The following is a 72089-nucleotide window of genomic DNA, read 5'->3' as shown; positions in this document are numbered from 1 at the left end:
TGAAATGTATTTAGGGAGAGTAAGGAAGATCTGAGGAGTGGAGTGGACAGTTATGCACAGACGTGCAACTCCAATAGGGGAAATAAAAAGAGGAGACGGTGTTGATGGATTTGTTGTGAATAGATTTGAACCAGAAAAACAGATACACACACACATAAAGGAAGGAAGAACAATTTGAAAGCCTAGTTGTCAGGGAAGAGGAGCTCGTCCTCAAACTCTGGTGGTTCGGACAGAAGTACGTCATGTAACCCACTACTTATGTCATCGAAGTCGCTCCTTTCTTCCTGCTGTGATTCACGTATTTTGATCATGGTTAACCTCTCCACGCTTTTGGGCGAGAGACTGGTCCTTTTCACAGTAACAATGGCACCAGCAGAATTGAAAACACGCTCTTTACTTTATCGCCAGCCTGCTGAGCACTGGCCATTGGCTTCTTTTCCCATACCAATACACTAATGGGCTTTGCTCCATGAAGACCTCTGTTGTGTCATACAGATAGGCCTGAACCATCCTCTCAATGTTCAGGGGTGCTCCGATTTGCTTGGTCTCTTTTGCCTTTGCATCAGTAATGGACGTACAAAACCCTTTCCGTAGAAACCAATCACCTGCTGTTTTTTTAAATGTGGCTGATGATCCTGTTGGTGCTGGTGTTGATGTTATTGCTGGTAGTGTTGGTGACTGCTAGGAGGCAAACGCACTGCTCTCAGGCTCTGAAGTAGAGCTTGACTCTGGGTGCCCTTTAGTACTTTTTCTGGCCTGGGGTGGCGGGCCTCTAATTAAGAGCCGTTCGTTTTCTAAGTCAGTGGCTTCCTCAGCTATCAAAGTTTTGTACTTGGCAACATCCACTTCAACTTCTGAAAAAGGAATTACTTCATTACTGCTCAGCAATAATTTGTAACGTGGATCCAAAATTGAGGCAGTAATGTAACGTCGATGTGACACAATGTTATTTTGAATCCTTGTACTTTCAGATAAGCGGACGGCTAAGGTGTCCGCCAAATAATAAGTGTCTACTTTGTCATCCACACCTGCGTACATTTCAGACACCTCCTTCAGCTGTTGCTCTAGCATGTACAACAATGGGATAGCGTGGCCCATAGTACAGTCCTCCCTGCTGACTTCACGTGTGAAGACATCAAAAGGAAGTAGCATCTCTGTCAGGCATTTAACGAGGTCCCATTGGGCCATCTCAACGGTCATGCCTTTCACAGTAGGATCTCCTGACCTTTTCATGACACAAGCATTGAGTGGTATGTACTGCTCAAACAGACGCTCAAGCATGTAATAAGTTGACTTCCAATGTGTTGGCACCTCCTGAATTAGTGCTTTGACTGGCATTTTATGCTCACGTTGAATGACCCTCAGCTGCTTCCGGGCTTTAAAAGAATGGTTGAAATGTGTGCATATTCTTCTGCAGGTGGTCAGTAAGTTGCTGACTTTGCTTTCATTTTTCAGAAAGTCTTGAACAACAATGGTAATGCAGTGTGCCAAACACGGGACCCTGAAATAGCCACCATCTTTCATGGCCCTAACTACATTACTGCCATTGTCAGTGGCAACAAAACCAATGTTAAGCCCTCTTGGTTGCAACTACTCAAACACCTTGCTGTTAAACTCATCCAAAATGTTTGCAGCGGTATGAGATTTCTCCATAGCAAACATGGCTACAGTTGCATGTTTGCGAGTGTCATTAAAAATCTCAGCAGTGTCAACAACACCTGCAGATATCTTATCTTTAAGACCCGAAAAAGAGACCCAGTGTGCAGTGATGCACATGTAATCAGTGGCTTGACAACTGGTCTACATGTCTGTTGTCAGGTGGATACTCTGAACAGCACTCTGTTTTAAGGCTTTACAAGCAATTTCAGCACGTCGTGATGTAGTGCTGGAACAGCAACTTTGGCGAAATAGTAGCGGCTGGGAACCTTCCATTTTGGGCAGATGGTTGTCACAAATTCCAGAAAACCCACCCCTTCAACATTCGCATTGCACAAACGTGCTATTAGGTGGTTGCGTTTGTACTGCCCCTCCGGCCTAGTAAACATGCTAAGAATGGTAGGCAGTGTGGTATTCCTTCCTGTTATGCTCAACGTCGCACTTTTTTTAAAAGCAGTACTCCTTGGTGTCTCAGGCTGACTCTTGCTCTTGTGCCACTGAGCTGTTGCTGAGAATGTGGGCGTTACCACTGCAGTGCTGGGGACAGGGCTACTTTGTGTACCACTACCACAGAGAATGTCTCCCTCTTCTTCTTCTTCCTGTTCCACCGTGAGCAGACCTTCTACTCATTTATCCCCACCAACAGCAATGGTTCCAGTTTTTATGCGACGAAGGTGCTCCTCCCACTGGATTGCGTGTTTTTTTTTCAGATGGGTCATTTGGCCTCCAGTACCATAGTTTGTACCAAGCTTACCACGACTAACAGAGGTATGACAAATGGAGCATATAGCAATGTTCCCCTCCTTATCGCTAACCGTAAAGAAGTCCCACACTGGGGAGTTTAACTTTTGTCTCCTGCTGGAGGTGCCACTTCCAATGCCAGATGAACTGGAGGGTGTGCATTGAATTTGACTCTGTGCAGTACCACTACCAACTTCTGCTGTGGTGGTGCTTGTGCTGGATGTAGGACGCTGCCGGCCCTTTGCTAATGTAAATATGGAAGCTGGAGGTCGTGTTGGTGTTACCTGTGTTGGAGGTATGCATGCTACATCCCTCGCAGCCATTTTGGATAGGGTAAAAATGTTGGTCTCCATCTCCTCTGGGCCGGGAGTGATGTTCGTGATGACTGGCTCATCATCATCATCATCGTCAGCATCCTGCTCTTCTACGTCAACCTCCTTAAATGTAAGGCTTTCTGGAACCTTCCTTTTCCCATGCCTGCTCTTGGGACGTGTCTCCCTCTCAGACTCAGTTTGTGGCTTCCAAGTGGCATCTAGATCATCAGAAGGGGGGCTTGGCGAAGAACTTGATGGACTAACCCTCCTTTTCCTTGCTGGGGATTTGGAAGACAATGGAACTTCTGAAGGAGTGACTTCCTCTTCTTCCTCTGCATGAGGCTCAATTTCCTGAACTGCCCCTACTTCGGGAGGAACAACAACTACTATTACGGGCGGTGGTTGCGGCTGTTTTGTTGACCACTTATCTGCTGTGTTCCCTCCTGCGTTGATTGTGTACTACTTTGAGATAGCAATAAGTTTAGTTCAGGCTCAGCATCACTGCTTTCCACCATTAGGCTGACTACCTCTTCCACACTCATCTGCTTGGGCCTGGGTTGGTGGGTTGGGCCCACTGATGAGGAGGTGCTGCCCCCAGCTTGGCCCCCAGACACCGCTGCTGCAGGCTTCATTTTTGGTGTCCCAAAAAAGGTTTTGGGCGGCACACCAGACTTAAGTGACACTTCCTTCTTATTCTGTTCCTTCTTCTCATTGGCAACTTTCTTGGTACTGGAGGACCTGCTACCTGCTTTCTTTGGGGGCATCTTCTTCAGATGTCAACAGCACTCAGTTGCACAAGTTGCAGAGATGGCTGGTCAGGTCACTGACACGTCACATCGTTTACAGCAGCAGGACGTCGGTCTGGCACCACAACGGGTGATGAGGACACACCTCCTCCTCAGTCTTTTGTGCACCTAAAAGCAAAGAAGCCAGAAGAACATCAGTCAAAAGATAGTACAATCAAACTAATATAATATATAACTTCTTAGTGTGTGGTGGGTGGTCACAATTATTACATTTTATTAAGTCAGTGAACAACAACAGTGTAGCCATTTATGAGACGTTGACAACAAGGCCAGGGCTCCTGGTGTACTACTGTACTGTGTACACTCAGGAAGAATAAGAATAGCAAAGAACAAAAACATAAATGTAGTGTAGCCTGTTTGCCCTAAATAAAAATGTGTGCATCACATGGGATGGATGCAGCATCAGGGAGCAACAACAGCAAACACATACACATAAAAAGGCATTTATTTACAACACCCAGGAAAGTGAAATATACCCCAGAAAAAAAGTAAAACCCACATTTTGCAATTCAATCCAAAGCCATACATGATGTTGAAATTCAACACACAACACAAAAACAGTAGTTTAACTTCCATGCACCCGTGATGATTGATGAGTAGCACCCCTGGGCCTACTGGCAGACTAGGCCACAAGCATGGAGGCCTATGGAAAAAGCACAGTGGCTGGTCCCAAAAAATGGCCGCCACCACATGGCCAGGCCACTCACAAAAACAAGAAAAGGTCAGGAATACAAGACAGACAATGCAGGCCTATGGCAAAAGCACACTGCCTGGCTTCACAAAATGGCCGCCATCCACATGGTCAGGCCACCCACCACAATAATAACAAAAATGTGAATACAAAGTACAGGAACAGGAAGTTGAAGTCTCTGTGGAACTTACATCCTCTTTTAAAAACATTTTTTAAAAATAAAAGTGACTCAGTGCTCCAAACTACAGCAAAACGACAACGTGAGGAGTTTTTTTAGCAAAATGCACAAAATCATCGTCAAGGTTTTATGTTGCTCGCGAGATATGGTTTTCCAGATAGCAAGTTCTGCATGATCGGCATCGCGAACTGTACAAAAAGTCGTTATCGCGTGCTTGAACACGCATATTGAGAGCGTGAAAATGACAATAACTATAAGTCCGCGTTGTTGCGCTGTGCAGATTTGCCAAAAGTATGCGAGCTGAATTCCTAGGGTTGCCTACTGGCTGAAAGCCCTATTTATTTAACACACATCCAAAAACTGCAATTTCAGCCCAAAAACCACCTTTTGCAATTCAATCCAAAGCCATCCATGCCATACATGATGTTGAAATTCAGCACACAACACAAAAACAGTTGTTTAACTTCCATGCGCCCGTGATGATTGATGAGTAGTACCCCTGGGCCTACTGGCAGACTAGGCCACAAGCTTGGAGGCCATGGAAAAAGCACAGTGGCTGGTGCCACAAAATGGCCGCCACCACATGGCCAGGCCACTCACAAAAACAAGAAAAGGTCAGGAATACAAGACAGAAAATGCAGGCCTATGGCAAAAGCACAATGCCTGGCTTCACAAAATGCCCGCCACCCACATGGTCAGGCCACCCACCACAATAGTAACAAAAAAGTGAATACAAAGGACAGGAACAGGAAGTTGGAGTCTCTGTGGAACTTATTTCCTCTTTTAAATGTTTTTTTTTTTTAAATAAAAGTGACTCTATGCTCCAAACTACAGCAAAATGACAACCTGAGGAGTTTTTTTTGCAAAATGCACAAAATCAGCGTTTTCGAGAAGGTTTTATGTTGCTCGCGAGGTATTGTTTGCCATATTGCAAATTCTGTGTGTTCAGCTTCGCGAACTGTACAAAAAGTCGTTATCGCATGCATGAACACGCATATTGAGAGCGCGAAAATGACAAAAACTGTAAGTCCGCATTGTCGCGCTGTGCAGAGTTGCCAAAAGTACGCAAGCTGAATTCCTAGGGTTACCTACTGACTGAAAGCCCAATTCATTTAACACACATCCAAAAACTGCAATTCCATCCCAAAAACCCCCTTTTGCAATTCAATCCAAAGCCATCCATGCCATACAGGATGTTGAAACTCAACACACAACACAAAAACAGTTGTTTAACTTCCATGCACCCGTGATGATTGATGAGTAGTAACCCTGGGCCTACTGGCAGACTAGGCCACTAGCTTGGAGGCCTATGGAAAAAGCACAGTGGCTGGTCCCACAAAATGGCCGCCACCACATGGCCAGGCCACTCATAAAAACAAGATAAGGTCAGGAATACAAGACAGAAAATGCAGGCCTATGGCAAAAGCACAATGCCTGGCTTCACAAAATGGCCGCCACCCACAGTGAATACAAAGGACAGGAACAGGAAGTTGAAGTCTCTGTGGAACTTACATCCTCTTTTAAAAACATTTTTAAAAAATAAAAGTGACTCCGTGCTCCAAACTACAGCAAAATGACAACCTGAGGAGTTTTTTTAGCAAAATGCACAAAATCATCATTTTCTAGACGGTTTTATATTGCTCGCGAGATATTGTTTGCCAGATAGCAAATTCTGCGTGTTCGGAATTGCGAACTGTACAAAAAGCCGTTATCGCGTGCTTGAACACGCATATTGAGAGCGTGAAAATGACAACAACTGTAAGTCCGCGTTGTCGCGCTGTGCAGATTAGTCAAAAGTACGCGAGCTGAATTCCTAGGGTTACCTACTGGCTGAAAGCCCTATTTATTTAACACACATCCAAAAACTGCAATTCCAGCCCAAAAACCACCTTTTGCAATTCAATCCAAAGCCATCCATAGCATACATGATGTTGAAATTCAACACACAACACAAAAACAGTTGTTTAACTTCCATGCACCCGTGATGATTGATGAGTACTACCCCTGGGCCTACTGGCAGACTAGGCCACAAGCTTGGAGGCCTATGGAAAAAGCACAGTGGCTGGTCCCACAAAATGGCAGCCACCACATGGCCAGGCCACTCATAAAAACAAGATAAGGTCAGGAATACAAGACAGAAAATGCAGGCCTATGGCTAAAGCACAATGCCTGGCTTCACAAAATGGCCGCCACCCACATGGTCAGGCCACCCACCACAATAATAACAAAAAAGTTAATACAAAGGACAGGAACAGGAAGTTGGAGTCTCTGTGGAACTTACTTCCTCTTTCAAATAAAAAAAAAAAAAAGTGACTCCGTGCTCCAAACTACAGCAAAATGACAACCTGAGGAGTTTTTTAGCAAAATGCACAAAATCAGCGTTTTCGAGAAGGTTTTATGTTGCTCGCAAAGTATTGTTTGCCATATTGCAAATTCTGCGTGTTCGGCATCGCGAACTGCACAAAAAGTCATTATCGCATGCGCGAACACGTATATTGAGAGCGCGAAAATGACAAAAACTGTTAGTCCGCGTTGTTGCGCTGTGCAGAGTTGCCAAAGGTATGCGAGCTGAATTCCTAGGGTTACCAACTGGCTGAAAAGCCCTATTTCATTAACACACACCCAAAAACTGAAATTACACTTCAAAAACCACATTTTGCAAATCAATCCAATGCCATCCATGGTGTTAAAATTCAACAGACAACACAAACAGTTTTTAGGCACCCATGATTTGATGATGACCACCTCTGGGCCTACTGGCAGACTAGGCCACAAGCTTGGAACAGAATGGCAAAAGAAAACCCACTGCCTGGATGGCTCCACAAAATGGCCGCTAGCCACCTACAACAACAAGAAATGGAAGATAGACAATGTAAGCCTATGACAAAAGCACACTTCCTGTCTTCACAAAATGGCCGCCACACCCTTGGCCAGGACACAACAACAACAAGCATATGCCAAGGGGAACAAAGAAAAGACATGCAGGCCTATATGGAAAAAGAAGTACACTACTAAACTACCACCACAAAATTGCCACAAACCACATGGGCACTCACAGTCACAGCAGGTCATGGAAAACAATGAACTGAAGCAGGCCTCTATATGCCCGGACAAAGGAGGCCTGCTAAACAACACAGCTTTAATACAAAAATGAAAATCAACAAGGCTACGAAAGTATTGGAAAGAAGTTACACATCAAGCACACACACACATCCAACAAAGGTATTTAACACACACACCTAAAAAGTGAAATACACCACAACCACATTTAGCAATTCAATCCTATGCCATCCATACCCTACATGGGGGCCGATTCCGATACTGCATTTTTTTTTCCCGTACGACTCGTATCTGTAATTTTTCCCGTACGAATCATACAAGTCCCGTCCCACCCATGAAGTACGATTCATACGGGAAAAATACATATGGATCGGCCCCATCTGTACGAATCCATTCGGGAAAAGTTGTACGAGACGAACCCGGACACTTTTCCGTACGAATAAAAAAAATACAGTTAGACATATAAGTACGATCCGGACCGGCTTTCAGATTTACGATTCGTACAGAAAACGTCCCGTACACGGGGAATGACTTTACCCGCTACAAAGCAAACTTTGTACGACTCGTATCCTGGGAAAAGTAGTTCCCGCGGTGCGAGTCGTACAGGCCCCCCCATGCATATGTACGCACCTCACAACAACATCTCGTGTGTACGCACCACACAACAACATCGCGTATGTACACACCTTACAACAAGATCATCGCGTATGTACGGTGCGTACCCCAACATTGCGTATGTAGGCACCTCACAACATCATCGCGTATGTACGGTGCGTACCCCAACATCTTGTATGTACGCAACGCACAACAACATAATCGCGTATGTACGGTGCGTACCCCAACATCGCGTATGTACTCACCTCACAACAACATCATCGCATATGTACGGTGCGTACCCCAACATCGCGTATGTACGCACCCCACAACAACATCATCACGCATGTATGCACCTCACAACAACATCATCGCGTATGTACGGTGCATACCACAACATCGCGTATGTACGCACCCCACAACAACATCATCACGTATGTACGGTGCATACCCCAACATCGCGTATGTACGCACCCCACAACAACATCATCACGTATGTATGCACCTCACAACAACATCATCACGTATGTACGGTGCGTACCCCAACATCGCGTATGTACACACCCCACAGCAACATCATCATGTATGTACACACCGAACAACAGGGGAACAACCTTTACAATGCAACTTTTACAACGCACTACACTTACAACGCAATTTTTACAACGCAACATCCACTACAACGCATTCCATTACATCGCATGACACTACAACGCATGTTTAAAAACTACCTTTACAACGCATTCCATTACATCGCATACTACCTTTACAACGCATACCATTACAACGCATAATATTACACTACACTATCCAACACTTACCCTACTGTTGCACCCCCTGGAGTTAGAATAGTAATTTTTACCCCTATACTATCCAACACTTACCCTACTGTTGCACCCCCTGGAGTTAGAATAGTAATTTTTACCCCTATACTATCCAACATTTACCCTACTGTTGCACCCCCTGGAGTTAGAATAGTCATTTTTACCCCTATACTATCCAACATTTACCCTACTGTTGCACCCCCTGGAGTTAGAATAGTAATTTTTACCCCTATACTATCCAACACTTACCCTACTGTTGCACCCCCTGGAGTTAGAATAGTAATTTTTACCCCTATACTATCCAACACTTACCCTACTATTGCACCCCCTGGAGTTAGAATAGTAATTTTTACCCCTATACTATCCAACACTTACCCTACTGTTGCACCCCCTGGAGTAAGAATAGTAATTTTTACCCCTATACTATCCAACACTTACCCTACTGTTGCACCCCCTGGAGTTAGAATAGTAATTTTTACCCCTATACTATCCAATACTTACCTTAAATGCAATGTAATATTATGCGTTGTAATTGTATGCGTTGTAAAGGTGGTATGCGATGTAATGGAATGCGTTGTAAAGGTAGTTTTTAAAAATGCGTTGTAGTGTCATGCGATGTAATGGAATGCGTTGTAGTGGATGTTGCGTTGTAAAAATTGCGTTGTAAGTGCATGCGTTGTAAAAGTATGCGTTGTAACGTCATACATCCCGAACAACAACATCATCGCGTATGTACGGTGCGTACCCCAACATCGTGTATGTACGCACCTCACAACATCATCGCGTATGTACACACCGAACAACAACATCATCGCGTATGTACGGTGCGTACCCCAACATCGCGAATGTACGCACCTCACAACAACATCATCGCGTATGTACGGTGCGCACCCTAACATCGCGTATGTAGGCACCTCACAACAACATTGCATATGTACGCACCATACATAGGCAATGTAAAACAGCACAAGGAGAGTCTGTTCGACTCACACAACACACCAAAACACGTCTACAGTGCACAAAACATGGAAATGACTGACCTGGCCACATTCAAACAGGCAAACAGAGGGGCAAACTCACAACCACCCCTTATAACACACCCACCAAAAATTCAAACTGAGGCTCACCCACAAATGGAGCAATAAAAAGGGCCCACACACACAAACCATGAGCCTTTGCAACAGACTCACACCAGCTAGAGAGCACACACCAATAGCTGCACCCATCCACCTTAACATATACATCTTCACACAACCTCCTTCACACATACCCCCTCTTCAAATTCAGACCCACACCTTCACATTCAGACCACCACACCTACAACCATCCACACCCTCACCTCACACCATGCCCACAGACAAGAATCCAAAGTTCACAAGGGAGGAGCTGGAGATCCTTGTCAATGAAGTCATCAGAGTCGAGCCACAGCTGTTTGGAACATTGGTCAGACAGACCAGCATAGCCGAAAAATCATGCCTGTGGCAGAGGATCGTCGATAGGGTGAATGCTGTTGCACCCATCAGAAGGACCAGGACTGAATGCCAAGCCAGGTGGTACGATCTGCGGAGGGCGGTCAAGCGAAAAATGAATGACGACTACGCCCAGAGCAACATCACTGGACGGGGTGGGCCCGCAGACCAGTGCATTTCCATCCCTGGGAGGAGAAGGTGATGGCCCTGCTTCCGCCGGTGGGAGTACATGGACTTCAAGGACTTCCAGAGCCTGGTGAGTACACAAACAACTTACGTAACATGGGGGTAATGGCATCCACACCCCAAATACACAAAATGCACGCAACTACCCCCAAGCCCTCACCTGCCAGAACCACCGTCAAAAACAACGCTAATGCCACTAACATGTGTATGCCCCATTGAGAAAGCAAGGCCATGCTATGTCCTATGCTACACGAAGCACCAACCCAAGAATGGATGTCTGGTATACTGGGAGGGTGGGTGTCACAAAACACATTTTTGAACTCCAAATCAGACACAATTGCCCTCATCCCATATGGCCCAGGTACATACCCATGCACCATGCGCAATGCACAGGGATTGGGAAAGTACTGACAAGATAGCTGACACTTGGCCCGGGTGTAGGCAGCACAAGTCCCTCCTGTGACCAGTGCAAACACACACACCAAGACAACAAGGTCAGATATCTAGGACAGGAACTCACACTCACTGTCATGGCAGCATGCTCCATGGGGGGACAGCTACATCACCTGGGAGCCCTAGTGCAAAATCACACAACACCCACCAGCAGGCCCTGTCACACACACCCTTACACAAGCATACACCCCCGGGACAGGCAATGAATTTACCCACTGTCACAATGGACATGTAGCACAACAACACCAATACATAGCCAAAGAAGCATCCAAGCCAAAAATCTACATATCAATCTGTCCCCCGCAACATACCCATCCACAAGTGAACATTGAGGAGAATGCTAGGCACATACAACTCCCTGGAGGAACATTGTCAACTTGAATGTGTATGAAACATGGATGTTGCATGAAACAGCATTAACATTGTCTGTCTCTCACACACAGGGCAACGTGATGAATCTCCCCCCAACAATGGGTGCAAAGAATCACAGTCCTAGGCTCGGGAGGAACCTGATCCCACCAGCAGTGATGCCTCTCAACACTCCGCGGATGACCCCGACCGACCTGGACCCTCTGGTGTCCAAGCCCCAGCAGCACCTGGTTCAGAAACATCTGTGCCAAACACCACCCCCATTCCTGCCACATCCCAGGAGACACCGAGGAGCCCTGCCCGCAGTGAACAACTGAGCCAGTGTGACCAGGAGGGACAAGGTGTGCCAGGCACACAGGAGGAGGCAGACAACACCGCCACTGCCATCCCTCAGGGGTCCCGTAGACCCGATGTGCCCACAACGGCAGGCCAGGCTTGTGTGGGCCGGGGTGGTGGGAGTGGAGGCAGGCGGAGGCGAGAAGCTGACCAGCCAGCTGAAGGGACCGGTATATCACACTTAGACAACATCATGGACGCATACCGATGTGACACCAGGGAGTTCAGCCAGGTAGTGGTGACCCTCACAGAGATAAAGAACCAGCAGGCCGAGCAACACGCCAGTCAACAAGAACACCAAGGATGGATGGATGCAAGACTGGTTGAGCTCCTGGCGGTGCTAAGGGACATAAGCCATTCACTCCGTTGAATCGCCGACAACATGGGCAACCCTCCCTGTGCCACCAGACGAAGACCACCACCAGCCACAGGGAGGGAGGAGGAGGAGCATTCGTCCGACGGACCGTCCCAAGCATCGTCAAGGCCTGCATCTGAGGGTCCCCGGAGGAAGGTGGGTCGTCCACGGAAAAGACCGTGAGAGGCAGTGGACCATCCACATCTCCCAGGTCACCTGGCCTCCATGTGCGACAGCATCACCTCATCATATGCCACATGGACTTGCTTGTCACAGTCTGACCAATGATGCCAAACACTGTGGCCTCGACTCTGATGACTTCAAATGCCAAGGATCCCATCTCCCCCTGTGAACTTTGGATTCTATGGTCCCTGTATTGCACCTTTTTCTGTGCACAAATCACGCCCCAGACCTATAATAAATAAACTTATAATTGTAATTTCATGTTGCAGTCATTTAGCATGAGTCCACAACATACGTGTGGGGATATGTCAAAGTATGCATGAGTGTGGAACTAACTTCAGCCATCTATACACTTGGATCTGAGTCCGGTTGAGGACACACATGGGTCACAATGTATCACCAAATACAGGGCCCGATTCACAGAACTAACTTAAGACAAAATCCTAAACTTACTACCATTTTGGTATTCACAGAATGCACTTACTACTTTTGGTATTCACAGAATGCACTTACTACTTTTGGTATTCACAGAATGGATTTACGACTACTAACTTTACGTCCTCACTCGGGCTGGAAATTCTGGCATGGAGGCGGAGCTTCCGGCCGGGAGGCGGGGCTTCCGGGCTGGAGGCAGAGCTTCTGGCCCGGAGGTGGGGATTCCGGCGAGTGGCGGAGATTTAGCCATGGCCAAAATCTCCACCTCTGGGCCGGAAGCTCCGCCTCCGGCCCGGAAGACCCGCCTCCGGCCCGGAAGACCCACCTCTGGGCCGGAAGCTCTGCCTCCGGGCCGGAATTTCCGGCCCGACTGCGGACGTAAAGTTAGTAGTCGTAAATCCATTCTGTGAATACCAAAAGTAGTAAGTGCATTCTGTGAATACCAAAAGTAGTAAGTGCATTCTGTGAATACCAAAATGGTAGTAAGTTTAGGATTTTGTCTTAAGTTAGTTCTGTGAATCGGGCCCACAGACATGGAGCCCAATACTCACCCGTGATGGCCTCAAGCTGCTGAGGGAGGGCTTGCAATACTGCTCAGACAGACCAATTTGGCAGAGTATCATGAAGGTGTAGAGGTCATGTTGAGGTGCCCGGGGAGGGAGTCCCAGGTCTGTTGGCGAGGTGGGAGAACTATCTCCTGCATGCAGTTTTCCTGTGGATGTGATGAATGGTGGCCAGGGCAAGGTGGGCTGCACGGAGTTGGATGACAGACGTCCAAGGTCGGTTTTGGTTCTGGGGTTGAGATGTATGTGTTGATGGCTTTGGGGATTTGTGGATGTAGACTAGGGGTGGGCGGAATTTGCGAAATTAACTTTCGCAAATTATCGCGAAAATGTTTAAAATTATCGCAAACAAGCGGAAATATCGCGAAAATGCGGAAGTTTTGTTACTCTAAAAAAATTGTACCTTGGCACTCACAGCACTTGTCAACAGTTCTTCATGTTTTAAATATGGTTATTTGATGATTTGTGTTAAGAACATTGATGTGCCTGCATGAAAGATGTCTCCTAAGGAAGTGCACACCAAACGATATTTCCACTTTCATGGAACACGCTGGCACCTTTGCAAAAAAGCCACTGTTAGAATGAAATGGTGTTGCAGATTCTCCATATACATGTTCCCAGAGTGGTCTTGATTTTGTGATACTCCTTTGTTGTTGGTGATACAAACTAACAAGTCTCAAGACATCAAGACCTCCGTGGGCCCATGTATATGTACTTACAGCAACACCATTCATTTTTAACAGTGGCTTCTTAGAAAAGGTGCCAGCTTCTTCAATGACAGTGTAAATGTAGTTGTGTGTGCCGTGCCTTGTGAGACATATTTCATGCAGGCACATGAGTGTTATTTTCACTAAATGGCAAATTGGCACATTCAAAACATGTTGATTGTTTAAAGTATTGTGAGTCCCTAGGTACCAACATTTTTTCGTTTTGTGTTCCAAAGTACTTACAGGTCTCTGAGTGTGATGACACCTTGAGTATTGAGGTGTGTCAGTTTACGTTGGGTGCAGCACTACTGTTTCTTTCAGGGTAAACAGGAGGTGGCATGACTTCATTGTATTGCTGTGCTCACCGGTTCACAGACACTAGCTTCTCTGTGTATTTCTCGTTCAAGTAGTGGCCTGGTGTGTTCTTTTTTTCGTTGTGTCCAAGTGGCATAGTGGGTCTACCAACTGGGCAGTACAGGGCTTACATATGTGCGGAGTAATCTAGCCGTTACTCATTATGCATTGCCTGATATGCACTGTGACCAATTGTTTTTGTGCTCATGTGTCAGATGTATACAGGTGACTGATGCATTTCGGTTTCTTCTCTATGCCCACAGCATCATCATCCGCAACGGAGGGAAACACCTGCACAGACCTGGAGGAGGGACCCAGCGACAGTGCCACCAGTGCTGTAGAGTCAGGAGGAGCCAGTGGCACGGAGGGCGAGGAGAGTCAGTCAGAGGACCTGTCTGGACACGATATCAGCTACGACGCCGATGGGTCCGACGCTGACCTCCTCGAGGAGGAGGAGGATGCAACACCACCTGGCAGCATCCCCACATCTGTCCCTGCCTCCTCCGTTGCCATCTACGCACTCCCAGTTGCTCCCGTCTCTTCTGTCCGTGCAGAGGCCCCACATGTCTCCTTCGGACCAGGCACCGCACCCCCTGCCCCTGTCACCCCTGCTGCCCTCAGTGAAGAGTCTGTGGACATACTGCGGCAGTTGCAGGTTGGGCAGGTATCAGTGCTAATTGTCCTCCATGGACACACTAAACTGCTCACACAGATGGTGTCGTTCATGGAGGGCATGTCAGCAACGATGTCTGACCAACGCAAGATTCTGCGGTCCATGGACTCTTCCCTGACGGCAGCAGTTACTCTCCTGCAGCGCTCTGTCCCCCCCTACCCCAGACCCATCCACACTTCCATCTCCCATGCCTGTCCAACGCACACCCAGACAGTCACGGGCACGCACCCCACCAGACAAAGCCAGCACACCCCCAAGTAAGTCAAAGCGCACACCTCCTGGCACGCACACTCAGGGGGATGTAGGTACACCCACAGGGTCTGGGGACAGATGACATACACGCTGCCACAGTCGCATTCCGCAGTCCTCACAACCCTGTTCCTCCAAAACCTCTCCCCTTGGCTCCCCTTCCAAACTCTCACCCAAGAAGATCTTTATAGGTGAGCTGGACCTCGCCCCCACTGCGCGACCACCCCACAAGTGGGCGAGGAAGTCCCCGAGCACAGGAGTTGAGTCCCCCACCATGTTGACCCCTCCCCCAAGAGCGCTGCACCCCATCCCTCACCCACCACACCCTCTGTTGACCCTGGGCAATCCTCAGGTGCAGGCTTCGGATGGAGGTACTGGCAGCGGTGTGCAGCGCTGAGCTCACCTCCACCTTCTGCGCTGCCCCACCCCCTGTGGTGGAGACATCCCCCCTGCACCCGCAACACCTACCCTTCCCCCTCCTGTCCCTGCGGTGCCTGGTACTGCCACAGATGATGCCCCCCCCCAGTCGACAAACCTTGAGGCCCCTTTATGCAGGCAAGCTAAGGGTAGACGTGGTCCCCTACGTCCCCCCTTGGACTTCAAATATGGACTGGCAATTGGCCTCTGTACATAGTCTACTTTTCGTTGGTTTTTTTTTGTGCTGAATAAAGCCTTTATTTTTACTTTCAACACTATTGCATTTCAGGTACTTGATGTTGGTGCTGAGGCTCCTGGAGTTGGTGTTCTGTTAATGTGTTAGGGTTCTGAGAAATGTTTTTGTATGATGGTCATGAGGTGGACCATGGTATCTGTGTGCCATCACATTGTCTCTGAAAAGAATCATTGGTAGTGTGTGTTAATTTTGTTTAGAGACATTGTCCCAAGGAGTGTTCCTTCCTATGTGGCACCTGACATCTTCCCTGCAAACAGTTGCACAATTGTTGTGCTGACCTGTGTCAACATTTCCTTTGTTGGTGACGGATGCCTTCAACAATGGCCATGCCTGCTCACCGATGTCTCCTGCTGAATCGTCTGTGCCATCCTTGCTAGTCACTGTACTTGTGTTTTGAGTATGTCAGAATGCCTTCAGGGACAAATTCCCCCTTTTCAGCACTACGCATGTGTGTAATCACGGCCTACCACACAAATGGTACTTGTTATGCAGGGTATTTGGGCACCTGACTGACAATTGTGGGCATTGTATCTAGTGGAATTCCACCCTATTCCTTCCATGAGAGACAACATCTTGGTGGCTGGGCCAGCACCTGGACATTCCTATCAGTCCTGGGATGTGCGTGACAGTGTGTGTTCCCTTTGGCTATCTTAGTTTTGTAGGCAGTTACATGACTATACAGTCTTGTGGCATGATATCAGGGTGTGTATTGTGCTGCATCCGCCATGGGTGGGTATGCATGTGTTATATGTCCTCACACCCACATGTGGTGTGTCATGCAGTGTGTGAAATACATCCATCCTCCTGGGAGTGGGACACTGCTGTCAGTGATGTGTTGTTATAGCACTATCATCATAGTCCAAAGTTAGGGATGCGTCCATACCACCATGTAGGTGTGGTCATCTGATAATGATGTACACCACCCCCATATCTCTGTCCACTGCTGGGAGTCCTCTGCACCCACCCCCATGTCTCTGTCCACTGCTGGGAGTCCTCTGCACCCACCCACATGTCTCTGTCCACTGCTGGGAGTCCTCTGCACCCACCCACATGTCTCTGTCCACTGCTGGGAGTCCTATGCACTCACCCCCTTGTCTCTGTCCACTGCTGGGAGTCCTGTGCACCCACCCCCATATGTCTGGACACTGCTGGTATTCATATGCTCACACACACCTCATATTGCAGGCCACTGCTGGGAGTCCTGTGCACCCACCCCCATATGTCTGGACACTGCTGGTATTCATCTGCACACACACCTCATATTGCAGGCCACTGCTGGGAGTCCTCTGCACCCACCCCCATATCCCTGTCCACTGCTGGGAGTCATCTGCACCCACCCCCATGTCTCTGTCCACTGCTGGGAGTCCTCTGCACCCACCCCCATGTATCTGTCCACTGCTGGGAGTCCTCTGCACCCACCCCCATATCTCTGTCCACTGCTGGGAGTCCTATGCACCCACCCCCATGTCTCTGTCCACTGCTGGTATTCATCTGCACCCACCCCTATATGTGTGGCCACTGCTGGTATTGATCTGCAGCCACCCCCATATGGCTGGCCACTGCTGGGAATCCTCTGCACCCACCCACCCCCTTGGAGCAGTACGCTGCTGGCCTGGACCTACACACACATCAATATGAAGGTAACATGCAGGGCCAGTCCGTAAGCCCACATTCCTGGCGTGTGTATGACTTGTATCCCTAATGTACTGGTGCCATAGGAGTACGTGCGAAATGCACCATACCCACGTATTCATTGCGTGTGTATGGTCCGTATCACTGTTCTACTGGTGCCGTAGGAGTACGTGTGCAACGCACCATACCCACGCATTCATTGCGTGTGTACGGTCCGTATCACTTTACTACTGGTGCCGTAGGAGTACGTGTGCAACGCACCGTACCCACGCATTCATTGCGTGTGTACGGTCCGTATCACTGTTCTACTGGTGCCGTAGGGGTACGTGTGCAACGCACCATACCCACACATTCATTGCATGTGTACGGTCCGCATCACTGTTCAACTGGTGCCGTAGGAGTACGTGTGCAACGCACCGTACCCACGCATTCATTGCGTGTGTATGGTCCGTATCACTGTTCTACTGGTGCCATAGGGGTACGTGTGCAATGCACCGTACCCACGCATTCATTGCGTGTGTACGGTCCGTATCACTGTTCTACTGGTGCCGTAGGGGTACGTGTGCAACGCACCGTACCCACACATTCATTGCGTGTATACGATCCGTATCACTATTGTACTGGTGCCATAGGGGTACGTGTGCAACGCACCATACACGTCCACTTCCATTGTTGCGGTACGCAGGGGTTGCTGGCCACACACCCCCAAGTGACCAGACCCTGGTGGTAATGTATGGGCTCCATATTATAGGTTTTGCTTTGGGTATGGGGTATGTTTCCTGCCCCTCACCCCCCCTGGCCCTTGGGTTTTGTTCTCACCTTCTGCGGTGTGTGCGTCGGGTCCGGTACACCGGGTCGTAGACTAGGAGGACCGGGATGACACGTACGATGGGGTTCATGGCATGTACGTCGTGTACCGGGGCTCCGTTGCATAGCGGTTCTCATCGGACTCTGCTTTTCCTGCTGTGTTTGGCTCCCATAAAAAAAGAGCTGTACGGAGTGACGTAGAGACGAATCGTACTTGCTGGGGCGGAAACCGCTGCTTGAATGCGTCCGGACGTCGCGTACAAGCTGTTCCAGACCAGAATCTTTGTTTTTTTTACCCGTGCGGTCTTTTGCACGAAATGTACGGAAATAGGCTTTCTGTACGAATCGTACTTCCTAGGTTGTACGGAAAGTTTACCGGGTACAAGTCGTACGGAGAAAATGCTCCGTACAACGATTCGTACAGCCTTTTACCAGGATTGGAATCGGCCCCAAAATGTATTAACACATATACTAACATATAATATAATTTAAAAAAATTCGATATAATGACATTCTATAATATGACATTCTATATTATAGTATACTATATAATGACATTCGATATAATGATATTCGATATTACTTACCTAAATGTCGATATTATTTCCAACTATATTATATCCATCCTATATTCTGTCCTCTCGATATTTTTGATTCGATATTATGTCCTCTCGATATTTTTTATTCTATATTTTGGGTGTTTACCGCACAGGGAAGAGTCTAACACAGCAAAGAGTGACAGGGCCAGTGGCCAGTCCAGGGTGCAGCCTGAGTCCATGAGAAGCTGCACAGGGAATGTGTGCGACTGTACCTTTCCATGGTCAACTACACAGTCAGGGGGCAACAATGTGCAATACAGGCCCACCTGTGTGAGACACAGGTGTGTGAGGGTGACTAACACTGAGACTTGGCTGTCAGGTGTACTGGGAGCTGGCTGTGTCTCTGGGACTGTCAGGACACTTGATGGGGGAGAGAGCGGAACAGCTGAGGTAGAGCTATCAGTGGCTTGGCAAGCCAGAGGGCTGCTTGGACTAGGTGGTGTAGTGGCACGTGGAGGTGGAGTCATGCAGACGGGAGTCACGGTGTGGCTGGGAGATTGTGGAGGGGTGCCCTTCTACTTCTTGGGGATCTTAAATGGCTTGACTGACTTTGGATTAATGGGAAGTGGTGTGGGCACAACAGGCACACTCACCACCACTGCTCCAGCAGGTGCAGGCACTGGCAGCCCCTCTGGTGATGTGTGGACCGTGGTCACTATCGCCAGACGTGACCACTGCCAGGGGGGTGGACAAAGGGACTGGAGCTGGACTGTGAGTATGTGACTGTTGCAGGACAGACGTCACTGTTGATGACAAAGCCTACACTGTCCGGTGCAGCCCACCCACGTCGGAATGTATGCCCTCCATGAAAGCAACCACCTGGGCCCATTTCTTGTCATGGTCAATGAAGGCATTGAGGAGAGCTGTCTGGCCTACACACAGCTGGCGCAAAAGGTCCACAGACTCAGCACTGATGGCAGCAGGGGGGACAGGGACAGGGGCAGCGGTGCCAGGGGTGAAGGACACTCTTCCCCTCTTACTGAGGAAGACACGGGCAGCACCAGAGGAAGTGGCTGGGAGGGTTGGCAATGGCCGCTGTGTGGTGGAAGTCGATGCAGAGTCCCCGTTCCCTGTGCCGTCCAACATGGATGCATCCCTGCTGGCATCAGATGATGTGGTGCTTTGCATCTCAGGCTGGGACTCCTCCAGCAGACTCCTGTCCCCCTCTGAGGCGCTGGTGACATCTGTGTCATTGGGCTCCTGGGCAGCTGTGGTGCTAGTTTCACCCCCACTCGTGTCCGTCTCCTGTCCCTCCATAACCACAGGTGATGCTGCATGGGAGAGAGAGAGATGTAGGGTCAGGTCAGTGGCAGCAACAGAACAAACATATGCAAGCAATGCATGATAAAAATTGACCAAATCTACATGTTTCACACCACCCTGTGCAATCATATCATGCAAACTCACTACATAGACTCAAGCAGTGCGTGGAAACAGGATACTCAGGCATGAGTGAGCCATGTGATGACCAAACAGCACAACACCCTGCTTGTGGCTCTGTTCAAACAGACACACAACTAGTTCTGAGCACACCTAGGGACATGATGGGGGCACACTACTTGTTGCCAATGACAGAACTGGATGCAACAGGAGGGGGCAACACAGACCCAGACTACAAAATGACAGTCCACAATGGACATTAGCCCATGCCACCCACCATGTCGTACCTTGGGGACAATAGAATGCTGCACATTGCTGTAAGATGTGTAGGCCTCCCCAATATGGGTGCATGCAATAGACGCATTGATGTACGCACAGTTAGATTGGCCACACTGCCGTTCCCTCCCATGGGATTCCCAAGACTACAGCAATGCAGAAGAAACCTGAAGAGCAAATCTCAGAATGTAATGTGAAGGCACAGCATCCAAAATACCTTTGTAAGTACAGGTAGAGCAAATGTATGCCACAGGCAGCCAGGCCAGCAGCCACTTACATGCCACAGCATCACACTACCAACATCACAGAGGCCAGCGCTGGCACAGGCTCTCTACACATGCAGCCACTCCATGCCAAATTCAGACTCCCCAAATGCTCACTCCTGGCTTGCTGCTGATGCTCCTTCAAACATGCCTCCAGCTCAGGCTGTGTCACCGCCAAGATGCGCCCCATTAGAGGTCTCATACTGCGCCATGCCAGACGGCCAGTGCGAGGAAGCAGCCCCAAGGTCATCTCTGCTACATTCTTTGTCAGCCAGCTGATGTCGTCCCATCTCTTGTGGCAGTGGGTGCGCCGTTGGTTTGAGACCATCAGGGCTCGCACCTTCTCTGCAATGGCCCTCCACATGGCCTTACGCTGGTGCACCTTGAGCTGCAGGCATGAGAGACAAGAGGGGGAAATGATCAGTAACACAGTGCCATGTACCAACATCTGTCTGTATAGCATCAAGATAACAAATCATCACATATCCAATGAAATTGGCAATCAGAGACTATAGTACAGCTCACATGGGATGCCTGCATGGGAACAGCTGTTGTTAAAGCATGCAAGTGTGAGGGAGAACACAGTCCCTGCACAACTCATGCACATGCAGGATGCCAGCACTGAGACACCCATGTAGCCTGCCCACACTCCAGTCCATATTAGGCTTGAGCAACACATACATCACACGTCAACCTGTGTTTGGGGGTGGACTCACTGTGTCCAAGACTGCGCAGCCATCAATGTCCCTGTCCTGTGAATAGTTGAACGTGTCATGGTATTCACATTGAGGGACATGATCACACAAATATAAAATACCATTCACAAGGGCAGCTGTGTGCAAAATACAGTGCTGAGATGGCCCATAGCTGGAGTGCAATGTGAAAAGACTGATGTCATACTCTGTAAGTTGAGTGAGGTGTCCTTGTCTTTGTAGGTGGTGACTGTGCATGCCAGCTGGGCTCACACTTAGAATGACTACATGGGCACACACAGCCATCCAGCCAAGCAATCACTGTCCTGACTACAGCATGAACAACCTTCTGTGTCACTGTATGGCTGACAACACAACACAGGTCACTCATACATACATGTGCAGGGAGGGAAAGCTGTGGCATTGGCTACACACACCCTCACACTGGAGACAGCATATCAGGCAGTGCATGACACTACCCCACAATCCCAGGCACCAACTGCATCAGTCCAACCACATGTGTGACCCCCTGCCCTACTCCACCACTGTTGAAGACTTACCACAACATTTGGGGCACCATTTAGCCTTGGGTACTGTGTGAGCACCTCATCCACCAGGACCTCCAGCTCCTCACTCGTGAAGGGACTGGCACGGATCTTCTCTATCCTTGCCATCACTGTGGACTTGAGACAACAGCGGCGGAATTGGGCGTTGAGGGTTCTTAGGCAGCAGTCCCTGGAGGCAGCAGCAGGTGAGGGTTCTCAGGCAGCAGTCACTGGAGGCAGCAGCAGGTGAGGGTTCTCAGGCAGCAGTCCCTGGAGGCAGCAGCAGGTGAGGGTTCTCAGGCAGCAGTCCCTGGAGGCAGCCGCAGGTGAGGGGTCTCAGGTAGCAGTCACTGGAGGCAGCAGCAGGTGAGGGGTCTCAGGCAGCAGTCCCTGGAGGCAGCAGCAGGGGAGGGGTCACTGGCAGCAGTCTCTGGGAGCTTTGGAAATGTGAGGCCCACTCCCACACCTATATAGCCCCCTGGGGTCGTTTCAAAGGTGCCAAGCTGCAGCAATTGGTGGTCCAGGTCTGCCTCTTTCAAATGCATCCAATGACCGCCTCCACGGTGGCGGAGCACACCTACCACGATCTTCAAAATTGCATCATGCCACCGCAATCATGGCTCCCATTGGCTGTAAGGGCATGCTCCATGGCGGTGACACAACGCAGGGGCCCGAGGTGCGCTACCGCGATGGTGCATCTTTCAAATGCATCCAATGACCGCCTCCGCAGTGGTGGAGCATGCCTACCGCGATCTTCAAAATTGCATCATGCCACCGCAATCATGGCTCCCATTGGCTGTAAGGGCATGCTCCATGTTGGTGACACAACGCAGGGGCCCGGGGTGCGCTACCGCAATTTCAGTGGCAGAGCATGCCAACCGCCATTTGCCCATGTCTCCATGCCTCTCACTACCGCACTTGTGTGAATGGGGGTGCTGGTGACACACCGCTGGGGCCAGGTGGTAGCTACCACGATTTGGGTGCCATACATTGACATGAGGCTCTGCCATTCAGGCGGCAGAGCATGCCAACCGCCATTTCCCCATGTCTTCATGCCTCTCACTACCGCAGTTGTGTGAATGGGGGTGCTGGTGACACACCGCTGGGGCCAGGCAGTAGCTACCGTGATTTGGGTGCCATACATTGACATGAGGCTCCGCCATTCAGGCGGCGGAGCATGCCAACCGCCATTTCCCCATGTATCCATGCCTCTCACTACCGCACTTGTGTGAATGGGGGTGCTGGTAACACACCGCCGGGGCCAGGAGGTAGCTACCGCGATTTGGGTGCCATACATTGACAGGAGGCTCCGCCATTCAGGCGGCGGAGCATGCCAACCGCCATTTCCCCATGTCTCCATGCCTCTCACTACCGCACTTGTGTGAATGGGGGTGACACACCGCCGGGGCCAGGTGGTAGCTACCACGATTTGGGTGCCATACAATGGTGATGGCCATCTGTCAAACATCAACAGTGCACAGTGCCAACATGTTCAATGGCACATCATTGTGCACACGATGCCAATGCTCAATTTACTCCACTGATGGCTACACATGCCATGTTTGTGTGTGTGTAATGTAGATTTGCCTGTACCCATTCACATGTCACCTATGGATTTGATGTTGGTGTCGGCAGGACAGTGTTGTTCTGGACTGTATAATATGTACACATGTCAATGTGTTGAGGTCCAGTGACTATCACAGCGATGCTCATCTCAATGAATGATGATCTATTTAGCATTGCCTCTCATGTCTGCTCATGAACACATTCGTCATTCCAGCGCAGACTGTGATCATTGTGTGGTGGATGTGTGCCAGGTTGTAATGACGCATTAAGGTGTGACAGGTACAGCAGCCAGGTATGGGACAGTGGTTTTGATTAGTTACACAGAAGCTGGATGCTATACTCCCAGGCGTGCCCATGTGAACTGTGGCCCTATCCCTATGTGCATTCACATTGACCAAGGTGGTGTTTGAGGTACTTGTCTTGTGTAAGTTGACACGTGTGCCCTTTATGTAGCTGAAGGTGTCACTCCATGTAAGCCGGCCTGTTAGTCACTATAGATGTCAGTCATTGTTGTCGTTGTGTCATCCAGAACGTGATATGCTGTGCACATCTCATGATGTTTTGAATTGACATGTGTCCACTATCATCTCAAACAGGAGGAGGCCAAATTTGACTTGTCACTTGACGGTGCTGGAGGACATGGAGGATGTTGCGATCATACGGAAATGCTGCCTGGACAGAGCCACCCTGAAAACCCATTGTGATCTGTTAGGGCCCACCTGCAGCCCCGCTGAACATATCCTCCAGCTTTCACCCCTACTTATAAGGTGATGGCAGCCCTACATTTTTTTGCCACTGGATCGTTCCAGGAGACAGTGGCCAGCACTGGTGGGATGTCACAACCGATGTTCAGCATGGTGCTGCGTAATGTACCATGATGCTATACAAGGACAGATAAATCCCTTTCCCCAGGGGTGCTGAATTGCCAGCTGTGAAGGGAGAGTTCTATCCCCTTGGACACATCCCCAATGTTGTTGGGGCCATTGATTGCACCCATGTCGGGCTTGTGCCACCACAGACAAGTGAGCACATTTACCGCAATCGCAAGCATTACCACTCCATCAATGTGCAGGTGGTGTGCCTGGCAGATATGACCATCTCACACGTGTGTGCCAAATACCCAAGCTCGGCCCATGACTCAGCATAGTGCCCCAGCTGATGGCTAATCTTCTTCCAGAGCGTGCATGGATTGTGGGTGAGTATGCCTAGCTGTGTGGCGTGCTGTGTGTGTGCCCTTCAGCCCTGAGCCTCAGCGACTTTGCAATGTCTATTTGTGTTTGTCATACCTAGGTGACTCTGAATGTCCCAACCGTCCCTGGTTGCTCAGCCCACTGCGGAATCCCAGGTCCCCGGCTGAAGTCCGCTACAATGAGGCCCATGGGAGGTCACGTCATGTGGTGGAGCGTACTTTTGGTCTGCTAAAGTCACGTTTCCGCTGCCTGGACAAGACCGGGGGTGCACTGGCATACTTGCCCAGAAAGATGTGTCATATTGTTGTGGCATGCTGCATGCTCCACAACCTAGCCATTCGCAAGGAGATTCCCCTGCTCCTGGGTGATGGTGAGGACCCAAGGCCCCAGCCCACAAACTAAGCCGTGTCCAGTGACGAGGACAGGACAGTGGAGAGGAGGAAGGTGTTGACCAGACCCTGGAGGTAATGTATGTCCTCCATATTGTATGTTTTAATTTGTGTAGGGGGTATGTTTCATGCCCCTCACCCCCCCTTGACCCATGGGTGTTGTTCTCACCTACTGCGTGTGCGTCGGGTTCGGTGCACCAGGTCGTAGGCTAGGAGGGCTATGCGCTGGGGGTATGGCGTGCACATACACGGGGGTGGGGGTACAGCACGTACATACACAGGCGTGGGGGTATGGCGCGTACATACACGGGTGGGGGTACAGCGTGTACTTACACGGGGTGGGGGTACAGCGCGTACATACACGGGGTGGGGGTACGGCATGTACATACGGGGCGGGCTGGGGTACGGTCCTGGGGTACGGCGTTTACAGGTGCGGGGCTGGGAGATGGGCCTGAGGTGCGGCGCGTACAGGTGCGGGGCTGTGCTACGGTGTTGGGGTACGGTGCGGAGGGGGGGTATGGTGCTGACATACGGGGGTATGGTGCTGACATGTGCGGGGTGAGGGGGGGCTGTACGACTTGTATCCGGGCACAAGTATACCCGTGTACATGTGTGCTACAGCGTTCGCTCCGTACGGGGCCTTTTACATGCGGTTGTGTATTCGGACGGGCGGTACGGATCGTACTTGCGTGCTCGGACTTCTGTTTTACGATTTGCACATAAAAATGTCCGGCTCCCTATCGGCCACTTTTCCCGACGCTATTCGGACGTAAAAATTTACGGCTCCCTCTCGGACCATTTTCCCGACGCAATTCGTATGTATTTTTCACGTACGAATCGTACTTCGCATTTTGTACGGTACTTGTACGATTCGTACGTGAAAATATACGGATACGAGTCGTACGCAATTTTTTTTACCCGGATCGGAATCGGCACCTAAATGTAATAGTAATGCAAAGGTATACAAAAAATTACAAATCTTCTTTCTATTAATAATTTTTATTATATAAAACAATAAAATGACCGGTAAATCCAAAATGTAATTGTTTATTAAACAATAGAAAAAAGAATCATAAAACATATATATATATATATATATATATATATATATATATATATATATATATATATGTTTACACCAAAGTTACCCAAAGGCTGGCACACCCAGGTAAGTTGCGCTTCTGACAATTTAAAGGCAATCCAGGGACCGGATTCCCCACAGTTCATTTGGTCCGACGCGTTTCAAGCATGTCGCCGTTCCTCATGGACCTGGAAAAAAAATATATATATGTTGAAAAGAGGTTGGGTTGAAGGTAAATTGCCCGGCGCTTTAATCTCAGACACTGGTCCCCACCAGTGTTATCCAAATATTGAACACAAAAACCTCTGATAACAGTAATAGTAATACTCTCAATGATAAACAGATGATAAATCTTCTCATTCGTGATTCATCTTTGTGAACTGTAGACTTCTAAAAAGAATCAAGAATAAAAAACATCATGAAATAAACGAATGAGAAGATTTATCATCTGTTTATCATTGAGAGTATTGACTATTACTGTTCTCAGAGGTTTTTGTGTTCAATATTTGGATAACACTGGTGGGGACCAGTGTCTGAGATTAAAGCGCCGGGCAATTTACCTGCAACCCAACCTCTTTTCAACATTGTTAGAAGCAGGTGCAAGGTGCTGGTTTCAATTTGTGTTCATTTATTATGGCCAAACATTTTGACCAACGTGAGTGTTTAGCCAAGGATTTATTTTCAGTAGCATTAGGGGATAGGAAATGGGTCTGCTAAATAGTTAATAAAAAAAGCCTGAAAGAATTGTTTAATAAACTAGAAAGACTCAAAAAAAAAGAGTCAGCGAAATGGTGGGATGCTATGACCCTCAGAAAGTATTTAGACTCTGAAAGGACACCTAGAGGTCTTAGGATCAATATTTTTCCTGCTGTAGAAGATCTTGATGAACAGAAAGCTGAGAAGTGGGAAGAGAGATTGAAAGAGACATCTAAGGACCTAATGATTATGTTAATTGAATTTGCAGAAGAAGAGAGAAAGAAATTACTAACTGGGATTGAGTCTATTAAGAAAGAAATTGAGAATCTTAATTGTCCAGAAAATACTGCTAAGCACTATGAGATTTTAAATAAAATAATGGATTCTTATCAAATAGAATTGAAAGAAAAGAAGAGAATTAAATTCTCTAGAGATGAGAGAGACTACAAAAATGGTAGGGTTTATACTTATGCTAGAAAGTTTGATGGGTCATTTCGTAATGATGAGCGCAGCAATAGGATTCCTACTAAAGATATGTCCAGGATAACAACACTTGGAGATACATCCAGCACTGGTCTTAGTAGTAGTGAATCGGATTTGGAGAAATCAAATAGAGAGGAAGAAGGAGCTGGAGCTAGATCTTCGTCTTTTTTTAAGGAACTCAAAAGGATTCGGAAAGTACATTTCCAAACAGGAGGGGGGGATCGAGAACAGGATATGAGAGAACTAGAGGTACGAAAGGAGGGGGGACTAGAACCTATCGCAGAAAACAGAAACAGAGATGGAGTAAGAACCAGGTCTCAGCTACAGAGAGAAACAGTAATGAGGAAGTAGACAATCTTATTTTGAATCTATCACATAAAACTCTTATGGAAAACGAAATAAGTGTCCTCAATAAAGGTTTAAGTTTTGCACCTTAGCATAAGTGGGATGACTTACAAGCAAAAGTTGATGTTAACCGATTTGCCAGAACTGTGAAATTAAAAAAATATTTTCATAGTAAATCTGATGTAAAACCAACTGTATGTATTGAGAACACTATCAGTGAAATGTCGATTAAGGAATTAAGTGATATTGGTTGTCTTGTAAATTTGGACGATGAGACTAATTGGGATATTGAAGATATTGCAGTTGATTTGAATATAACAACAGACTATAGTATACCTAGTAACTTGAAATCAAAATCAAAGTTTGTACCTCCCATGAGAGGAGAGAATGTAATAGATATATTTACTAATCTCGTTATGAAGGATTTGATGAAGAAATATCTAGTAAAAACAAATACAATCTTAATAAAGGTGAATTTCAAGCATTACAAAACTTGTGTAACAACAAAAGTATTATTATTCGTGAAGCGGATAAAGGGGGGAATGTGGTGATTTTTAACCATGATGATTACCACAAAGATGCTTTGAGACAACTCAAAGATTGTGAAAGTTATGGTAGAGCAAAGCAAGAACAAATTACCAATGCTAAGACAACTATTTTAAATACTTTGAAACTCTATCTAGATAAGAAACTACTAGATAGGGATGAATTTAACTATTTACTAGTAGATAAAGCTAAGATCCCTATTATCTACTTTCTCCCAAAAATACATAAAGGAGGTCCAATACCATCTGGACGGCCCATAATTTCAGGTATTAACAGTATGACAGAACACATATCTTAATATATAGACATGTTCCTGTTGCCTTTCGTTAAAACACTTGCATCCTATATTAAAGATACGAAGGATTTTTTACGACAAATTGGTAACATCAACTGGGAAACAGGAATGATTCTGGTGACTATGGATGTTAATAGTCTATACACCAGTATCAGACATGAGAAAGGTATTGAGGCTGTAAAATATTTTCTATACACTAAATCAGCAAGCTACTTACAACACTCCAACATGATACTTGATCTTCTCAGTCTACTATAGAGATGATTTGTTTCATCAAAGAACTGGTACAGCGATGGGTGCTAAATTCGCACCTTCTTATGCTAATCTCTTCATGGGACATTATGAAAGGGAACATGCTTGGAAATCAGGTACCGATTTTGAAGATAATATCATTTATTGGGGCAGGTTCATGGATGATATTTTTATGATTTGGAATGGAAGTGAAGCTAATTTGAAATTGTTCCATAGGTTTTTGAATACTAATAATCATAACATAACAGTCACTTTAGATTACAGCACGGAAAAAATTGTCTTTTTGGATGTTGAAATATATGTTAGTCAGGGACGCTTAGAGTCAAAACTTTATCGGAAACCTACCTCAACCAACTCAATTTTGCATGCTAGATCAGGACATCTTAAAAAACAGATCGAAAACATTCCGTATGGAGAATTTCTGAGAGCCAAGAGAAATTGTAGCGATGACCATGAATACCAAAATGTCAGTCGAGACATCACTGAAAGATTCCTCAAAAGAGGATATGAAAGAAGGGTTGTGGACAAAGCTAGAAACAAAGCACAGAAAGTTAAAAGAGATATATTACTTAAAGACAGACCAAGATCAGTTAAAGACCAGAAGGAAGTAATTAGATATATCACAACCTATAGCGAAGGTAACAACAAGGTTTTTACATCCCTCTGTAAGCACTGGGATGTTTTAACTTTAGATAAAGATATCTCTGAATTTTTGGGTGCTAAACCTAATATGGTATATAAAAAAGCTCCTACATTAAGGAATATCTTAAGTCCTGGTGACACATTAACTTACCCTATACAAGTAAGTGAAAAATCATTACGGATTGATAATCAATTGACACCAGGATCTTATAGATGTGGTCAGTGTATTTGCTGTAAATATGTTACAGACAAAACTAAAAGTTTTGGCGGTTCTACCAGTAGCAACCGCTTCAAAATAAAATCATTTATCAATTGCAATACGAGTCATTGTGTCTACATAATTACTTGTGTATGTAATAAGATATATGTTGGATCATCAATCAGAAAGCTCAAAATTAGATGGATGGAACATCTCCGAGCCATAAAAAAAAATTATGACTCTAAGTATCCAATGGCAGTTCATTTTAAAGAACAACATAGACGTAATGAATTGGGAGACATTCAATTTATGGGCATCGAGCAGGTCACCTTGGATAGGAGAGGAGGTGACCTAGAAGCAAAATTAAGATGTAGAGAAACCTTCTGGATTAATAAATTACAGGCGGTACAGTTTGGTTTAAACGTTGATCGAGAAATTTATACCGTGTTAGGTTAAGTTCAAGTGTTAATGCTTTGGACCCATAACCTGCTATGTATACGTTTGACCAATTAATCAGATATCAATCTACTCACACTGTTCGCAGATCTCCTACACTCTGTACAATGATCTTAATATTAATATTAATATTAATACTAAGGGAGAAGAATTCTGGCCCAAGCCAGATTGGTATGCTAATAATCTCGAAATTATAAGTAACATGCGCATAAATAATAATAATTAAATTGTGTTCCGAAAATTAAACGGATAGTTTAAATAGCCAGGTTATATATACACTCATAAATATTGTGTTGGATTCTTCTGAAATAAATATCTTTGAGTTTTGAAAGAATTTCTTTCATTCAGTGTGAGATAACATAATAAACAATCTACTTTTAAAGAGACTTATCGGATAGCACACGTGGTAATTCTTGATAACAGTAAATGAACATACCAGGGTTCGCCTCTGACCTCGGGATAACAATTAAGAATATTTGTAATATTAAGTTTGAATTCTGTTTTAGGCTTAAGAAGGAATTGAATCTTTAAATACAATAAAGTGTTTAAAAATATAATGGTTCTTCCCAATACTTAGTTATCATGTTTGGAATCGATGCAAGTTGATCAAATAAATTTGCATTAGTTTATTGAAGAAGATGGATGATCCTCTCACTTTAAGTAGTAATTTACCAACATTAAGGTATATTTTAATATGATCCACCATTCATATTACTCTGGTTTCACACAAAACAGATAGCGTATTTTGTTAATAATAGACAACCATACATAAGGATTGCTTGTGTACGGTTTGAACATTGATGAATAAAGTAAAAAACTCACACCATTATAAATATACAGTTTAGCTCACATGATTTAACTGTGCTACACTATGTAGATCAAGTTTGGGGTTCGATTCCTACCCTCATAAACTAAAATGTATTTCTTAGTAAAATTTATCTCTTGTTTACAATATAAATATCTTTTTCCTGAATTTAAGGTTATAATATTAGCATTCGAAATGGCTGCTTTAAGATTTAACTAATGCTATTTTTGCAACACTTGTTATTGACTAAATGATCATAAAGTTATTTAAGAGAAGATTCAAACTCTTTAGTGAACGTTGGCTTCCTCCCGCCGTTTTTTGAATTTGTTAATTGACGGAGGCGAGTATATATAACGGTTGAGGCTCCAACAGTGCCATACTGGTGAAACCCACGGAAAGTCTGAACCCAAGGTACTCTTCTATCCAGCGGTAAGGAAAATTCTTACTACACTTTCAGCCTGACAAGCGATACAGTTTGTTTATAGATTAGATTGAAAACTGCACACATGGCTACAGAATTCTAACTCCCCATTTGTACTTATAAGTACTAAGTTTTAAGGTGTAATAAGTCTTGAATGATGTAGTTAAATAGTTCTCTTCTCAGATAAAAACGGTAACAAATGGAACTAAACATCCTTTTTGGCACGACCGGTTAAGAATGATTAAACAGGATTAACTTTAGCGGTTAAGTGCAGCAAGAGCTAGATCTTAATATTTCATCCTTAGTAGTGAGCACAAAATGTATTATACACGCAGTTTACATCGATCTCACTAACAATGAATGTAATTGGCTATAACTTTATTCATAGATCGTATCATGGATCTCGAACTGAAACATCCAATTGATTAAAAAATATCCTTCAATACGAAAATGAGTGGAATATAGTCAGAATTAAGGTGAGAATATGCTTTTGATAACTCTTTATGCTAGTGAAGACTATTAAATATAAAACTAGAAATTCAATCTACAAACTATTCTAACCTTGGATCAACTCTATTCTTAGGAGAAAGAATGAAAACATAGGAAAATCGCATCAAGTGTGAAGATTTACTATTAAAGATTTAGCAAAGATTCTTATAATGGCAAGATGAGGTAATCTCTGCACCAATGTTAAAAATTACAAATTTTGACAAAAAATTAGGTGGGGATCTTTTGATGTACTAGTTAAATGAATTTAAGACGAATGAATATACAATAAAGGTACAGGCCCTATGTTCCTAATTTTCCCTATTTTTTCCCGTTTTATCTTTTGGGGTTTCTGTATTCATCTGTACATATATCGTGTATATTTTATTGTTTTTTGTTTAAGATAAATTCACTGAAGTCTAAAATTTCATAATGCATCATTATTTAAAAATGCAGAGACATTGATGAATGATTAAGATGGAAGAGTTAATTCTAAATGTATCAAATTTTGTTTATATGACAGCCCTGAAGAAGCGCACACTGGCGCGAAACACGTGTTGGCAAGTTCTGTGATTCATCTTTGTGAACTGTAGACTTCTAAAAAGAATCAAGAATAAAAAACATCATGAAATAAACGAATGAGAAGATTTATCATCTGTTTATCATTGAGAGTATTGACTATTACTGTTCTCAGAGGTTTTCGTGTTCAATATATATATATATATATATATATATATATATATTTGCAAGAAGGAGTTACGCAAATGGCTGGCACACCAAAGGTAAGTTCAACGCTTCTGTAATTCAGCGGCAAAGAAAAGCAACACTCTCCGTTGTGCTTAGGTCCGACGCGTTTCAAGCACATAGCCCTTCATCATGGACCGGAAGAAAGGTGACAGCAAGCAAGGCTACTACTATTGAAATTCCTCTTTTATTTTCAATTTGGGCAGTTGAAATTCAAACAGGCATAGATGCATCATGGGATTAGTAGTTTACAATCAAACCCCAGTGGGTAAGCTTGCACGCTGTCACAGTCCTTTAAAATATTATAAATCGGGAATTAATTGTCCTTCTTTCCGCGATGCAGCAATCACCAGAGCACCCCTCGTTCCGCCCTCGTCATTCACACGAAGGCAGACCTGCATCATGAGCAGTGGTGCCGAGCCGTGGCCTGGGTGAGCCACTAATGTGTTTGCAAGAAGGAGTTACCCAAATGGCTGGCACACCCAAGGTAAGTTCAACGCTTCTGTAATTCAGCGGCAAAGAAAGGCAACACTCTCCGTTGTGCTTAGGTCCGACGCGTTTCAGGCACATAGCCCTTCATCATGGACCGGAAGAAAGGTGACAGCAAGCAAGGCTACTACTATTGAAATCCCTCTTTTATTTTCAATTTGGGCAGTTGAAATTCAAACAGGCATAGATGCATCATGGGATTAGTAGTTTACAATCAAACCCCAGTGGGTAAGCTTGCACGCTGTCACAGTCCTTTAAAATATTATAAATCGGGAATTAATTGTCCTTCTTTCCGCGATGCAGCAATCACCAAAGCACCCCTCGTTCCGCCCTCGTCATTCACACGAAGGCAGACCTGCATCATGTGCAGTGGTGCCGAGCCGTTGCCTGGGTGAGCCACTAATGTGTTTGCAAGAAGGAGTTACCCAAATGGCTGGCACACCCAAGGTAAGTTCAACGCTTCTGTAATTCAGCGGTAAAGAAAGGCAACACTCTCCGTTGTGCTTAGGTCCAACGCATTTCAGGCACATAGCCCTTCATCATGGACCGGAAGAAAGATGACAGCAAGCAAGGCTACTACTATTGAAATCCCTCTTTTTTTTTCAATTTGGGCAGTTGAAATTCAAACAGGCATAGATGCATCATGGGATTAGTAGTTTACAATCAAACCCTAGTGGGTAAGCTTGCACGCTGTCACAGTCCTTTAAAATATTATAAATCTGGAATTAATTGTCCTTCTTTCCGTGATGCAGCAATCACCAGAGCACCCCTCGTTCCGCCCTCGTCATTCACACGAAGGCAGACCTGCATCATGAGCAGTGGTGCCGAGCCGTGGCCTGGGTGAGCCACTAATGTGTTTGCAAGAAGGAGTTACCCAAATGGCTGGCACACCCAAGGTAAGTTCAACGCTTCTGTAATTCAGCGGCAGGTCCATGAGGAAGGGCAACATGCTTGAAACGCGCCGGACCAAATGAACTGTGGGGAATCAGGTCCGTGGATTGCCTTTGAATTGTCAGAAGCGCAACTTACCTGGGTGTGCCAGCCTTTGGGTAACTTTGGTGTAAACAAATTAGTGGCTAACCCGGCCACGGCTCGGCACCACTGCGGATTGAAGCGGGTCCGCCTCCGTCTCCATGGTACGAGGGCGGAACAGGAGGTACTCCGTTGAATGTCTAGAAGCGGCACTAAAGGATTGATTCTGCGCCCATTAAGAACTTTGTTGAAAGGATTCTTGGCAGCATGTGACCCACTGGGGTATAAATTATTATGCTACTAATCCCATCATGCATCATTGTTGTTCATTGGAACGTGCATTGGCGGAAGAATGGAAATAAAAGAGGGAACGCATTAGTAGTCAACACTGTTGCTGTCATGTTTTTTCCAGGTCCATGAGGAAGGGCGACATGCTTGAAACGCGTCGGACCAAATGAACTGTGGGGAATCAGGTCCTTGGATTGCCTTTGAATTGTCAGAAGCGCAACTTACCTGGGTGTGCCAGCCTTTGGGTAACTTTGGTGTACACAAATTAGTGGCTAACCCGGCCACGGCTCGGCACCACAGCGGATTGAAGCGGGTCCACCTCCATCTCCATGGTACGAGGGCGGAACAGGAGGTACTCTGTTGAATGTCTAGAAGCGGCACTAAAGGATTGATTCTGCGCCCATTAAGAACTTTGTTGAAAGGATTCTTGGCAGCATGTGACCCACTGGGGTATAAATTATTATACTACTAATCTCATCATGCATCATTGTTGTTCATTGGAACGTGCATTGGCGGAAGAATGGAAATAAAAGAGGGAACGCATTAGTAGTCAACACTGTTGCTGTCATGTTTTTTCCAGGTCCATGAGGAAGGGCGACATGCTTGAAACGCGTCGGACCAAATGAACTGAGGGGAATCAGGTCCTTGGATTGCCTTTGAATTGTCAGAAGCGCAACTTACCTGGGTGTGCCAGCCTTTGAGTAACTTTGGTGTAAACATATATATATATATATATATATATATATATATATATATATACAGCAGAGTATATTTATTACAGAAAAAATACAGTTTGCCAATATGTATATTTTAACAAGTAAATAATAACAAATAATTTCATCAATAAAATAAATTGTACTTCCCATTTGTTTATATGTTAGAAATGTAGCGTGATGCATATGAATATTCTTTATACACATTTCATACATTATTATATATGTTTAACAAGTGCTAAATATTGTTTGATATTTTTAACATTTTTGAAACTGTTACACACTTTGGTAAGTATTTATTAACATTATTGTGCCGATTCCGATCCTGTAAAACCCGGGTACGAATGGTCGTACGAAGCGTATTCTCCGTACGACTCGTACCAGGGAAATCCTCCTTACAAACCAGGAAGTACGATTCGTACAGAAATACCATTTCCGTGTAATTTGTAAAAAACTACGTGTGGCTAAAAAATACCCAGAATTCTGATCCGGGAGATCGCGTACGCTCTGAGGCCGTGGGTACGGTCCGTTCCACCATTGTAGTGGTGATGTAGGGGTACGCGTGGTACGGACCGTACCCACGCCCTCAGTGTGTGGGTACGGTCCGTACCACAATTGTAGTGGTGACGTAGGGGTACGCGTGGTACCGACCGTACCCACGCTCTGAGGGCGTGGGTACGGTCCGTACCACCATTGTAGTGGTGATGTAGGGGTACGCGTGGTACAGACCATACCCACGCTCTGAGGGCGTGGGTACGGTCCGTACCATGCGTACCCCTACATCACCACTACAATGGTGGTACGGACCGTACCCACGCTCTGAGGGCGTGGGTACAGTCCGTACCATGCGTACCCCTACATCACCACTACAATGGTGTAACGGACCGTACACACGCCCTCAGAGCGTGTGCACGGTGCGTTTCACACGCTTACACTGTTGATAGGATGAGCACACGAAAGGAATGGAGGTCTCAGACTCGCACAAGGCTGTACATCAAGTCATAGTCATTGCTTTCCTACATGTGCAGGGCCTAGGTGTGTCAGGCAGTGACATTGCACATGTATTTGCACAATTGATGTGTGATGACCTGTGTACACATGTCATGTGTGATGGGGCACTATGTGGCACACTTCCCCTTCACACTTTGCACATGTGTGCATGTAGTACAAACGTGTCAAGCACAGCATCACTGGTATGGCACAGTCACCACTACCCGCAACTGTCCCCTGATGCCAGGGACAGGGACACTAACAACTGATATTTAACGACCAGCCTGCACCGATGTGACTATGTCATGTGTGTGTCATGTGTTCCCATGAGCTTGATGTTGGTGTTCCGTCAACTGCATCTGCTGTTGCTGCATCCAACATGTGTCTGTGTGTAGATGGGCATGGCACACATCTACGCACACCATGCCACATGTGGATTTCAACGTAACATGTGTCTGTATGCATCGAACATGATATTTTGACATGAGGACATATCTGCGTCATCTCAATGTCTGTGTTTTCTGTTTTCACGTGTACCCCTTCATCGCAATGTGTGTGATCTGTACATTTGACATTCCATGTGATCTGTGCGTCTAGCTTGCTGTCAGCTGTCTGTATGAGATGACATCCTTCAAATGCTGATATGTGGATGTATGTCACTCTTGTGATGTCTCTGGCTGTTCACTGACACTGGCCCACAGCTCGTTGTTGACTGGGGGAGAATGTCTGCATTGTCAGCATTCCGTCCATCATTTGTTTGTTGTAACGCTTTTTGCCCTAAGTGGGATGGGTATTCCCAGATGTGGGACCCGTGCTCACTACGCCACTGGAGTCAAGCTATCCTGGCTGATGACGGCTGATAGCCAGAAACCGGTCCTAGGATGCTTGATTCCGGTCCAGGGAAGACATGGCTTGGAAGTTCGTGCTGGACTGTTCCCATGAGGCACAGGGTCAAGACTGATCTGCATATGGCCATGTCTAAACTGGGGTGGCGTAGTGGGCAAAAGAACGATGGATTTAACCCAGATCTCTTGACTGGGGGAGAATGTCTGCATTGTCAGCATTCCGTCCATCATTTGTTTGTTGTAACGCTTTTCGCCCTAAGTGGGATGGGTATTCCCAGACGTGGGACCCGTGCTCACTACGCCACTGGAGTCAAGCTATCCTGGCTGATGACGGCTGATAGCCAGAAACCGGTCCTAGGATGCTTGATTCCGGTCCAGGGAAGACATGGCTTGGAAGTTCGGGCTGGACTGTTCCCATGAGGCACAGGGTCAAGACTGATTTGCATATGGCCATGTCTAAACTGGGGTGGCGTAGTGGGCAAAAAAACGATGGATTTAACCCAGATCTCTTGACTGGGGGAGAATGTCTACATTGTCAGCATTCCGTCCATCAATTGTTTGTTGTAACGCTTTTCGCCCTAAGTGGGATGGGTATTCCCAGACGTGGGACCCGTGCTCACTACGCCACTGGAGTCAAGCTATCCTGGCTGATGACGGCTGATAGCCAGAAACCGGTCCTAGGATGCTTGATTCCGGTCCAGGGAAGACATGGCTTGGCAGTTCGGGCTGGACTGTTCCCATGAGGCACAGGGTCAAGACTGATTTGCATATGGCCATGTCTAAACTGGGGTGGCGTAGTGGGCAAAAGAACGATGGATTTAACCCAGATCTCTTGACTGGGGGAGAATATCTGCATTGTCAGCATTCCGTCCATCATTTGTTTGTTGTAACCCAGCTCGTTTCAGGGCATGTCATGTAGACTTGACAATCAACGGGTGTAGCTGGCTTTTCGTAGGAGTATCACCTGGCTGGCATACATGTCCTGGATGTATTGCATAGACCAGACTCTGTATTTAGCAGATGTGTATTAGCAGTTGAGCATGTGCTCAGTTCATTGACATTGATGTTGTTATGTTCTCACTGTTCGTTATTCATTCAAATTTTCTGCAGTGCACCGCCTGTCCCCAGACCAATGCCAGACTTGGGTGCCATGAGGGAACGTGACTGCATACGCCGTTACAGATTCACCCAACAGTTGATTGAGGACTTGACCGCCAAGCTGGCACCACACCTCCAACCACGACACAGGTATCCTACTGCGCTGACCCCCAAGATGAAGGTGATGGCAGCCCTACATTTTTTTGCCACAGGTACGTTTCAATTCACCAAAGCTGATGTTGGTGGCATGTCACAGACGATGTTCAGTCGTGTCCTGCATGATGTTTTGGCAGCCATGTTGGAGCACCTGGATGAATTCATCCATTTTCCGACTCCTGAGGTGTCAAGGGTGATTTCTATGCCCTGGGAGGGATGCCCCATGTCATTGGGTCCATTGATGGGACACATGTGGCTTTGGTACCACCACAGGCACAGGAGGTCACCTATCGCAACCGTAAACATTACCACTCTATAAATGCCCTTGTGGTGTGCCTTGCTAACATGGTGATTTCCCATGTCTGTTCACGTTTTCCAGGGTCAGCACACGATGCCTACATCATGAGGCATAGCAGGGTGCCACAAATGATGCTGCGGCTGCACAACAAACGAGCATGTTTTGTTGGTGGGTATACTCTGTTTGTCCTGTGTTTTGAGGTATCTTTGTATCTTACGGCATCTCCTGACCCACTTATTTACATGATGTTTCCATGTAGGGGACTCTGGCTATCCCAACATGTCATAGCTGATGACGCCTCTCCGCAACCCAAGATCAGCTGCAGATCACCGTTACAACAATGCACACGGGCAGACCAGGCGAGTGATTGAGAGGACGTTTGGCCTCCTGAAGAGCCGATTCTGGTGCCTTCACAAGACAGGCCGGTCCCTCCCATATGCACCGGCAAAGGTCTGCAAAATCTTCCTCCTGTGCTGCATGCTGCACAACATGGCAGTGGAGAAGGCAGTGCCACTCATCCTGGAGCAATGAAACAGAACAAGCAGTTCAAGCTGAGAATTGTTCAACACAATACTTTACTAACTCCTCAAAAGAAATGAAACAGAGAAGGAGGGTTTTTTGAATTTCCTAATTATTTGACGGAAATAATTTGAATTTATTTCATATTTTCAAAAAATAATAATTATGCGCAAAGACATTTCTTTTTGTTGCGCTAAGGTCTTATATACAAAACTGTACACAACATATATAACAATGACATATAACTGATAGTCCCCTGAAAAATAGAAAATATATACAAACATTCATCAAACACTCATGGCCATTATACTCATGCATACACGGCAAACATACAAAAACTCTCAGGAACTAAGTCCTTGTGGCGACCTTTCTTCCCTTGTACAATCAATTACATCTCGGTTTGAATGTCCAAACACATTTCATTATTACATTCCCCAAAATGAATATAACAAATTGTCAAAAAAATAGATAGAATTTTTTGAGAGCGGTGCAACACAAGGAAAATGAGAACTGGTCGACGCGTTTCGAACCCCAGAATTATGGGTTCTCCTCAGGACCAACCAATTTCTTAGAATGTGGAAATCTATCTGCCTGAAATGGATGCAAATCGTTTCCAATGCAGAGGGACTGAAAGAAGAGAAGCGTATCTTCTTCTCCGGCTGCCAATGAATGAATCTTTGTGTATTTTAATTAGTTTATCAGTCAATTTCAAGTTGTTTCTCCCGTGCCGGAATCCGGAGTGCGTTATCCATCCGTTCGCTACCTAGTCAGACCAGATCACTCGTGGTCTGACTAGGTAGCGAAAGTATTTTGAAGGTAGTAATGTTGTAATTAGTGTGTGTGATATGTTTAAGAATTGATGGTGTGTTTAGTGTTTTATTTAGTTATTAATGGTTAACGTTGTGTTCCGTATTTGCGGCCTACTTAGATTTTTTCCATTTAAGTAATTTTTACTTTATTATTGTGTGAATAATGTTTGTAATCATGTTATTCAGTGTATTGTGTGTACATTTGTGTGGGTGGGAATGTTTTGTTTGATTTCTGGGTTTTATGAAGAAGAAGTTTGGAATTATTTTTTTTTAAAGCAAGTGTGTATTCGTTATATTAACTAATAATTACTTCATACTTCCTTAATTTGTCGGTTTTCATGGAGCGATTCTTAATTTTAAACAATTTTTCATTTTTTTTATGATTACTGGATTGTCGACTTTTACCTGGAGGATTAAGTATTTGATACAGTAGTATTTTCACATTTTGGGGCCGATTCCGATTCCGGCCACAAAACGAACCGACCGACACGGACCCGGAACGAACACCGACCGACACGGACCAGCGCCGTACGACCTGTGCAGTACGATGCAACGCATGTGAATTGCAACCGACACGTACGGAATACAAGCCGTACGACCGAGCCGTAGGGAAAATAGTGATCCAGCCGGAAAACCGATACAAATATCACCGACCGACATGAACCCGGAATGAAGCATTCCGACCCGTACCCGCGATGTATGATTTGCACAGTACGATGCAATGCTTGTAAAACCAGACCGACTTGCACGGAGAACAAGCCACACGACCGACACGCACAGACAACCTGGCACACAAGCAATAGAGACCGCAGCGAACGACGCGTCCCAAACACGGAAGATAGGCAGCATGAACGAGGCGGAGAAGCCCGCACGAGACAATAGCAGTGTCCGTTATCGTCACATAAACGTCTCCTTCATGCCTACAAAACACAAAGGAAAAAAGACAAAAAAAGGACCAAACTAGCAATGACAAAGTCAATAAATACCACAAAAAAAACATGGGACAAAGACACACCCACCACTCCAACTATATAAAGGACTACAATCACTACCACCATCCCTTGCAAACAGGAGACACAGCCAGCAGCAAACACCAGTACACAGCAACCGCAGAGACACTCACAACTCACCCAGCACACAATTCACACACCATTAGCACCTCAAACAAAAGCACACACACATACACCCAGCAAAACCAACACCAACCCACCATCACTTGCACCCTCACACACACATCCCTCACCACCACCACCCATCACCATGCCTCCAAAGAAGAATCCAAAGTTCACAGATAGTGAGTTAGAAGTGCTGGTAGACAAGATCATCAGAGTAGAGCAACATTTGTTTGGTACATTGGTCCAAAGGACCCCCATCTCACAGAAAACCAAGATGTGGGCTAGGATTGTGGACAAGGTGAACGCACAAGCATCATCAAGGCGCACAAAGGACGATATCCAGAACAGGTGGTATGACGTGCGCAGGAGGGTCAAGACACTCATTGAAAAAGATCATGCCCTGAGTCAATGCACCGGCGGTGGCCCTCCTGCCAAACCAGTCTACTTTAGGACCTGGGAGGAGAAGGTGCAGGACATCCTACCACCAGAGAGCGTCCATGGCCTAACAGACATCCCAGAGCCTGGTGAGTACACAAACAACATACCCAAGATTGTGTGGTAAGGGGACAGTGAAACCATGCACCGCAAGCAAAGCTACACTAATCAATAGATAATCAGCCCAAGATGTGTATGCCAGTCAGACAAACACAATACCTGCCATCTCAGAGTGACTGGGAACTGTGTCGTGACATGCACCAACCTACAAACAAATAGAGCCAGCCAGTGGCACTAAGCCAAATAGACCCTGCCAGACAGTTTGACACCACAAATACACCACCTCACAGTGCAGCTGACTGTCAGGAAGGAATAGTGGGGATGCAGATGAAGTGAGTGTAGCCAAAAGCATGATGGGGCCTGTATTCACAGATAATGCTCCCCCTCCTGATTGGCCCATCAAGGCCTCTCAGAAACATGCCCACACCACAGGGAGTGGAAAATGACTGACAGGATGGCTGACACTGGCTCCTGCTGTGGGGAGTACAAGACCCTGCTAGGGCTTGTTTGCAAATCAGAAGCAGGACACCACTGACTGACATCCTGAAAGACAACTTGAACGCCCTACAATGGAAGCACGTTTCATGATGGGAAGGAGGACTGACAACCCTGACCATACTAATCAGCATGGGGAGACCCCCCTCAACACAAACTCCACACAACTCACCGGGTACAATGCATTGACACACACCTCATTGAAATATCAGCAAAAGATACCCCATAGTGGGTGCTGCTGTGTGAAGCACAGGGGCTCACTTTGGATTTGTAGCCGAACAAACACCAGGATGTCACAGTCAGCCATCTTGCCGTTGCTGTCACCCCCCCTCACAGGGAAGCAGAGTCAAGAGGGAGGAAGTATGGGCATGCTGGGAAGGGGGTGTAGCAAGAGTATGATGGGACTCGCAGTCACAAACAACCTACACCCACCCACATGGCCCAGCAAGATCAAACTGAACCATATTTGCCTCACAGGGAGTGGGTAGGGACTGACAAGATGTCTGACACTGGGCTCTGTTGTGAGGAGCACAAGGCCAATCTGGGAAATGGCCAACAACAAACATCAGGACTTCACAGTCAGCAATCTTGCCATTGCTGGCACACCCCCTCACAGGGAAGCAGAGTCAAGAGGGAAGAAGTATGGGCATGCTGGTAAGGGGGGCGTAGCCAAGAGTATGATGGGACTCGCAGTCACGGACAACCTACACCCACCCACATGGCCCAGCAAGATCAAACTGAACCATACTTGCCTCACAGAGAGTGGGTAGGGACTAACAAGATGTCTGACACTGGGCTCTGTTGTGGGGAGCACAAGGCCATGCTGGCAAATGGCCAACAGCAAACATCAGGACTTCACAGTCAGCCATCTTGCCATTGCTGTCACACCCCCTCACAGGGAAGCAGAGTCAAGAGGGAGGAAGTATGGGCATGCTGGGAAGGGGGGTGTAGCCAAGAGTATTATGGGACTCGCAGTCACAGATAACCTACACCCACCCACATGGCCCAGCAACATCAAACTGAACCATATTGCCTCACAGGGAGTGGGTAGGGACTGACAAGATGTCTGACACTGGGCTCTGTTGTGGGGAGCACAAGGCCATGCTGGCAAATGGCCAACAACAAACATCAGGACTTCACAGTCAGCCATCTTGCCATTGCTGTCACACCCCCTTACAGGGAAGCAGAGTCAAGAAGGAAGAAGTATGGGCATTCTGGGAAGGTAGGTGTAGCCAAGAGTATGATGGGACACACAGTCACAGACACCCTACACCCACCCACATGGCCCAGAAAGATCAAACTGAGCCATACTTGCCTCACAGGGAGTGGGAAGGGACTGACAAGATGTCTGACACTGGGCTCTGTTGTGGGGAGCACAAGGCCATGATGGCAAATGGCCAACAACAAACATCAGGACTTCACAGTCAGCCATCTTGCCATTGCTGTCACACCCCCTCACAGGGAAGCAGAGTCAAGAGGAAGTAAGGGCATGCTGGGAAGGGGTTGTAGCCAAAGAGTATGATGTGACTCGCAGTCACAGATAACCTACACCCACCCACATGGCCTAGCAAGATCAAACTGAACCATACTTGCCTCACAGGGAGTGGGTAGGGACTGACAAGATGCCTGACACTGGGCTCTGTTGTGGGGAGCACAAGGCCATGCTAGCAAATGGCCAACAACAATATCAAACTCTGTCCGTGACAAGATGGGAAAAAGCAGTGTACAGGCAGGCATCTGTTCGAAAAGTAGAAAATGTCATGTTTGTGAACCAACGATGCATGTAGAAACATAAATCACATTGTGTGTCTCTTCCAAACACAGGTGGTGCTGGGCACCCAGCACCAAATGTTAAGAATACCCAGTCCCAGACTCTGGTGGACACTGAGCTCTCTGGTCTGACTCTCTCACTGTCCTCTTTGGATGACAACGACCAACCTGCCCCCTACGGTGTGAGCCATCATGCAGCACCAGCAGCATCAACATCTGCCCCCCCTGTACCCATGCCTCCAGAATCTGGACACTGACAGGGCACCCCCGCCAACACGGACAGACCAAGGCCAATCAACACCCACAGCACAGGGACACAGGACCCCCTGGAAGCTACAGCAAACACCACCAGCAACACCACCCAAGGGGTCCCAGTGTCACCTGTGCATCCCGCCACTGGTCCTGCCCGTGTGGAGAGGGGTACTGGGAGGGGTGGGAGGCACAGGGCGCGCCTTGCAGAGGGGTCTGGACTGCATGATGACCCCCACCTGTCACGCATCTTAGATGTGTACCAGGATAGCCCCAGAGGATTTGGCCAGGTAGTGGGGATCCTCAAGGACATGCAACACGAGCAGGTCGCCCCCAAAACATGCCCGCATGGAGGGCAAGTTGGATGACATTACTGCGGTGCATCGTGACATACTACAATGCCTCTGCCAGATCAACACCAAACTGTCCACACACCCCTGTGTGCCCACAACATCTGTTGCAACACCATCTGCCAGCACCACAGGGAGGGAGGAGGATTCTGGCGGAGAGTCCCCTGCATCGCAGAGGCCTGCACATGAGGATCCCCCCGGAAGAAGAGGGGTTGTCCAAAGAAGGACATGTGAGAGGCAGATATCCCAGCACATCCCCCAGGGCCTCTAAACCTGTTCTGGACAATGTTCTTTGTGTGCAACCCGTTCACCTTGTCCAATCGCACACAACTCGCCCACATGAAATGGAGGGTTCATGTTGGGCCAATGTATCAGATGACTGTGGACTTTACTCTGGACATTACATCTACCAGCCCTTCCAACTCCAATGTGAACTTTGGATTCCCAAACCACTGTACAGCACCCACCATCCTGTGCACTTTCCTCACACATGTTTGTAAATAAACTGACCAGTACACCTTACTTGCCTCTATTGTGATTCCAACTTGTCATGTTCAGGGAGATGTCGATCTGCTACACAACACAGTGCATGCCAAATACTGAAACAATGTGACCAACGTAAGGTGAGTCATGGGGATGTGACACATGTGAGGGAGATACACCACTATGGCAACACAAAACATACTCACCATGGCCATGTTACTCAAACACACAATGATGTTGACCTGAAACGCATTGGCATGCACAGACACAGCACCAACCCCAGTCAGTGGTAACAAGTCCACAGGTGAGGTAAGCAGATGTCACTCAGATGTGGGAAGACAGACAACGCACAAAACAAAGCATATCACAGGTTCATTACACATCAGCAACACGTTTATTCCACACCAGTTGCAAGGTAATACTACGTAACAGTGGACACACGCTCTCAAAGTGTTGGAGAATGGAAGTCCAGGGATGTGTGGTACATCAGTTGATGGGAATTGTCAACTTCCACACTGGTGTTGGCTTCTGGGTGTTGGGGGTCAGTGTTGACCACACAATAGGCAAAGTACCCTGGTGAGGACAGACAAAATACAGTCAAAAGCACTGGAGAACAGGAGAGAAATGCAATACACATGCACAAAACATGTTGCAAGACACCTACATAAACAGAAGAACTACCCTATAGTGGAGTACACACCACCTGAATGGACACATCACAGCACGCATCCAGTCAAGTGGCACACAGACACACTCAGACAGCAACTGAGCTGGCACAAAACATTCCAGGCTACCTCCATACATTCACTTAACAACCATGGAAACTCACATTCAGGGGAAGAAGTTGTTGATGAGCTGTGAGCGGACGTCACCATCATCTTCATCATCACTGGCATCTTGGCCCAGGCCAGCATCCTCCACAGGTGCCGGACGTTGGTCATCGTCATTGTCATCCTGGATGAGAGGCACCTCCTTCTGCACCGCCATGTTGTGTAGCATGCAGCAGACAAGGATTATTTTGCACACCTTTGCAGGCTCATATGGGAGGGACCCTCAGGTCTTGTCCAGGCAGCGAAAGCGGCTTTTCAGGAGGCCAAATGTCCGCTCAATCACCCTCTTACTCCGACCATGTGCCTCATTGTAGCACAGCTCAGCTGGTGTCACAGGGTTCCTGAGGGGTGTCAGCAACCACGGCATGTTGTGGGGATCAAGAGTCACCTACACACACAAAGATGAACAAGTAGCTGAGTTTTGTAGGAGTGCGGAATACAACATTGACAAACACACACAATGAGTAACAGTCAGTACACACCGACAAGCCAGGCATGCTGAGCTGGCATCTGTGACATCAGCGTTGCAATGCGACTACTCCTCATAATGTAGGCATCGTGCGCAGAACCAGGAAACCGTGCACACACATGTGTGATTGACATGTCAGTAAGCGGACCACCAGAGCATTGATCGAATGGTAGTGCTTCCTGTTACGGTATGCCTGCTCATGTGCCTGTGGTGGTATCAGGGCAACATGTGTCCCATCAATAGATCGGATGATATTCGGCATCCTCCCCAGTGTAAAAAAGTCATCCTTTATTTCAGGAAGTTCAGCTGGGCTCGGGAACTTGATATACAGGTCGAGGAATTGCAACATCCCCTCCAAGACATCGCGTAGCAGCCGACTAGACATCGTTTACGACATCCCACAAGCAGTAGCCACAGTGTACTGGAAGGTACCAGTAGCAAAGAATTGCAGGGCTGCCATCACCTTCACCTCTCTCTGGGGTCAGTGCTGTAGGGTATGTCCGGCCAGGTAGCAGATGTGGTGCCAACTGCTCTGCCAACTCCGCAATCAGTGGCCTGGTGAAGCGGTACCGTCTGATGCAGTCGCGTTCCTGCATGGTTGCAAGGTCTGGGAACGGCCGATGGACAGCTGGTGCCCTGCAGTACAGAGATGCACAAAGGAAGATTCTCAGTTCATCCACACATGTGACCATGACCACGATCAATATCACATGCTAGTTCATGACATTACACAATGTACTGAGGTGTGTGCTGTTGGTCATGGACACGTATGTCACCCACAAGACCACCACCTCACATTTCAATTCCACATGTCCACCAGAGTCCCATGTAGTGCAATGGACAATCATCTGGCTGTGTCACCCAACCTATGTGCTGATGCAAACTTCCAGACACACATCACAGTGACAATTGGGGCCTCATGTCTCCCAGGCATCACAAATCTTTGCCATGCAGAAACCCAGTCTCCCTGTATTGACACATCAACACAGCAATGGACATGGCATAGCACATAAACACCACAAGGCAAGCGTGAGTCCCACAGGTAGTGGCCACTGTTGTTTCTTCCGGCCCTACATGTACGTCTCTTAGACACACATCCCATCAAGGTTGATGCATATACCACATGGATGTGGAGACTGTCATCCATTGGGAACATTTGATCAGACACCTCTGAGACACAACATGCACACAGACTGTGGGTGCACATCAGTATTGTGGCTACAGGTATCACTGTGATGTACATGCTATCACCCCCAGGACTCAGAATGTATGTGACCTGTCCTTAACATATCCAACCTGACACTGTGTCCGTGACTCATGCCCATTACTGTCCAATTGCACATCACAGTGGTAATGTGCACAACACACAGAGGATTCTGCCCCCCATGTACACATGCACAGCCTGGGAGTGCTGCACAAAGTGCGAGCCAAAAAAACAGATGTTCCCCCCCAACACCCAGGGAATGCAGCATTACATGCCATGGGACACTGTGTGGCCAATGCTGTAGTGTGGTAGGTGTGCACAGGTGTCCTTGGCCAGTATATGTGTGTTGCATCCGCATAACAGTCACACTAATGGGGTCCGACGCGGGTGACAATGCGTATGCATTGCACGGGTCATGTCCGAGCCGTGCGTACGCTTTGTCTGAATGCAATGAGGTCCGACGCGGGTGACAATGTGTATGCATTGCACGGGTCATGTCCGAGCCGTGCATATGCTTTGTCATTGAATGCAATGAGGTCCGACGTGGATGACAATGCGTACGCATTGCACGGGTCATGTCCGAGCCGTGCGTACGCTTTGACATTGAATGCAATGAGGTTCGACGCGGGTGACAATGCGTACGCATTGCACGGGTCATGTCTGAGCCGTGAGTACGCTTTGTCATTGAATGCAACGAGGTCCAACATGGGTGACTATCATGCATATGTGTCAGACAGGCATGGTCCGAGACAGGCGTACGCCTTGGCCATTGAATCGTATGGAGACGGGTGCATGTGTATATTCAAAATATGCGTTGTACAGTTGAACGAGCCAGGCACTGGAAATTCAGTTGGATGCCTACAACAATGTTGCAGTTTCAAGTGTTCCATGAAGGTTAAGATTTGAACGATGCAGAAGGCATGTACGAGTCGTACTTTTAAATGCATTGGCCAGATTCATAGAATGCAACTGTGTTGGACCTATCACTTGGGACACATGGCAGAGATTCTGCCTCTGCAGCACAGATATAAGGCTGGCTGGCCCCCAGGGAGCTCACTTGCCTGCACTACATGCTACTGGACCACATCCCTGCTACCACTGCTGCTGGCTCTGCATCCCCTGGCTCCTGCTATGGCAAGTACTATGGAGAGGGCCCCAGCCTTCACTGGGGAGGAGAACCAGGCCCTGCTGGACGGACTCCTTTCAGAGTACAGCAAGCTCTATGGGAAACCAGGGGAGCAGGTGAGTGTGCAGTCCACTGCCTTCCTAATAATGCATGTTGTCTGACTAGCAGTACTAGCAGTGTGCACAACAGTGGCAAGCATTTTCACTGACTACTTTCATCCCTCAAAGTGTGTAGGTACATGTAATGACTAGTTTTCTTGCTGCTAAAGTGCATTATTGCAAGCTTAAACAATCCAGGCATTGTTAACATGTCAGACATGCAGGTGATTTTTCATTCCCAATGGTTGCACTACCTGTGTAAATCATTTCCCTTTGTGATGATGACATGTACATCCAAATGTGTGCTGCACAAATCTGGGGCATATGTGTTAATGTACTTTTCACTTTGTCATCCTCACAGGTTGGTGCCCACCAGAAGCAGGAGATCTGGCTGACCATCGCCTGGGCTGTTCGTTCTGTGAGGGTCTACAAGCGCCGGATCCGCAACTGCCAGAAGAGGTGGCAGGACCTTCAGGGCTGGACCCGGAGGATAGCTAGAGTCCAGCTGAAGCTGTCACCTCCTCACAGGAGGGGCAGACACCGGACCCTGACTCCCCACATGCTCCGTATCCTGGCGGTGGTCTTCCCGGACCTAGATAGGCAGCTGAAAGCCAGACAGCAGCAGGAAGGGGGTAAGTCCATGCCTGATCTGTGTACTATGTCTGACATGCTAATAGCAGTCTTTTGGCCTGGTCACACTTCCACATTACGTAGTACAATACTAGGGTCCCTCAATTGTGTGATGCACCCTCCTCATCTGTTCCACAAGTGTGGCCCCTCCAGTCTGTTGCTTGTGTCACTAGGGCACTGTGTCCCTGCAGTCAGCTATGCTTCAGCTACCGGTTAGCATCTGTTCCCGTGACTCTGTTGTGTGTTTCATGGGTGGGTCAATTGTTTACACAATGCCTGAGATCTGACATGTGATCTGTGTGTGCCCTTGAGATGTGTACCAACAGCTGGTCTGACTCGCAACATGTGCCTGGGGTATTCCAAACAAGCCCATGCAGCAGGGGACTCCCATTTTTGGGCCTCAGGGGTATGTATATCGAGTATGTCACACTTGCTTAGCCACCTGACTACTCTCCAGGGACAAACACTGTTTCACGTAGACCTGGGCAGTCATGCCTCCTCAAAGGCATCTAGAAACACTCTGTAATCCCACTCATGTGTATGAAATTGCAGGTTGTGCTTAGTGACATGTGCCCTCAGGTGTCTGCCTCTGTGTCATTAGGGTGTGGCGTGTTGTTACGTACAACTGGGGTGTCCATGATTCAGAGGGTCAGCATGACATCTGCGATGTGACTGCGAGAGACAAGACCTGTGTGACATATAGGTGTGTGATCATCTGACAGAGCACAATGGTGTATGCAACTTTGTCCTTCATGCAGCTGGGTTACATGCATGGCAAACTGTGATGTGTTAATGTACAGGGATTTGTGTTTGCAGAGACTCATATGTATGATTTGCATGATGTGGGGTCTTCTGGGTCCTGGATATGTTGTTTGCATGGGATGGGCAAGTGTGCCGGTCATCTGCAGAGTTAGCTTTACCCCTGGGCTAGGATTGTGAGTCAGTGCATATTGTTGTTGTCTGGGTGCCCTGCCCCTGTGACAGGAGACAGTGTTGACTGACTTTCAGAGCATCCCAGTGCCATGGCATTTAACTTGCTCTGAGTGATCCTGCATTGTGTTTTATTTATTTATTTATTTTATTTATTTATTAAATTTATATGGCGCAACAGCTACCCAACAAGGGTTTCCCAGCGCCTGGACACAAAAAGCTGAAATTGAGAAAATTATTGATTAAAAAGCCAAGTCTTCAGTGAACGACAAAATTGAGGATACAAGGTTTCCCTACGAATGGCAAGAGGAATTGAGTTCCAAAGAGAAGGACCCAGAACGGAAAAAGATCTACCTCCCATTCTGGAAAGTCTAAACCTAGGAACATGAAATTTTTCAAGTGAAGCAGAGCGGAGATGACGAGTCGGAACATAGGGACAGATAAGAGTCTGTAAATAGTCCGGTGCTAGACCCCATTTGATTTTAAACTCGATCCGCTTTTCAATTCGAAGCCAATGTAGCTCACGAAGATGTTCAGAGATAGACGAGCATCTGGGAACCCCACAAAGGAGTCTGGCAGCAGAGTTTTGTACAAGTTGAAGCCTACGGGACACAGCCTTATTAGCACCCAGGAACAGAACGTTTCCGTAGTCCAGTCTTGATGTAATAAGAGCATGGACTACGTTTTTTTGCGTGTCTCTCGGCAGCATCCAGAGAATTTTATGCAACCATTTCAAGATGGTAAAGCAAGTACCCGCAACTTTGACTGCTTGATGATGCATTTTCAAAGAGTCATCAATATAAAAGCCCAAGTTGCGAACATGATCAACAGGCCGAGGAAGAGTACCTAACTCATTCGGCCAATGACAGGAGCCCCAAAGATCTTTCTGCTTGCCTAAAATAAGTACCTCAGTTTTATTAGCATTACGTTTCAGGTCGTTTTTACTCATCCAGACAGCAATTTGGCGTAAGCCCGACTGGAGGGCAGAAATGGAACAAGAGTCTGATTTGGAGAGCGAGAAGATGATTTGAGAATCGTCAGCATTTGTAAAAAGAGACAGTCCAGCATTGTCAGCAATGTCAGCAAGAGGCCTGACATACAGATTAAAAAGCAAGGGGCTCAGAATGGAGCCCTGGGTAACTCCAAAAGGTGATGGAAAGACATTAGAACTGCCCGACGCAGAAAATTCTTGAAAAGTGCGGTCAGTTAGGAAGGAAGACAACCAATCCAAAGCAGAGCCGCAGATCCCAAAAGATTTCAGAGTGTTAAGTAATATAGGATGGGAGATAGTGTCAAACGCCGTGCTCAGATCTAAAAGTATGAGCGCGACTGTATCTCCAGCGTCCAAGAGAAGTTGTAGTCTTTCTGTAACCCCTAAAAGTGTGGTCTCAGTCGAGAAACCAGCACGAAACCCAGACTGTGAGGGGTGAAGTATTTTGTTAGTTACAACAAATTTGGAAAGGTGGAAATGAATATGTCTTTCCAGTAACTTAGAGAAAATAGACAGAAGGGAGATAGGTCGGAAATTTGCAAGGACTTTGGGGTCAGCAGCAGGTTTTTTTAACAAAGGAACAACCATAGAGTGTTTCCAGACAGGCGGAACAGTAGACGCTTGTAAAGAAGAATTGAGGACTTCCATAATAACCTGAAGATGAATGGGATCAAGTTGTTTTATAATGGAAATGGGTAGTGGGTCATTTGGGGATCCAGATTTTATTGAATCAAGAATGGGAACAAAAGAGACCGGTTCCAAGGGAGGCCAAGAGGCCAATTGAGAAGAAACATTAGGGTATTCCCGAACACTGCTACTCAGAAATGGAGGTGACATCATACAGTCAGAGGGGAATTTTCTATTTCAGAATAGATATTCTCTATTTTATCTGAGAAAATAAGAGCAAGATCCTCACATAAATTCTTGTCAAGTGGCAGGGGCTTAGCTATGGTCTGGGCACCAGCGAGATTTTTTACTAGACTAAAAAGTGTCTTGGGACGATTTGTAGCAGTATTGATAGTTTTACAAGTATACGCAGCTCGCGTAGATTTGCATAAATCGTGATATGTTTTCAAAGAATTTTTATATATTATTTTCAAATCCGGGGCATAGTTTCTACGCCATTTCCTTTCTAATGCTTTGCATTTAGATTTTTCAACTTTGGGAATATCAGTATACCAGGGAGCTGGAGGGCGATGATAGGTCAATTTTTTCTTTATAGGAGGAAGGCATTCATCAACAGCATGGGACAACCAGTTATGAATATTTTTAGCAGAAACATGTACCTGCGAAGTGATGGTGGGAGCATTTTCACTGAGCAAATTGTTCAAAGTAGCGATATCAATTTTTTTCCAGTCCCTATTAAAAAACATAGAATGGGGGAGAGCAGAGGGCAAACTAACAGGAGCCGGAATTGTGAACTTCAATAAGAAGTGATCCGACCAAAGGATAGGTATTGCTGGTTCGCATTCAATAGAAGGGACATTAGAAAAAATAGGATCTGAAAGAGTAACATTCATAGCTAAAAGATCAGCAATGAAATTAGAGCATATGGAATTTGAGGTGTCTTCCAAATGAAGGTTCAAATCGCCAATTAGAGAGAAGTTAGTGGATTTCAAGAGCAAGGAAGATACCAAACCAGGGAGAGTAGCCGACCACGAAGAGGAGGGACCTGGAGGGCGATAAACCAAAAGCCCCGAAAAGCAGAATTTAGGGGTAAGTGTAAGTTTGAACAAAGCAGCTTCACAATTAGGAATGGTAACAGAGTCCAATTTGCACTGAAAAAGTTGTTTATAAATAATAGCAATCCCCCCACCTATCCCATTGGCTCTATCCATTCAGGCGATGGCATAATTAGAAGGAAGTAATCCAAACTGGAGCATTTCATAATGCTCCAAACTGTCGCACTGCAGATGTGGGATAACAATCCCTCCAATATGACAATTCATCCAGGTAATCCATACTCATCACAAGATTCCAAATATTTAACGCTTGTTTTTTCAAAACTTGTAATCACTTCTTATAATCACTGCGGAGACAGCAAGATTGCGCTCAAACTCTTTATTCAAATCTTCTCATGCGCTGTAGGCCCATCCAGGCTTCACACAACTACACGTTCAGGTTGAGGTCAATCATTTCATGAAATAGGCATGTGTAATCATATCCAATGCATTTCGAGCCAATGTGGCTCTTCGTCAGGGATCTATATGATAAAATAAAAGAAACCACTCAGCAAACAAATCATGGGACAACCGCTATGTGATACACAATCCTGTACAACACCAAATTACCCCCTCTTGTACCACAGTGAACAGAATGAAATCTTAACCCACCCCTGGCGTGAACATACTCTGATGCTTATAATTAGAAGGAAGGGCAGTAGCAATATCGGGCCCAGAGCTGTCATGAAGCCAAGTCTCAGTGAGAAAAAAGGCATCAGGTGATTCCTCCAGGAGAAGGTCAAAAATAAATTGTTTGTGCTGGGGAAGTGAGTGACAATTTAAACTCAAAAAGCTAAACTTAAGAGGAGTGTTCTCTAGCATCGTAGTTGGTCTACAATCATACTCCAAGGACTGGAACAGGGAGAAAGAGCAATGAACACCCGAACAGGTGTGGGAAATTGCGTTATCCACAGCTAAAAGAATGCAATCCGCACTGCTGGATGGCCGTAATGCCAGAAGTTGAGGAGAAGTATAAACTAACCTTGGAGACGACAGAGGGGCATTGTGTTCAAGTGTGCACTATGCACCCTATTGTGGCATTGCCCATCAGGACATAAGTACATCATAGTGTGTGTTGCTGGCATGCATCCCAAGCATGTGAAATGAGTCTCTGCCCATCCCTTCATCCAGACACCTGTACTGAGTCAGTAGCAAGAGATGTGCTGTGTGTATAGTGACATACTCCTACATGTTCAATTGCATGTACAACTAATGTGTGGGTGGTGCATGTTGGCACATTGGGGTGTTAGCATCCAACATGCAACGGAAATATGTGTGAAAGTCAAGGAGGGATATGTGTGCCATGGTTGATGTTGTGAATGACAATTGTCTTATCCTAAACAGTGTTGGCACTTTGAGCTGTGTTCAGCTGATGATGCCAGGGCTTGCCCTGTGATGTGATGTATTCACTGTGGTGTGTGCAGTCAGTGCAGGTGACTGATGTTGTTCTCTTACATCCTATTCCTATCCAGATAAATCCACGGCCACAGGAGGGGACAGCTCCACGGACCAGGAGGAGCCACAGAGCCTTACAGGGACAGAAGGAGAGGAGTCGGGTGGACCCAGTGGCACGGAGGGTGAGTGGAGCCACACAGAGGAGTCGTCAGCACCATCAACCCCAGCTGAGGACCACAGCAGCTCTGAGGATGACTCCCTTGTGGAGGCGGGTGTCAGCAGCCACCAAACCCCAGCTAGTGAGGCTGTCCCCGCCACCGCCACCACCACCACCACCATCCCCCTCCCATCGGCTCCGATCCAAGAGGTCCCTGTGGGCTCCCGTGTTCGTGAGCATGTCTCCTTTGTGCCATGCACCGCACCCCCTGCCCCTGTGTCTGCTGCTGCCCTGAGTGAGGAGTCTGTGGACTTACTTCGACAGATCCATGTAGGACAGACGTCGATGCTGAAGGTCCTCCATGCACCTACGGGTCTGTTGACACAACTGGTGTCATTCATGGAGGGCATTTCCTCGGGCATGTCTGCCCTACAGATGACCAATCAGTCCGTGGCCTCCTACCTGATGGCAGCAGTGTCCCTCCTCCAACAGTTCCGCACCCCTCCTACCCCTGCACCACTAACGATTCCTAGCACCCTACCTGTCCCAAGCACAGAAACCCCCAAACCAAGGTCTAGACATGCACACAAGCAAGCGCAGCGGACTGATTCCACACTCACAGGGGCTGCTTTGCAGACACACACACAATCATCCACAACCACTCCGCAGTCCTCCGAGACCTCTCCCTCCCAGCCCCCTTCCCTTGCCTCACCTGCAACCCCATCCCCCAGAAGCTCTTCCTCTGTGATCTTGGCCTCTTCCCCACAGACCCTGCAGATCCTGATTACAAGGGGAAGAGGAAGTCCCCACACACAGAGGCGAGTGCCCCTCACACCCGGACACCCTCCCCCAGGCGCAGTCAGACAGAGACCCCCCCCGCAAGTCTCCCCGGTGCCAGAAGAGCAAGACCCCCCCGCCACCACGCAGCTCCAAGGCAAAGTCTCCGTCTTCCATCCCCTAGGCCACCACTCAAGAGGTTCCCCTGCCACTCCCTGCCCTGGGTTCCCCCACCCACAGATACACCATCCCCAAAATGCTAAGGCCACCTCCCCCTAGTACTTGCTCCTCCACACCTGGTCAAACAGTTAGTGCCACTGATGTGGGGACCGTGTCCCCCCACCCTGCCCTGCCGACCTCCCCTGTCCCCCATTCCGCTCCCATGGATGTAGGCACTGCTTTGGAGTCCACGACCACCCCGTCTGACTTGGGCACTGCAGTGGTGAGCCAATCCACTCCATCTGACCTGCCCACTGGAGTTGTGCCGGCACCCACCCCATCTAACTTGTGCCCCACAGTTGTGACAGCACCCACCCTTTCAGTCAGCTCCACTGCAGTTGCAAGTGTCTCGCCTGCATCCCCCACCTCTTCACTGCCTCCTTCTGCTGCGCCCTGATCCTGTCCCTTTGGTGCCTGGCCTGCCCCATGTATGTCCCTCCGAGGTGATGACCCCGGTCCTTAGCAGTGCTGGCAAGCAAGGTGTGACAGTTGTCACTCTAATTCACTCCTTGGCATTTGGACATGGACTGGCCATTGGCCTTTTGTTTGCACAGACGTTTAACATTTAAAATGCTGAATAAAGCTTTTTTATTTCTCCCTGTGAACTAGATGTAGCTGTACATTATGTTGATGATGTTTAACATGCCCTTTAGGGGAGGGCGGAATTTGCGAAATTAACTTTCGCAAATTATCGCGAAAATGTTTAAAATTATCGCAAACAAGCGGAAATATCGCGAAGATGCGGAAGTTTTTTCCGGCATGTTCGTGAGATTTTCTGCATGGTTGCGGGTCGCCAGCTTACCCATGTGGTTGCTTGTGGGCGCGGCCATCTTGTTTTGAGTTGTCTCGCGGTGCATGATCGTGAGAAGAAAGACTTGATCGCGCAACGCATGATGTCACTGCGGGCACGAACTGTCGCGAGACAGTGCAAATGGCTAAAAACAATACAACATCTCATGGAGAACGCGACCGGATCAAGAAAACTTGTCGGCGAACGCAGGGATTCAGGTAAGGCGATCGCGCGCGCGCGAGAATGTATTCATTTACAGCGCGAGCAAGAAGCAAATTATCGCCAAGCTGCGGAAACTGGAAATTTTGACATTTTCGCGCTCTCCGCGGAACGCGAAAATGTCAAATTATAGCAATTTCCGCGAACGGAAAAAAATTCGCCCAGGCCTAATGCCCTTGTACCTGTGATGCTTTGTTTACAATGTTGAATACTGATGTGTTGCTGTGAGGTACTCCCTGTGGTCCATGAGATATGTATCCTATTCTGGTGGTTATCCATGTCATCCTTTGCAGCTACCTGGGTGTGTCAGGATCAACTATTTGTGGACATCTCTCTGTGAGCATTTCATTTGCATGGTCACATCTCTGGCTTGCACCCATGCACATATGATGTGCTTTCCATTGTCCAATTTGTCACTTCCACATACTTTGTGCTCATCAACACTGGACCCACAGGTGTGGGCATCATTGTAATAGGAGCAACTGGGTCCTCTGTGCTACTTGCTAGACATATGTTTTGGGTATGTGCAGATGACATAGGGAAGACTCACGTACCCAGGCTGTTGTGACCAGAGCCTTCATTGTGTGGTAACTGATGGCTGACTGACCAAGTGTTCTGCAGACATGAGTGTGACTTGTGGTGAATATGTTTAGCACAGCTGGGCTTCCACAGGAGTTGGGTCCCCTCAAGTAAGTGTGTTGTCCAGTGACATGGCCTGGGCCCATGGTGTGTGTTGTATGAGCATGTGTGTGTGTCCACAATCCACATCCCTGTTCATACACAGACAGTGTTCCCTTGATATGTTCCTGTTGTTGATGCTTGCTGAGTGGTACTGGGTTCATCCCACTACTTTTCCAATGGGCTACCAGATGTGTGGGTGCATGACACACTACTATTAATTGGTGTATCATCATTGGGATTTGTCAGTTCTGAGTGGTGATGATGTTGTCAGGTTACGTGAGCTTTGAGGTCATGGCCATGTACCGCATACTGTGCAGTATGTCTGTCACTCCCCAGGGTTGTAAACTGTCCTTGTGTGATGTGTCTGTGCACCTTAGTTCCTCCCAACATTCCTGTGTTTGTCATGGGTGCATGTGCAATGTCACCTGTCCATGTGGGCTTCACAGATACACATTGTTGCAGTTCAGGGTGTGTGGTGTTGAGGGTGGACTGATGTGAATGTTTGCATGGATGGTCCCCTAGCTCCCGTTTGTCCATGGATGAGGGGCCATGCTGAGTGATTTGTGTTTGTGTATGTGTGATGTACGTTTGTGGAAAAGGACACATGTCTGGGTTTCCCAGTTTGTACGACATCTACCTTTGTCATCACAGTGGAGGTGTCATGCATTCTTGTGTCACCCCAATGTCTGGTCCCTGGGGGTAGTGCTGTTGTGTGTCAGTCTCTAGCTGTGTTCATTGGTGTTCATTCCAGCTTGTGTCACATGTGTCTGTTGTACTCCCTCTCATCTCCCAATGCCTGATTGCCCACAGAGGGTGTCCCAATGATGGTTTACTTTTGCATGGCACTGTGTCCACATCTGTGTCACTGTGGTTCTGCCCCCCCTCATGTGTTGTGTAGTTGCCTGTGGATACTGTGACACACACACACACATATGCTGTGTCAGATGTGCAGTGTGAGTTTGCCTGTTTGTGTTTGTGCATCTGCACCAGTGCATTGGTATTGCTGTTGTGGGCCTTTGTCTGGATGCTGTTTCTATGATTTTTCCTGCTGTCCCTGTGAGTCATATCACATCATTGTGCACATTCATCCTGGTTGTTAGGTGCCATTACTGGCATGGAAAGTTAGTTTGTGAGCTGACACCTACAGTCGACACATGTTTTTTTGATTGGTGTGTCTATTTTCGAGATGTGTGCATGCTTGTTGATGGTCACTTCTGCTCTTGTGTCATTGTACACTGTATGCATTGTCAGCCCCCATGTGTGTTGCTTGTCTGCACATGGCCGGGAGTGTTTTATGTTTTCACAGCACTGTTAGCCTCACCACATCTCTGTATGTATGGGACACAACCACTAGTTTGCCCCAGAAGTGTTTAATGTGTTGGGAGCAGGGATCGTACATTCTGTTTGTTATATGCAGCTTTGACCATGATGACACTTACCTTTTGGTCACTGTGATGAGGGGGGGTTTAGTCCCCATCACCACAATGCTCAATATCTGCTGCATTTTGGAAGCCCACACTTAACTTTTGTTCTACACAGTGAGGGGGTGTTCTTTTTACATTGCCACAGTGCTATAGTGATGCTTGCCAGTGTATGTCACACTAATGTTTTGGTCACACATGTGCTGTTACTTACATTGTATGTTCGTGGCCATAATCACTGTTGTGGGCATTTGTCACAGACTACACACTGTTGGCATGATGTTAGGGGGGATGTATCTTGCGAACATACCTGATGTTGGAGTATGCTGGATGTGTTGCGCATCACCCATCCTATGGATGGGGGTGGCAGGGGTGATGGGCAACAGGTCCCCTATGGGTGGGGGTGGCAGTAGTGATGGGCAACTGGTCCCCTATGGGTGGGTGTGACAGTAGTGGTGGGCAACATAGTCCCTATGGCTGGGGGTGGCAGTAGTGATGGGCAACAGGTCCTCTATGAGTGGGGGGGGCAGGGGTGATGGGCAACATAGGCCCTATGGGTGGGGGTGGCAGGGGTGATGGGCAACAGTTCCCCTGTGAGTGGGGGTGGCAGTAGTGATGGGCAACTGGTCCCCTATGGGTGGGGGTGGCAGTAGTGATGGGCAACATAGTCCCTATGGCTGGGGGTGGCAGTAGTGATGGGCAACTGGTCCCCTGTGAGTGGGGGTGGCAGGGGTGATGGGCAACATAGGCCCTGTTGGTGGGGGTGGCAGGGGTGATGGGCAACAGGTCCCCTGTGAGTGGAGGTGGCAGTAGTGCTGGGCAACATAAGCCCTACTGCTGGGGGTGGCAGTAGTGCTGGGCAACATAAGCCCTATGGCTGGGGGTGGCAGGGGTGATGGGCAATAGGTCCCCTATGGGTGGGGGTTGCAGTAGTGATGGGCAACTGGTCCCCTATGGGTGGGGGTGGCAGTAGTGATGGGCAACATAGTCCCTATGGCTGGAGTTGGCAGTAGTGATGGGCAACATAATCCCTATGGCTGGGGGTGGCAGTAGTGATGGGCAACAGGTCCCCTGTGAGTGGGGGTGGCAGGGGTGATGGGCAACATAGTCCCTATGGCTGGGGGTGGCAGTAGTGATGGGCAATAGGGCCCCTGTGAGTGGGGGTGGCAGGGGTGATGGGCAACAGGTACCCTGTGAGTGGGGGTGGCAGTAGTGCTTGGCAACATAAGCCCTATGGCTGGGGGTGGCAGTAGTGCGGGGCAACTTAAGCCCTATGGCTGGGGGTGGCAGTAGTGATGGGCAACATAAGCCCTATGGGTGGGGGTGGCAGTAGTGATGGGCAACTGGTCCCCTAAGGCTGGGGGTGGTAGTAGTGATGGGCAACATAGTCCCTATGGCCGGGGGTGGCAGTAGTGATAGGCAACAGGTCCCCTGTGAGTGGGGGTGGCAGGGATGATGGGCAACATAGTCCTTATGGGTGGGGCTGGCAGGGGTGATGGGCAACAGGTCCCCTGTGAGTGGGGGTGGCAGTAGTGATGGGCAGCATAAGCCCTATGGCTGGTGGTGGCAGTAGTGATGGGCAACATAAGCCCTATGGCTGGGGGTGGCAGTAGTGATGGGCAACAGGTCCCCTATGGGTGGGGGTGTTAGTGGTGCTGGCCATGCAACACCTATGGTGGACTGTTGTTAGTGGCCAGGATGTGGATCCCCTGTGTGTGTGTGCCATTTTGCGGGTACGTGTCATTTGTTTATGTGGTAGGTGTCTGACTTACCGCCTGCGCCGTCGGCATCGGTTCCTGAGCCGGTCATAGATGTAGAGTACTGGTATGACCTGCGCAATGGGATTCATGATGTGTTTGTGTCTGCTTGTTGCTGCGTCTCGTACCCACTGCAAGCTGGTCCGTCTCATAGCCGTGTATTGATTTGTGGCACGAATCGTAGCTGATATGCTTGTTTTCAGGATGCTGTGACGTCCCTTACGTGGCGACCCGTCCGGCGCGTGGTAAGTACGCATCGTACTTGTCATGCCGGAAACTGCTATGGATACTGCTTCCGGGCGACTCGGTTCAGCGTTTGGCGGTACGGCTCGGATGGAGAATGGAGCTTGAATCACAGCCTATGTGTCGGTCGTGTTTTTGGCAGTTATGCGCATCGTACTTACTCTACAGAACGGACCGGCTCCGGGTACGTGTCGGTCGCACGTTACGGCTATGGACAGCTGTCCGACCGGCTATCGGAATCGGCCCCCTAATTGGGGTTACTTTTTAATATCTATGGATTGTGAACTACCTGGATTAGTTTGGAAGATGTGGCATTTTCATATTACACCAACGGGAATGGTAAGTGTTTTGAAATTCTTTAGTTGTGGGAGGGAAATGATTTTAATTTAATTGCAGTTGTTGTTTATTTGCTTTACTGTTTAAATAATTTGTCTATAAATATGTCTATATTAATTTATTAAAATATTAGACAAATTAATAAATTTTTATGATTTAAAAAATGCACAGTTTTTATTCTAATCATTTTTCTCTTCAGAATAGTATATTTACATTGTTTGTGTGTTTTAGAGTAGTTTTGGTTATCATATTTAATTATTCTAGGCCTCTTGTGGAAGGGTATAGCTGAACTTACTGTTGGAGATACTCATACATTTTATTAGTTTGTCTAAATAGTTTTGGTTTTAATTGGATGACAGATTGTTGCATTCTGAGTTCTTGGAAGCTTTGTTCTTTTTGTATGGCAAGTAATAGCTTATGTAGGGTAGGAGTGCTTCGTCCTGTAGAAGATAGGAAGGCATTATGCCAACCATCAACTGTGTTGTTTGTTTTAGCTTCTTGGTTAAGTGTAGTTAGGTACACATTGCACCAAGGAATTTGAAATTTAGGTTGTCGCCTATGGCCTGATCTGTGTAATCTCCTCACCCAGGTATCCTCAAAATAGTCTGGGAGGGGACATAATTTTTGTTCATTTTGTTGGTAAAATGGACTTTCAATTAAAAGGTTATAATGCTCAGCCACATCTGTCACTGGCACATAGGCCAGGGCAATTAGATTTTCAATTTGGTAGGCAAAGGTAATATTTGTTGCATATTCTACACAAGGGGCCTATTAGGATGGCGGTCGGAAAATCTCCCCAACCGCCATGGTAGCATGAAAAGACCGCCCGCAAGGACCACGGCATTACCGCCAGTCCAATTAGGATGTTCCGCAGTCGAAATCCGACCGCGGCGTTCGGAATCTGGCGATTAACATTGCGGCGGTTGCTGCTGCCAGCAGCACTGCCGCGGTGTGCAAAGGAGCATGTCATGCATGTCACTGCACTGCATGGCAGACACTGCACAGTGCCTGCCACCTGGTACAGGGACATATAGGAGGTACAGTACACCCACACCCCCCCACTTTGGGGGTCCACAATGGGCCCCCAGAGACATTCTCCGCATGCCTTTCCATGGCGGTTCCACCTCCCCGGAAAGGCTGGCTACCGCCGGCATCATAATCATATAAGCATTGGAATATCGGGACTGAGCCCATACTTATCCCTAGAGTATGTTGGCTCAATTCGTACTAGCTCACAGAGCTCCATCTGAACCCATAACCTTACAGGGTACCTGGTGTTGTCTGCAAACTCAGAACATGACCACTCTAATTCCCCCAAGGAAATTGTTGAAATAGATCTACCATTTCGGTATTACTTAGGCATGCCCAAATGGAGACACAAGAAACACACAAATTGGCATTTCAAACATTAATTGAAGCAATTGTATTGTTGTGTAAAAATCATGAGCTGTAATCATTAGCTGGAGGAAACAAATCATTGTTACCAACATTACAAGGATAAAAAAGAAAAACTGTTTAACCATGATACGTTTGCAATGAATATAAGAATATATGTAATAATGATACTCCTACTTTATAATTCCTATAGGAATTTTTTTTTCAATTCAATATATTCTATTCGACCTATGTGTACGTCATAAAAGAAAAATACAAATATAAAATACATATAGATAAAAGAACAGCCAGATATCAACATAACTCTGCAGTGTACATGGTCTAATCGCTCTAATACTCACATTTTTAAAACTTCTAGGAGGCTAAAATATAAATCATCTAAAAATACAATTAATGTTATAAGACTGAGCAAAACCAGTATGCAGTTACCTTATCATAGCTCTTCTTGCCCTAATAGCTGATTTAAAAAAAGCACGGACCCAAAAACAGATTTTGGGTAGGCTTAAAAACTGTAAAGGAAGCAAAGCTACTCTGCATCATTGAAATCCTAATTTATATAGCAGGTGTTTCTAAAAGTGCTTAAGTGGCAAACTGTGCAATTTGAAGAAAAACATAAAGTGCAGTAGTGTTTGTACAAATTGATTATCGCATGGGCAGTGTGCAACTATATTCCCCTCTAGATCTGGAATGCTATTAAAAATACAGAGACCAATAAATAGATCTAAAACGGAAAAGAAGTAGGCGATCCCATTGTGTGAGATCAAGGGATGTATAAAAGGGGGTTTCACCCGTAGCTAAGGATCTATAATATTTCAGAACTGAAGATTTTACTAGTTAATTTTTCATTTTAAGAACTTGGTATTCCGGAAAAGCTACTTTCACCTTAAACTACTTATCAGCCATAGAGACACTGCTGGGCTCAGCAAAAAAGGAAGACAATCCCAGCGATGCTAGGCTACCCTGAATGTAACTCAACCATGGAATAGAAAAAGCCTTTTAGAGATTGAGACACTCAATCAATCAATCAGGTATTTGTGAAGTGCGCTACTCACTCGTGAGGGTCTCAAGGTGCTGGGGGGGGGTTTGTGCAGCTCCATATTATCCAAATAGCCAGGTCTTGAGGCTCTTCCTGAATGCTTACAGAGAGGGGGATCGTCTGATGCTGAGGGGAAGCTCGTTTCAGGACTTGGCCGTGATGTAGGAGTAGGCTCTTCCTCCCAATCTGGCTCTGCAGATGTGTGGGGTATCGGCCAGGTGAGGTCGGCAGAGTGGAGGCTTCTCTTGGGTGCATAGAAGGAGAAACTTTTGTTGAGGTATTAGGATCTGGTGTTGTGGAGGGATTTGTAGGTGTGAGCAGCTTGAAGGTAACTCTCTTTTCAACGGGGAGCCGGTGGCAGTCTCGTAGGTGCTGGCTGATATGGTCTTGTCATGGGATGCCAAGGAAAAGTCTGGCGGAAGTGTTCTGGATGGTCTGGAGTTTGTGAAGTAGGGATTTGTTGATCCCAGCGTAGAGGGTGTTTCCGTAGTCCAGTCTGCTGATTATGAGTGCATGGGTGACAGCCTTTCTGGATTCGGGTTGAATCTTTTAAAGGTCTTGCGGAGGATGCAGAGGATGTTGAAGCACGTGGAGGAGACAGCGTTGATCTGTTAGGTCATAGTGTGGGAGGAGTCGAGTATGATGGTGAGGCTTTGGGCGTGGTCTATAGGTGTGGGGGGTTGTCCAGGGTGGTGAGCCACCAGGTGTTGTCAGATGCAGAAGGGGTGGATCTGAGGACAAGGACTTCTGTTTTCTCTGAGTTCAGTTTCAGTCAGCTGCTACTCATCCGGGAAGCAACATTTTTTTATTCCTTCCTGGAAGCTGCGCCTGGTGGTGTCGGGTTCCTTGGTGAGGGAGAGGATGAGTTGGGTGTCGTCGGCGTTGGATATTATGCTGAGTCCATGAAGTGCCAGTCGTTTGCCAGTAAAGATCTCCCTCATAGCTGAAAAAATTCTCTTTAAGTGACAACTTGGCGCACTGCATAACAAAAAGGTTTGGAGTCTGATCATCGCGAGGATGAGTCTCAAGTAGTTGTTCTATAATCTCAAGAGTGTCATCCTGCAGAATGTTCGTATATAACGACTCCACGTCATATGTGACCATCAAAACTGTAGAAGGATCAAAAGGTACTGTGTCTAGCAGAGAGAGAACATGTTTGGTATCCTGTAAGTAGGACAGCATCTCCGCTACTATAGGGCGGAGAAAATAGTCCACGAACTTGGATAATGGCTCAAGGATTGAACCAATACCGGACACTATAGGCCTCCCCAGTTGCAGTCTTTGTGCCTTATGTATTTTGGGGAGGATATAGAATGCCGGTATTTTAGGATGTTTTTTAATTAAAAATTCGGCTTCACTTTTAATGATCAAATTTAGTTCTCTCCCTTCCTCTACTAATGTTCCAATCTGTGTTTGTAATCTTGAAGTAGGATCCTTTGTGATACGAGTATAGATTTTTGGGTCATCAATTGTCTCAAACATTCACTACGATAGACTGTCGTATCCATAATGACTGTCAGCCCGCCCTTATCTGCTGGTTTTATTGTAATGTTTGTATCATTACCCAGTTCTTTAATACATTTCCTTACTACATTAGAAATATTACAAAATGTGTTCTTAGGAAAATGCAAGCTGGATTCATATTCTTTCAGGACTGCCTTCTCAAAAGTATTAACTTCTGAGGGTACTTGTTGTAGTGAAGGCAAAAAAGTCGATCTGTTCCTCAGACCAGTACTCGGTACCACATTTCCTCCATCTTTTCCTATATTGCAGAAGAAAAAGTGTAGTCTCACTTTCCGAAAAAAATCAGCTAACTCTTTATGGATCATAAAATCATCTCCTAACTTGGTAGGAACAAAGCCAAGTCCTTTAGACAATACAATATATTCCAGATCCGTAAGAGTTTTAGAGCTGAGATTAACCACTAAGCAATCTGAGTCACTCTCTGTTCTATGGAGGGGTCCCAGCTCACTTGTTGCTGACTGCCCATCCCTCGGCCTATGTTGTTGCCTTTTCATCGTCCTCTTCTTCCTCTTGCCTGACCAAAAAAAGGGGGATAATTGGGACCTCCAAAAGAAGGACCAGAGTTAAAAGGAGGAGGTGGTGGATATGGCCAAGGTTGTGGTGGCCACCATGGAGTATGTTGAGGATATGTATGCATGTTACCTCTTCCTCGTCTCACAAAATTTGTGGAAGTATATTCCGGGTCCGAGTCATTTGAGTCACTCCATTTATCAGAATTAGAAGGCCATTTAACAGTGTCCCTACGCCATCCTCTTAGACCTCTTTTACCTATGTTCTTGTTTAGAGTGGTTTGATAATCATCAGAAACGTAAGGATAAACTTTCTCCAACGTGAATCTATCTAGATCCTTCTTCAGTTTATTAACTTTAAACTTGACCAGATCATCCTTGATCTCATTGAGGTTTTTTGAAATGTCTTCCAATCTCTTCTTATAAATAGTAAGCTGAATGCCTGATTTCAATTGGCTTTCCAATGTTTGTATCTCAATCGCTAAAAGATCGGCCGTTTCTTTAGCTGTATTAATAATTAAGACTAGCTAATCCCTAGTAAAATGCCATGCAATCTTAGACCAATTTGTCACAAAGATTTTATTATCTAAAAAGAGTCTAGGAGCATTTGTCACTATCAGTCCTGGGTGTGCTATATTTCCTCTCAAGTATTCTGTTAATATGGCGGCATGCAAAATAGTTCTGACATTACTGAGTTTAGTCCATTCTTCTGTATTGGACAACGTCTGAGAAATATGTGTGTCCAAAATACTTGGTGTTTGTAGTATTGCTTAGACCATGTCATCGTCAAATGCTAACCCAGTATTTTCTGTCATCTTGAGTTATTAAAAAGTCCAAAAACCCGACCAAAATTAATGTGTATCTATACAAACTAATATAGGACCCACAGACCACAGCTGTGCTATATATTATCTCACAACAAGGTCTCTAATGGAGAGGTTATAACCATCAAAGGTACCAGTCCAATATATAATGCTCACAACAGGTAACCTAATGGAAAATTCGCTAAAAATGTGAATCACAATGTGCACCACCCAAACTCAAAAAGTACGGAAATGAGCATATGCTTTTTAAAGACGAGAACCCTCACTCACCACTTGGGTGACATGCTACATCATTGGGTTCCCTCTTACACACAGTGCCCGCAAGGTGCACTGTGTGGGCTACAACTCTCCCTCTGGAGAGGAGCGTGAGGTGTTTTTCACTCCAATGTAAAAGGTTAATGAGGGGCTGAGTGCAAAGATAATATCAAAAGTGTCTTAAAACCATCTCATAAAGGGAAAACAGACTTTAATAACTATCCCCAATGGATGGAGTTAAAAATAGTGTGACGATAGGAATAAGGATGTTTCCTATCTGACTAGGTCAACATGTTTCTGCCAGATGACCAAAAGTTCATGGCATTCATCAGGACCATTGTCTTGTCACTCTGCTAGAAAAGTGAAAAAACAAAAACTATACTTATTTCATGTATGAATGTTGTCGAGACCAACTGCAGTATGGCCCTCATGATGTAACACATAAAGACATTACTTAGTCATTCACATACTCATATAAAAGACAACTATTGCCCAGGTGTGTGGGAAAATAGTGCCTACAAACACCACCAATGTGAAAACACACGAATAAATCAATATTCTCACCAATAGCAGATTAAAATATCTGCCTCTACCTTACACAGGTCCTTTATCTGTATGCGGGTACCTGAAGGTAAAATTAAATCACACATTAAAGGTCATAAAGGATCAGTGTTTTAAAAAAAAAAAAACGTAAAGACAGAATACTGATATTGTATGTAGGGTCCTCATAAGCTATAATGTTATCACCATCGTTGTCACCACATAATGTCTCTCAAATATGAAAGGATCTAGAATAAAATGGGAAATGTATAGTCTCATCTCATCCCTCACTCTTTAAGGACCAAAGGGCTAGATTACAAACGCTCCACTTGTGACCATGTTAAATCTAATCGCTAAAGGGAATATCCTATAATCACAAAACGATCCATATTCGTGATACGTTTTATCACCTACAACTATAATGCTATGCAAGGGAACCATTAGAACGGCAAAAGCAAAGTCGCGCACCCGTTTCTCACTCGATCCAAAAAAACGTAATGAAACGGTATATAGGTGCTCATGTTAACCATCAGTATTACGCTCACCAATTATCCCGGCATAACTCTTCCGTGAATAAAGGCCAAAGGGGAGAATTCGCATTTTCTCACTCCGCTTTAAAGCGTTGTTGTTGCGTTACTCCATCCGGAAGTGAATCAAACCACTTACGGTTCACGGATCGTATTTTTAGCAGTATTGCAAGCATTCAACTACTTTCAATTTGTTTCAGATCATTTACTTCAGAAAATCACTGTGCTCTTATAAAATGTCTACCCAGTGTTATCTGCCTGAAAAATAAAGGATAAGATGAAACAAAAATAAAACGATCCATATATATCGATGTTGTGACTTGTGTTCCTACAAACATAATGCATTATGGGATATGTAGTAGTCATATCCCCCTTATGCAAATGGTACTTAGCAGGGGGTGTAAAAAGAAGGAAAAGACACCCTTACATATTCCAATAAAAACAAAAAAAAAAGTTCAGAAATTTTTGCATGTCAAATTCAGAACTAGATTGCACAGCCGTCAGCCAACGCCATAGAATATTATTTATCTACAGTATATTCCATGGCATATCTTCATTTAAGCCAAGGATATGGCTCCTCATGTGGAACACCCATCTCTGTTCCCTGTGTAGGAGTACTCTATCCAAAGGCCCCATATTAATGTCGTATTTCGGTTTATCACTGATTACCCATGTGAAGTATGTGTCTTGTCTACGAAGTGTCTTGTCATACGAGTATTCATTTTTTTACACCCCGAAAAGCACTTTGTTTCTATAACAACATGTCTTTTGGGATCTTCATCTCTGTTTCAAATATGTCTGTTTTAGTTGACTCCTCATGAAGATCATTTACTCTTTTTTTCCAGTTCTGTAACCCTTTTTTCCATAAAGTGCCATTTCTCATCAAGCTTCTGTAATCTTTTATTAGTTTCTTCCTTGTAAGGTTTTTGAGCCATAATTTCCTCTAGAAATTGAAATTGAAATTGATAAGGGTGATTTGATCATAGAAGTTGGGATTTTGTGTGTGTCTCTTATTTGTTTCTACTGTAGTCAGGGTATTATTTGATGTTGAAACTTTAGGTTTTATCACATAAATAAAAATCTGATTTTTGGGATGACATTTCTCCCATGTTTTTGTTCAAATTTAAACTAATGAGTTGTGTGAATAGATATCCCATCATGAGGATGCAGAAAACAGTTCATTAGATGATTTCAAGTGTTTTATTCTTTCCACGTAATGTTAAACAAATTCCAACCCCCACAAACATTCAATGACGATAAATTCAACGACTGAAAAGAAACTCAATGAGAAAATCTTGAATGAAGAGCATAGGGAAATCATATGATTTAGTCTATTTTGCGTCCATTTGTAAATCCTCTCATAACCAAAAAATGAGGTGAAATGGCTGTAGAATTCCTTTTATTTTACAGACTATGGTTACTTTGACAACCAATACTTCAGGCCATACACTAACAGTGTATAAACGCTTCACAAACTGTGACCTAGCGATGGAAAATAACAATTGTGCCGCAAAGCAAATGAAGTCTGAAAATGTGCGCTGAACATTTTCTCAAACAGGCAGCACAGCTCCTGTGATGGTTTTGTAGTAGTAAACTAAGGTCAAGGTGGACTTTGTTCCACCAGGAACGGGTTACCTATCTGACACCAGCTCCAACTCCACCAGGAGGGGGTCCTCCACTAACAGCGACTCGAGTGCAGAATACTGGAGACCCAACCATCCTAGAAGTGGAGGTAAACAGGGGTATAACACCTACCCACCACCCCATTATCAGGGCCCCACCTTCTGGCAATACCCACTGTTCCCTCAAGGCCCACCTCAATTAAGACCCCGAGGCATGAGCCAGCCTTTTTTAGGCAGAGGTTGGGGCACAGGGCGCGGGCGAAGAAGAGGGAATCAGCAGGAAAAGAGGGTGCAATGGGAGGAGCCACAACAGCGGGTATACGAAACCAGGAGTCACACCACCAACAAAAAATGAACCTTGTGGTCAACCTGTCACCAAGAACACTAACCATAACAGAAGAAGAGGTCCTCCAGAAAGGTCTGGGGTTTGTACCCACACCTAAGGTGGACAACTTCAAACAAGCGTGCGAACTACACCAGTTTTTTTGCAAAGTACGCCTCAAAGCATTTTTTGATGGAAAAGAAACCCAAGGAGAGGATGACTCGGGTTTGCACAACCCCTCCACCTTCACCCCCCGTAACGGCATGGTACCGAACGAGGTTTTAACCTACGAGCAGGCAGTCCTTAAAGATGTGCAAGCACTGACTGCCTCTAGACATTTCAACAATATGTCTAAAAAAGAGATGCAGGCCATAGAATCACTAGCAAATGACCCCTCCATCACCGTGAAACAAGCCGATAAAGGCGGAGCGACAGTGATTATGTCAACAACTGACTACGACACAGAGTGTCTGAGACAATCGAGTAACAGGAAATATTACTCTCCCATTGCCAGGAATCCAATTGAAAGATTAACCAGAAGCATCACGGGACTGGTTGACTCAGCAGAGAGTCAAGGATGGTTGAGTAAGAAGGAGGCTTCCTTCCTCATCAAGAAAGATCCCAAGACCCCCTATTTCTACACACTACCCAAGATTCGTAAGGAGGTCACCCCAGTACCAGGTAGACCGATCGGATCCGGTATTGACTCTGTTTTAGAACCATTATCACAATTTTGTGACCACTTTTTGTAACCATTGGTTAAACTTGTGCCGTCATACCTACAAGACACCACAGACGTTTTACGTCTACTTGACCAGTTCCCACAAACAAACAAGATCGACTTCCTCATCACTCTAGATGTTGAAGCCCTTTATACTAACATCCCTCAGATGGCCACTGTTAGAAGGCGACCTCAGAGGAGCCCGGAGGGGGCCCTGACTGTCCTGAGACCCACCCTCAAAGTATCGTAGCCGGGCACTGGCGGGAGATTCCGCAGGGGAGGAATCTCGTATCTAGGATCGTACACTTGGCACCACACGACAAAGAGACACCACACCGAGGGTTCTTAGGATTCAAGCTTTATCAGATCGAAGTGGTAGGATCTTTATGATCAGCAAGGCCGATATTTACAAGCAGAGCGTGGGCTCACAGAGTCTTGGCGGGGGTAGGAGGTAGCGGGACAGTCTTTGGGGGGATATGGATCAAATGCAGGAGCGTACCCGGCGCACAGCTCACAATCCTCGAGCTGGGGGATACGCTTGTCGTCGTGGGGTCCGGCGGGACCAAAGAGAGTCTGGGGGAGCCGCGAGTCACTCAGCAGGCTCAAGCACAAGTTCGGAGGTCTTACGATCTTCAGAGAGCCGCGAGTCACTCAGCAGGGCTCAAGCACAAGTTCGGAGGTCTTACGATCTTCAGGGAGCCGCGAGTCACTCAGCAGGGCTCAAGCACAAGTTCGGAGGTCTTACGATCTTCAGGGAGCCGCGAGTCACTCAGCAGGGCTCAAGCCCAAGTTCGGAGGTCTTAAGTTCTTCAGGGAGCCGCGAGTCACTCAGCAGGCTCAGGTACCAGTTCGGAGGTCTTACGATCTTCGGGGAGCCGCGAGTCACTCAGCAGGGCTCAGATGTTCCAAGGCGAATCTACCGGACAGTCCCAGAGCACCCCTTGTTATAGGTCGACCCCTCTTTGATGTCCGGAGTCTGTGCAGGCAGGGGTCTTGTCACCTGGGGGTCGCTTGTCGAGGTTTCCTGCCATTGTCTTTTGATCCTTTCAGGGCCGGGTCGGGAGTAGTCCCAGACACCCAGCAGGCGTGGAGCCAGCCCTCAGGGAGGCCGGAGGGCCGATCGAAACCCATCGTCCCAGGGGAGTTCAGAGGTGCGATAGAAACTGCTCCTCCCTCTCTCATCCCCTGGAAGCGTGATGTCCTCCAGCCGGAGTGGCGCCTCTAGGCCCGGGTTGTGCTGGGGCCGGGCGGCCATCTTGGTGCACGAAGTGGGCACGCGTGCCCGGGGTGGCCGAAAGGAGAGAGGCCATGGACGGGGAGGCCCGGGTCGCGTGTGTGTGTTCTGGTGGGAAGGATCGGCTGGGCCGTGTGCTTGGGGTCCCTGGTACCAGGTTAGGTAGTGCGAGGACAGGAAGAGCCATGCTACGAGGCCGGGTCTAACACGCGTCCTCCCCAGCTGAAAGCCGGAGAGAACTACCCATCATCTTGGGGGGTTCTCTTCGCTGAGGCGGAAGAACCGGGAGAGGCCGTCAGCATTGGCGTGGTCCGTACCAGGGCGATGTTCTACGGTGAAATCCATCCCCTGGAGGGAGATTGACCACCGCAGTAGCTTGGGGTTTTCTCCTCGCATCTGCATGAGCCATCGCAAGGGCCGATGGTCGGTTTGTACTTTGAAATGGGTGCCAAACAGGTAAGGGCGCAGCTTTTTGAGGGCCCAGACTACGGCAAATGCTTCGCGCTCAATGGTGCTCCACCTCTGTTCTCTGGGCAACAGCCGCCGGCTGAGGAAGGCGATGGGCTGGTCTAGGCCTTGGTCATTCACCTGGGACAGGACGGCTCCAATGCCATGCTCGGAGGCATCGGTCTGGACTACAAACTCCTTGGAGTAGTCGGGAGCCTGGAGGACGGGGGCCGTGCACATGGCCTTCTTTAGGGCATCGAACGCTTCCTGGCAGGCAGTCGTCCACTGCACCCTCTTGGGCTGTTTTTTTGATGTGAGTACGGTGAGGGGGACAAACCAGGCTGCC

Source organism: Triturus cristatus, chromosome 6, assembly GCF_964204655.1.
Source record: "Triturus cristatus chromosome 6, aTriCri1.1, whole genome shotgun sequence".
NCBI lineage: Eukaryota > Metazoa > Chordata > Amphibia > Caudata > Salamandridae > Triturus > Triturus cristatus.
Note: the sequence above shows the minus strand (reverse complement) of the source record.